This window comes from Tursiops truncatus, chromosome 4, assembly GCF_011762595.2.
Source record: "Tursiops truncatus isolate mTurTru1 chromosome 4, mTurTru1.mat.Y, whole genome shotgun sequence".
Lineage (NCBI taxonomy): Eukaryota > Metazoa > Chordata > Mammalia > Artiodactyla > Delphinidae > Tursiops > Tursiops truncatus.
In genome coordinates this window covers 104,216,934-104,289,022 of record NC_047037.1, presented here as the reverse complement: position 1 = coordinate 104,289,022, position 72,089 = coordinate 104,216,934, and the positions used below count along the sequence as shown (strand labels likewise).

Here is a 72,089-nt window from a genome sequence, read left to right as displayed (position 1 = left end):
TTACGCAACCAGGAGTAAAATTCAAATTCTTTAAACTCTATTTACTTTACCAGACATGATTTTAACTTGGGGATTTCTCATTCCTCCTACTTCAGCAAAATTCTTTCAAGATGGAACACTAGGACTAGTCAACTCTCAGGGGTGATCCTGAAAGCTTAAACTCTGAAATTCTGGTGTTCTTCTCACAACCACCTATTATTTCATATTTCTCACTGTTTGTCTACACTGCATTTCTGCTTTGACACCAACTAGCAATTCTATAATTAACCACACCCTGCTTAGCAGCTCTGTGCTGATTTCACCCTAGTGGTACTTTCACCGCTTTCCTGAATTCTCTCCCTTTCTCATCTTTCTGCTGCACCCTCAGTAACCAGTCACTATCTATGGATCAATACAAGAACCACCTTCAATTCTCTTCTATTATCAATGCCTTACACACTGGTAATGATGAATCACACGGAAATGTTTATTGGAGTTCACAGAAGTTATAGTTTCTAATTTAAACTGCACCAATAAAGTGCTTACTATTGTAATTCTCTTATTTTCCAGTTCCTTGAGACATTTGTTGTAAATGTTTACTACACTCTTCAAATCCTCAAACATATCCTATGCTGTTAAAAAAAAGATGAGTATCAGTCAATAACTCCATAACTCCACTACGGTACTCAGTTATCTATATATAATGCTACACTTTCTTTTTTCCTTTCCTTCTGTGAGTTCAGATTTGTCCTATTCTCAGAGAGTAAACCTTTGACCCATGAACTAGAAATTTTATTCTTTCCGTCTCTGGGCTGTCATTCCTCTAATTATCCTCTTTCTCTTTTGCATTATTGAAACTCTGTTTTTCTTAACTAATTAAAATAACTCAAGTCGTCTTCAATATAAAAACAACTCTGCCTCTCACCCCAAACCCCTCAAAAAAAAAAAAACCTTCCTCAATATTACCACCTCCTTCATCTTCTTCCTTCCTTTCTTTTGTGGTCAAAAGTCTTGAAACAATACTTTGTACTTACTTTTGTAAACATCCTAAGTTTCTATTTACTCCTTGTCAATGGTATATAAAGTAGTATAAACCTGGCTTTTGCCTTTATAGAAGGCTATAGAAATCTATATGTCCTTGTGAGTTATGTAACTTTTTTAAGTCTATAAAATTTTAATACCTACTGTGAAAATTTGGTAGGGCAATTACATGTCATAATGTTACATAAGACTTGCACAGTACCCAGCACTTTGTAAGTGCTCCATAAATATTATCTGCCATTACTCTTATTCTTTCATAGTCTTATTATTCCTACTATTGTTCTTCAACTCACTATAATCCACTTTTGCCCATGACCTCATCCCCAGTTATCCTATAGAACTGCCCTTTCTAGACTCACCAATGACCTCCTAATTGTCAAATCCAATGAACTATTTTAAAAGCTTTATCCTGTTTGAGTATTAATATTTGATACCGTTAGATGCTCTTGTCACTTGAAATACTTTCCTTTCTTGATGCTAACATTGTCTGTCTCTCTTTCTTTTTTTTTTGCGGTGCGCGGGCCTCTCACTGTTGTGGCCTCTCCCGTTGCGGAGCACAGGCTCTGGACGACGCAGGCTCAGCGGCCATGGCTCACGGGTCCAGCCGTTCCACGGCATGTGGGATCTTCCCGGACCGGGGCACGAACCCGTGTCCCCTGCATCGGCAGGCAGACTCTCACCCATTGCGCCACCAGGGAAGCCCCTCAATTCATTCTTTATCTAGTGGCTTTGCACTCCAGTTTACCTGCCACAAAATTACTGTCTCAAAAATCCAATGTTAGCACTACAACGTGAATGTACTTAATACTATGGAACTGTACACTTAAAATGGTAAATTTTATGTCATGTATACTTTACCAAAATAAAAATAAATTTGAAAATAAAATGCATCGGGAATTCCCTGGTGGTCCAGTGGTAAAGAATCCGCCTTCCTATGCAGGGGATGCGGGTTCGATCCCGGGTCGGGGAACTAAGATCCCACATGCTGCGGGGCAACTAAGCCCGCGCCACAACTACTGAGCTCTCGCGCCTCAACTAGAGCCCGCGTGCCAAAAACTACAGAGCCCACGCGCTCCGGACCCCGTCCCATAACTAGAGAGAGAAAACTCGCACTCCACAACCAGAGAGAAATCCGGGCTCCACAACCAAGAGCCCTCGCCTCAACGAAAAGATCCCGTCTGCTGCAACGAAGACCCGACGCAGCCAAAAAAAAACCCAAAAACAAAAAAACCAAATAAATAAATAATAAATAAATCTTAAAAAAAATCAAATGCTGGAAAAAAAGTCTTCAGTGATTCCAATTACTACAATCTTCTCACTGCAAACAAAATACTTCAAAATCTGGTTCCAATTTATCCCTCTAAGTTCCTCTGATACTGGTGTTTCTGTCACTCTGACCTTCGCACTATTTGTTGAATATTCTCAGACACTTCACTACCAATGGATCTTTGCATATTTTGTTCCCTCTACTCAAAATGTGTTCTTTTTGTTGTCGAGTAAAACTTACCCATGATTTAATCCCTAGTCTCTCTTCTGTTTTCTCAGAATCTCCAAGGCAGAGCCAGTGACTTCTTCATAGTTACTCCAATAATAGCATTTTTTGTAATACTTTAATATAGTGCTTATAGCATTATATTACAGTTATTTACTTCTACTTTTCTCCCCAACTAGACTATGAAGACATTAATCACAAGACTTTTTATCCCTAGTTTTTGTAGAATTCCTAGAACAAAATTGCTACTTATTATGGGTTGCACAAATGGATGAATGAGTGAGAATACGTAGAAAAAGTGACAAATAACATTGTAAAAATCCCTATTATAATCCTTTATTTAATCTAAGATGCCATCAGCTCTCAGAAGTACCATTTTTTATGTGCAACTGAGAAGGAAAAAATTCTGTCAATTAAAATATGACATGCTTTCCTGAAACTTATGTATTTTTTTTTATTTTACACATGTTGAAAGAGCTCTTTTAGACTTATTTAGATGTAAAATTTTTTAAAATATAATTTTATGCATGCATTTAAAGAAAAGTATAATAAACTATATCACTTTGGGGAGGACACATAATTTTCTAAGTCTCCATTTCAATTGGTATGGAATTCCTGAAATGTTCACTTTCAGAGCCTACTCTTTTGACTCCTTCAACAATGAGCATTTTTTCATATTAATTATCATCTTCCGTCCTGCTAACTGTGTTTTTGATGCATAGTTATGTCTTACATCTTCACTATTTTCTTCAAGATTTTCATCTAAGTTCTTGACTCTCATTCGGCAGTTTTTGATATCTGACACTTCAGTAATCTTGCTAGCAGGTGCTAATAGATAGTTTTCTTTCAGAAACAAGGGCTCATGCCCTTTTTTAAATAGTCCTTAAATAGTTAATTGATTGAAAAATCATGAGGTTGCAGTTGTCCACTCATACTGGTAGCAATAACAACTGAGTCATTATAGTTTGGGGTAAGTTTATGTTTAAACTATTTCAGTGCATGTCCACTAAATAAATCAAGAAGTAAAATATTGATACTCATTAGGAAAGGTTCCTAGGTGTCTCTTTCAGAAAACATATGCCCAGTCTAATAGCTGTCATTTTCCAACCATCTGTGTGTGTGTGCAGGTGCATGTGCACATGCATTTATGTATGTGCATGAAAATATAGAGTAGCATTTTTGAGGAGATAGTTTTCAGAAATATTTTGAGGTTAAAATGCAACACGGAGGGAACATTTGGCTGTTGGCAATTATGCAGAGCTTCATGGTGATACATTGCCTTTCTTCATCCAGCCTCATGATCTTCATCTTCTTAGTGCTTTGGTATTTATTGTCTAATTTGGGGACATGTCAAAGAGCTGCAGGATTCACCAGTTTATCCTGTTTGACTCAACTGAATCACATGTTGTAAAAATAATCCTGTGTTATAGTTGCATTGGTCACACTAACGTCTCATTGATTTGAAAGTTCATTCATCTACGCTGAGGTACGTGGAAATGTCTCTTTCCTTCAGTTACATTGTCTGGTGTGTAATTGCCAATCTTTTTACAAACATCTCAGTAATAAAAATATGCATGTCTTATGTTCTTGGATTTCATTAAACCTTTTGGTTGTTCTTTGAAAGAAATTATAGAATTGTGTTCATTCCTCCTCTGATGAATATTTGCTTCATTAATATCAAATTCATGTCCCACTGCTCTGTTTCCATGCCTTTCTAAGTACAAAATAACTTATTGTTTCAATGCTGAATCACAGAGTAATCATCTTGATGACATTTTCAGCAATGCACATAACTCAATTTAAGTGACAATATGGATAGCCATGATAGAATTCTCATATGTGCTGGAAATAGGAATTACATTAAGACTTAGCCAGCACTGATTTTAAGTTGCCATCAATCGTTAGAAAAATTATGCCTTATAAACAACAAAATATTGTTGATTCCTAGGGAGTTCAGCAAGGTGACCATTCCAAAACTTCTCTATTTTTTTGTCTACTCACAATTCCACCCATTTACTTCTTTCTCAGTAGAGGACTTTACTTCCTCATCACTTAGAGAATCAAGATGTTATAAGTAAGCTATGTATGTTCTCACTTGTTCACTTTTCCTTAAAGCTCATCCAGCCTCTATTTTTTTTTTTTCTTAAATCTCAGAGGCAAAGATACTACTTTTCCTTTCTAAAGATAAACCTTCCTTTGATCTTTCCAGCAAATCAGTGGCATAGATAAACACCACAGATGATTTTGATGCAGGTAGTCTTCAGCTCAGTTCGACAAACAATGGTGCTACCATCTTTCATCTCTGTCTCCACAAGGAGCTCTCACGTTGTTATAAATACACTCATTGGGGAATAGAAGTTTCCTGTTCCTTTTGTGCATTTCCTTCCTTTAAGATTGTCAATATTAGTAAAGAAATGTTTACCTCTTAGATGTTACACTGAAAAGAATCCAGATGCTCTAAACTATTCCAAACTCAGAACAGGATGAAGCCCCAAAACCAAATTCGTTGCCCTGACTTCAAGGTATATTCTTGACCTTGGTCCTTGGAAGGTGAGGAGATGAGAAGGATGAAAAAGATAAGTTATAAATGATGAAAAAAAAAGTAAAAGTACTCATGGGCACCTATTCAAGGTTGATAGGGCTAGGACTACAGACAGCCATGTACAAAACATGAAGGCATTTCTCACTTTTTCCATAAATATGCTTGGGTCCACCAACTAAAAGAGTTTTCCCGGACCTACACACACACCCCACCAGATGCTGTGAGGTTATATTTCAAGAATCTTGAAAACAATCTACTTCCTTTTATTTAACTCTCAAAATTTTGAAGTGTATTCTTTATTCAATGACTCCACTTTTTTTCTCACAATCATTTGCTCTTTATCTCTAAGCATTTTGACCTTTTGTTCCTAAACTAGTGAAACTGCACTTCTGAAGGTCACCAATGATGATCACAAAATCAAATGGCCTTTTTCTCTGCTCCATACTTTCCATCTACTGTATGTGATTTTCACAGATTTGACTACCCATCCATGAAATTCTCTTTCCTTCTGACTTTCTTAACACTAAACCACAGATCCTCAACTTATTTATTTGTGTTGTTTATTTTATTTTTCTTGGATGAAGCTCAAATTTCACAAAAGGAAGAAGTTGAGGGAGAAGGGTAAAAAAAAAAAAAAAAAAAAAAAAAAAAAAGGTTTGTTGAGAGCAAAATCTTCCCAGAAAGTTATACAAAGAAAGGAACTGGAGACACACAACTTCCACCTCCACATTTCTAAGCTCTGATTTTCTTCCATGGAGGGTAAAGGAGTTAAGACAAAAAAGTGTTTATCAGGCAGCAGAGATAGGAAATGTTCTTTCAAGCATGAAGAGAAGAAAGTCAGCATGTTACCTTTCTCTCATATACCAAAGGATGCTAATTTGCTTTTAATAACATTTAGTAATATACATTTAGTAACATGCTTTTAGAAGTCAGCACCGGGGGTGATTCCTTGGTTCACAATGAATTTTCCTATATTTGCAAATAACCCACTAATAAGCAAAAATCGTGCTTAATGGCCATATGTATACTCTAACCTTTCTATTCTGAGTGTCTCTGAATATCTAGGGGTAAATATCTGCTCTAAATTGGAATATAGATTTGGTATCCTTGGAATTCAAAATTTAGAAGAAAGAAACACAAAGTCTTGCTGGGCATTTTGCCTGTGTCATGTTAATAAGTGCCAATACCTGGAATAAAAAGGCATTTCTTCAACTCCTAACAGTTTCCCTAGTCTCTGTTCTTCAACTAAAGTAGTTCAATCTTTCAATTAAAGATGTAGTTCGATATTAAATACTGCATAGACTTACAGGGAGAATGTACCATTAGCTGATCCCTCATGTAAGAGATGTCAAAACAATGTAGGGTTGGGCTGTGTTTTTCTCTTTTGTTGTTCCTCACAGACTTTGGAATAAAATGCCAAAGTCCAAATCATGCACATTTTGTAGATAAAATTGAGCCATATAAAAATTTTGGTAGGTAAACACTGTTAGAATATATATTTGTTATCGGGTTAAATGTGACTCTCAGAGTTTTATTAGAAAGTTCAACTCACTTGCTTTGTATCTCTTAACCATTTATTTTCCTTATGATCTGGGCTCTGAGAATGGTTATATGTTCAGAGTTACTTTTTATTGTCTATTCTTTACAACACACCTGTGAGTTAGAGAAATATGATTATTCATACCATACAGATGGTGGGACTAAGGTATAATGCCATCTAAAACCTGAATAGCAGAGTCAGAACCAGAATTTATGATTCCCCAAACCTCATGTAGAGCAGGATTTCCTGTGATATCCCTGCCCTCTCTTTATTGTTTGTGAACAAAAGGCTGCATATAATTGTAATCTTTATAAATGCCAGCTACTTTTTCAGAATGGGTTTGGTTCTTTCACTGTGATGGGAACATATTGTTTATTAAAATGTAGATAATGGTTATCAGTAGTACCCAGAGATAAATTTTAGCTGATTTGGGAAATCATTATCTTCTGTGTTAGGCATAAGTTTAATTCTTTCCTCGTTTGATTTCTGTTTGGAGCATGTTCGTTAAAGCAAGCAGTGATCTCTGGTGGGAGAAATGTGTTGTTGGAAATAACATGGAGCTAAGCATTTAACCCTATGTACCAGGTTTGGAAACCTGTCAGCTTAGTCACCCAAGGCAAATGATGTTTTGTGCCAGAAACATGAAAATTCAGATTAAACTTATTTTACTACTGGTAAAGAAAAGGAGTACATAAGGAGGAAAATAATTTGGACTGATACATTTTTGGCCTTATTTATAAAGCAGCTATACATTAATATTAATAAAAAAGTTTTTTCCCCCTCTAAAAACTAGGTATGGGAAGAAAAGATATTGGCCTAATGTATGTATTTTTCCCATGCCTTTTTTTCTGGGGCCAATTTTGGAGTAACTAAATTAGAACATATAGAATAATATTACAGTTGATTTTCCATAAGGTAGAAATCAAAATACATCTTTGCTGTGCTTATCATCTATATAATACCCAAATTAAGATTTCTTAAAGGGTTTTCAAAGTGTAGTTTACCATCCATGTCATTCAGACTTTTTTTCTGTCAGTTAATGAAGCACAGGGGCTAACCTAATTCATATGATTCCCATCTGTCATCTCTGCAGCAGTGATGAAGCCCAAAATGAAATTCCATTCTTCATTTAATTCCTGTAGCTTGATATTAGTCAGGTAATCAAGCACAACTCCTGGGGTCTTGCTTTTTCAGATGAGGAAACTAAGGTCAAGTGACTTGCCCTGGGTCACACAGCAAGACATCATAAGAACAAGGAAAAGATCCAGCAACCTTGGACTTTCTCAGACGTTAACAAGACCACTGAACCATACTATCTTCTCAGGTAATTGCCTTCTCTGACATCAAGTGGGTCACATTTTATTACCTCTATTTTTTCTTTTGAAACAGAATCGTTTTTTTCTTCTTTCTCTGCTTATTTGAAACAGACATTTAGAAATGCTATTCTCTGCTTAGTGTTTCTGGTAATTATCTTCAAGGAAACCAGAATACAAATTTAAAGTACTCATTAGCATGCTGATTAGAAATTTCTCTCAAAGACTCAAAAGGCTGGCAGAGACCCCCAGAGATCATCTGATCCAGCCCCCTGACTTCAGGCGTGCTTCCCCTAAACAGTTTCCAGCAGATGGAAAACTATATTTATGACCCTCAAAGGGAGGGTCCCCAACCTCCCTTAGTAACACAACCCTGTGCTTAGATCTGCTTTATTACGTAATGGGTTATGAGCAAAATGCAGAAAAAGAAACTGCCCTCTCTTGTAATGTCAGATATTACTAAAATGACTAAGATTAAGCATAATTTATATTTGTATTCATATAAGTTATCTGACCAACATTTCTGACTTGATTTTGGAAAAGTCTTCCTTGTCATTTGGCATTCTTTTGACATAAAACTTTTTGTTTTATGTCAAACCATATTCTGGAAGAAGCTTCGTAATTTTAAACCATATTCTGGAAGAACCTTCGTAATTTTAATTGAGGTAAAATTTAAAAATTTTAATTTTTATTAAATTAAATAAAATTAAATAAAATTATTTAATTTAATAAATAAAAGCCTTTTTATTTTTGTGCCTTTTGCTTCTTCTATGAAGAATGTGTCCCACAGAAATACTAGTACTTTCTCCCAATCTCTATTTCACCACCCTAACCTGGATAACCTTACATTGGGTTTGAGGGAACTGTGAGACTTAAGAACTGTTTCTGACGGCTTAGAAATTAAAAGATGAGCTGGGTACCTGTGTACATCCTGACTTGTTCATGGGAATTGCCTACATCACTTTCTAATTTCTTTAGCAGATTGTAGATAGGGCTTCAGAAAATCCCATTTCCATAATAACAATCCCATTTTGGCATCATTCCTTTCAGGGACTGATCGATCTCAAATTTGACATTTATGCTTCTGATCTAAAATACTTTTGTCTTCATTAAAATCAGAATATACTTATAAAAATATTTACGAGTGCTCTCCTGAATCTCAGTTTTGAATGGCAGAAATAATTTGCTGAAAGAGAAACTTCCTAGCTCAAATGTACCTAAGAGAATGGGGAGCTTATCCAAAGGGCTGGTTTCTCATATTTACACAACCTGTTTCAATGAGCTACATGAATTATATCGTGGGCACTGAAAGTGGTGGGAACATTCTGTTATTTCTACATAAGCCAAAATGTGTAAATGTATCAACAATGCCTGCAGATTTCTCAGAGACTGCCTTCCAGATTGTCTCTTTATTCTTCTTCTTTTTGCGGTACGCGTGCCTCTCACTGTTGTGGCCTCTCCCGTTGCGGAGCACAGGCTCCGGACGCGCAGGCCCAGCGGCCATGGCTCACGGGCCCAGCCACTCCGCGGCATGTGGGAACTTCCCGGACCGGGTCCCGAACCCGTGTCCCCTGCATCGGCAGGCGGACTCTCGACCACTGCGCCACCAGGGAAGTCCTTACTGCTCCTTTATTAAGACATATCTATAGGACAGGACAAGCATTGACTTGAGATCTGAGTCATTGGGGTTCCTTGTAGAACTCCCACTGACGAACTGTGAGCTTCAGCAATTCCTTGTTATGGGGTCCTGATATCTATTTGTAAAATGAAGAGCTTGTAATGGATGACTTTTAAGATCCCTCTCACCTCTAAAAGTCTAGCATAAGTGAATGAACAAATGAACAAATAAATGACTGAATAAATTATTGAGCATTCTGATCTAGTTCTACCTAATTTGTCTTTCTTACAATAAAATTGAGTGTCATTACCCCAATATGCATTTTTGAAATGTATTTAAATTATATGCTAAATGTTGATTGAATATTGTTGACTTGATGTAATACATGTTTATTGAAACCTTTTTTGCCAGACATATGTGGAAGATAAAAGGAAAAGGCTGTCAGTCATTTAAATATGTTGATTGTCAACACTATAAATGCAGCTTGAGACCAAAATTAAATATCAATTAAATAAAATTTGATTAAATACACATGCACTATATCCATAAGGAAGAATTTGGAACAAAGTATTAAACCAAGTCCGTTCCAATGAAAAATCCCATGTCAGGATTTGTCCAAATGTCTTTTACTCCCTTTCCTAGAAATCTGCTACAGTTGATGTGAGAAAGCACCAAGAATACTCCCACCAATATATACATATGCTGTGTTGTGCTAGGGGGCACAAATCCTGTCTTGATTTACTCATGTGCAACTCCATTAACACTGTGAGAAATTCAGGGCAAAGTTTAGTTTATTTTTCAAAAAGGATCATGTTTTTATATATTCTAAATAACACACGAACTCCTTTTGACTGTAAAACCAATGATGTGCGGCCATTCACATTTAGGCTACTCATTTAGCTTTTCCTTGACTGAATGTCTGACTTGTTTGACGCATTCTCTATGGCAGATATTTTTAAAAGCAAGATTTGACAAAGAGAAAAATGAGGTGAATTTCTAGAACCCTAAAAGCATGGAGGCAGAAATTATAGGAAAAATTTGAAATTTTAATGCCAAAACATGGTGAACATGCTAAAATATGGGAAAATGTTGCATACATTATTTGGTTTGAAATGGACAAAAAATTATCTATGTGTTTGAGATAATCTCATTTGAATGTTGTCCTTTGTTTAGTCAGATGGAGTAAGTGCTGCCTCTTCTGCACTGAATTTGGAGAAGTTGATAGAGGGGGATCCACGTGTAGATGTTGAGCCCTGACAAGAGATTGGAACCAGGAAGTAAAGGTAAAACAGGAGGTCCTTCTCTAACTTTCCTTGCCCTGAAATCAAACCTTGTATTTCTCTGTGAGCAAATGTGGGAAGTAGCAACCTTAGACAGTGCACACTCTTTGATGTCCTGCCCCCTGAGCACACACAACCTACTCAGTCACAGTCACATGGTAATTGACAAACAGAGTCAGCATCATTGACTATGAACTCACCAAAGGAGTCTGTCCTCACATTTTCTGACTCAACACCTTGTTAGCTATATGACTTTGAAAAGCCTTTTTATTTCTCTCAACTGTTTACATCTCTTAAGAAATAAGAGATTTTTTAACTTTGCCAATGACTCTTTCTGTCCTAAGTTTCTGTCTCTAAAATAATTTTTAATGCTATGTAAGTTGACATGCTATTTTTCCATAGCATTATTAAATATAAGGCAAGATATAGTGTGTAAGAATATAGTGTGTATATTCTGTACTGTAGCATTATTAAATAATAAGGCAGAATGTATTGTGTAAGGTAGTTAGTGAAATAGCAAAACAGCTTATGGTCTGCTCAATTTTGAACCTAAGTGAAACAGGAAACAAAAAAGGGGTTATCCACATTAATCCTTGGGTTATTTATTGACTCAGAACCAGGCTGTCTAGATCTATGTTGTTTATGGGGATGGATAATGTTGGCTGCTTTCAGATATATATAAAGTCTCGAAACTGAGTATGTCAAGTTAATACAAATGTACTGAATACGCATTATGTCCCTTTGGCATTAAAAATACAGAAACACAGGTAATAGAAGATGCTACTGCATTATTAAGTTTTGATTAAATATTGATATATTTATATTCCAACAGGAAATGATTGAAGCATATGACAAGATAGTCTCTCTGAATCCAAGGAGCTTAGGAGCTGGTGAGAAGAGACGAACACAAACAAACCTGTAATGGATCCTCCCAATATAATAAATACCAATGTTAGACACATATTCCTATAACAAGTCAACTTCTATAAATATAATAGAATCAAAGACAAGAAAAACAGATTTTTTTTAATTAAGGAGAAGGAAGTTGGCTAATTGGGGGATAAGTAAGGTGTGGTGACTGACAGAGTGAAGGTAACCAGAATCAGAATTATTAAACACAAATCGAAGATTTATATTTTCTCTATTACAGATCAGTGAATTTCAGAGTGAAGTGATTACTCTTGAGGAAACATGGAAAGGTAAGAGGTAGGAATATTAACACAGAGACCTAATATCTTATAGTGCTTAATATGTGTTTGGCACTACTCTGAGTATTTACATGTATTAGCTCATTTAATTCTTTCAACAGCCATTTGAAGGTAGTACTAATATTATCCCTATTTTACATGTGATGAAATGGACATGGAGAGGTTCAATGACTTGCCCCATGTCTGATAGCTAGAAAGTGTCTGAGCTGGTTATAGACCTGGGCAGTCTATGTCCAAAGTCTGCACTCTCAACCATGATGTTGTATAGCAGCCAAACGAGTAAAAGAGGGTGTCCATTAAAATTATAGGCTATGTCAGCAAAAGACTGGAGAATGGCAAATATTCTGGCTCTCAAAGAGGAAACTATGTTATAAAATACTTCAGAAAACACTCTTAAATAGATTATTAAATTATGTTTTATTAATACTCGAAAAACAAATTGTTGAGCATGTGGAGTGAATGTTGTTTCCTCTGGAATAAATTACGCCAAACTCAACTCATCTTTTTTATCTTTATGGTTGTTATAACTGATAAAATGTGATATAACAGGCATCTTGTACCTTGATATCAGCAGAAGTTTTTCTGTCTTAATAAAGATTACAAAAATCTTCAAAATGATCTTAAAAATGAAAATTAAATAAAATCTTGATGATTTTGTATAAATAGATTCATAGATAGCTACAATGCCTCAGAAGTACTTATAAATGAATCAATACACAGATGAATGGATGTCTCTAGTGATGCATGAAAACTTTTGTATTTGGGTTAATATTATCCATAATGCAGAATAGGATGAGTGGACTGAGCAGGAATTTATATTTTTAAAAAATGCTAAAAGTTTTACTTGACTAAAAGTTTGACGCATTTCAAAGAACATGATAGTCAAAAATGGTAATGCAGTCGAAGAGAGTGCTATCAGAAATTCCATGTACAGAACAGGGAGGTAATAGATGGCATAATTTTAGGATCGCATGTAAACAATTATGTTCCATGTGAGTGACTCATGATGAAGGGAAATAATTAGGAGGGCAATCTGGATGGTAAAATTTTGAACATATAACGAATGAATAACAGAAGTTCAATCTGTAAAACGTCTGTGTGTGTGTGTGTGTGTGTGTGTGTGTAGGTACACATTCACATATGTATGTGTGGTCCAGACATAAGTATTGAGATTATGTTGATCTCTTTCTGAGAAACAGATAAGCATCATCAGGATGCTCTGATTCACATTTTAACAGGACCACTCTGTCTCTATATTGTGACAAAAGAAGAGTGAGGTAAGGATGGAAACAGAAAAATAACATAGGTCAGCGGTCGCCAACCTTTTTGGCACCAGGGATCGGTTTTGTGGAAGACAATTTTTCCATGGACGGGGGCGGGTTGGGGGGATGGTTCGGGATCGCGATGGGGGAGCGGCAGATGAAGCTTTGCTTGCTCGCCAGCCGCTCACCTTCTGCTGTATGGCCTGGTTCCTAACAGTCTGTGGACTGGTATCCCAGGGGCTGGGGAACCTTGATATAGATGGTAATGATCTAGAAGAAAGATGAAGGTTACTTGGATTGGGATGATTCAGAATGGTAAATGCTATCTTTTTTTAAACAACTTTATTGGGGTATAATTGCTTTACAGTGGTGTGTTAGTTTGTGCTCTATAACAAAGTTAATCAGCTATACATTTATCCCCATATCTCCTCTCTCTTGCGTCTCCCTCCCACCCTCCCTATCCCACCCCTCTAGGTGGACACAAAGCACAGAGTTGATCTCCCTGTGCTATGCGGCTGCTTCCCACTAGCTATCTCTTTTACATTTGGTAGTGTATATATGTCCATGCCACTCTCTCACTTCGTCCCAGCTTACCCTTCCCCCTCCGCTTGTCCTCAAGTCCATTCTCTACGTCTTTTTCTTTATTCCTGTCCTGCCCCTAGGTTCTTCAGAACCATTTTTTTTTTCTTTTTAGATTCCATATATATGTGTTAGCATACGGTATTTATTTTTCTCTTTCTGACTTACTTCACTCCGTATGAGTCTCAGGTCCATCCACCTCACTACAAATAACTCAATTTCATTTCTTTTAATGGCTGAGTAGTATTCCATTGTATATATGTGCCACATCTTCTTTATCCATTCAACTGTCAATGGACATGCAGGTTGCTTCCATGTCCTGGCTATTGTAAACAGAGCTGCAGTGAACATTGTGGTACATGACTCTTTTTGAATTATGGTTTTCTCAGGGTATATGTCCAGTAGTGGGATTGCTGGGTCATATGGTAATTCTATTTTTAGTTCTTTTGAGGAACCTCCATAGTGGCTGTATCAATTTACATTCTCACCAACAGTGCAAGAGGGTTCCCTTTTCTTCACACCCTCTCCAGCATAAAATGCTATATTTTTTTGGCTTCCCATATCTTTAAAGGTGAAGCCAATAAGATTTGATGGTATTACCTGTAGGATATGGGACACCATACGCCAAGATATTTGTCCTGAGCTATATTTTATTCATAATAAAATTCCAAAATTTAAAGGAACCTTAGAAACCTTCTAATCAAACCTTTGATTCTTCAAAGGAATTCTTTCTACAATAACCTGCTCCCGCTTGAACACTTCTGTGACAAGGAACTCACTGTCTCACATGGCACCCATCCTATTTTAGAGAAGCTCTGCTTTTAAAAGCTCTTTTTCTTATACCGAGCTAACGTCTGTTCCTCTGTGATGGACAAGTGTGCTATTATGATTTATAAAAAAGAAATATATATTTGGTCTCCCTCCTCATTTCTCACACAAAGCTTCTAATACTCTTGGGAATTCATAAATGATAAGAGCAATAAATGTATGTTGACATTCATAACAAACACCTTTCAAACACACCTGAGTTTATGTTAATAAGGTGATTTTGGAAAGCCTCTAAGGATGGGGGCTGATCATGAAGGGAAATAACCATGTGAATAAAGGGTTGGAACTTCCAGTCTCCTTCCTCCAACCTCTGGAGGGGAGAAAGGGGCTAGAGATTGAGTTCAGTCACCATGGGTCAATGATTTAATCAACCATGCCTATGTAAGGAAGGCTCCATAAAAACCCAAAAGGTCTGGGTTTAGGGAGCTTCCAGGTTGGTGAACCAGAACACATCCACATGCCACTGTGCCTGGGTCCCAAACTCCCTGGAGACAAAAGAACCTGCATTCAGGACCTGGCCCTATGTATCTCTTCATCTGGCTGTGGATTCCTTTAATATCCTTTGTAATAAACTGGTAGTCTAGTGAATAAACTGGTTTCCTGAGTTCTGTGAGATAATCTAACAAATTAATTAAACCCAAGGAGGGGGGTCATAGGAACCTCTGATTTACGGATGCTTGGTCAGAAGCACAGGTAACAACCTGGACTTGCGACTGGCACCTGAAGTGAGGATGATCTTTTGGGACTGAGCCCTTATGCTGTGGATCTGATGCTATATCTCTGAGTAGATGGTGTCGGAATTGAGTTGAGTCGTAGGACACCCAGCTGGTGTTGGAGAATGGCTTCGTGTGGGGAAAAAAATCCCACATGTCGGAATTCGTGTCAGAGAGTAACAAGTAAATGATAAAAGATGAAAAACCTGGTAGGAAGGCGGGTAAGAGAAAATGATGGACGAACTGTATTTGTTTCTTCACACAAAACATGGTATGTGTCATTAGGTATATAACAAATATATTTTTCACTGCCTGAGCAGTTTGGAAGACTATTATTGGGTCATAATGACCATAGGATATTAGTTCATTATTTCTTAATGAGGTTTAAAAAGAATAACATTAAAACATCTTCTCTATCCACTATGCTTATATATATGTCTTGTTGATTCAGTGAGTTTGTATGCGATGATGGTGGTTTTGAACAAATGAAAAACACCATTGTATTCTAATTTATGGTACCTTGGTGTCCTAAGTCTCAGTTATATTTGTGTACATGCCCTTCCATAAGGAGTGATCTACAAAATATAAACCAGTAGTTTGGCCAGCAACTAATCAGAATGGATGCCAGTTTGCTTATCAGCTGCATATCAGCCTGCTTCAAACCAGGGGAGAATTAAACTATTTGAGTGCTGAGCTTAAATACTGCATATTTGTATTTTGTCTTTATTGTAATGAGGAAGCCCTGCCTTTAGCTCCTGCTGTGCACTTTTGGAGGGTCTTCCATATGGTTGCTAAGTATTTTGGCATTTTCCCAACTGTTACAATTGGGTCAGTGGGGGGGATTGTGTGGGAGTAATAAAACAAGGGTGACTGCATCAGGGAGGAATAGGATCACTAGACACATCACAGTTTATTGCCTCTCAGGCACTCAAGCACAGCTCAATGCTGTTCATTACAACAGGCAACCAGGGCAAACCGCCTTTTTGCTATAGAGCTTACCCCAAGAAAGGCCGGGACTTGGGGGCAAAGGCTGTTTACTGCTTATGGTTTTTTTTTTTTTTTTTTCCTGTTTCCTTACTTCTTCACCTTCCCACAATATCTCAAATAACTTGAGAAGGAGTAAAATAATTATACCTTGCATACAACTATGTTATTCTGAGAAAGTTTTCATGAGCAGACTCTTAGCTAAATTTTAGCAGCAACAGCGGGATGATCAGTGGCTCTGAGGGCTTTGATGTCTCAAGAGGCGGAAAAATGGGGAAGGAAAGTCTGACTACCCCAAATACTTAAAAATCCTTGAGACATGATTCTTAAAGCCAGAGGTGACTAATAATACTGATACTATTATTGAGGTGTCTTCCTATCATAAATCACATCTTTGTAAAACAGGTACTATGATTTTCATCCTCTGGAAGGCAGTGCTGCTTAAAGCACTAATAGATTGGGAGAAAAAAGTTCAAAGCAAAATTAAGATTCCAAATAGCAAAATAATATATTAAACAGAGATGTGTAAACACAGAAAGAGAGACACACACACTCACAAAATGAACGATGAACTCAAGGTCTTGATCCAAAGACAGTATTTCCCATATTTACACTTATACACAGGATTCTTGAAATAATTCATTATGCTTTTCCTTTTACATAATATGGAGCTTTTTTCCACAGTGAATACCAATGTACAGGTATGTAGCATTCTAATAGGTTCACAGTGTAGCCATAAATTTTCCTTGAGCAATTACAAGAAATTGAGATATTAAAGAAATAGAGTTGGAGACATTTAAACCGGTATACAACAAATGTGTATGGATTTTTTTCATGTTTCCAGCCAAGAACATTAAATAAAAAATGTTGCCTTAAGGAAGCTGCTCCCCATTCCCTTCCTCCCCCGCCACTCCCAAGCCTAGAAACCTGATCCCCGGAGACCCACACCTGGTGGTCAGAGCCTCGGGCTCAGGGCCGCAGTGAGCGCCTCGGGTCCGGCAGGGGGCTGCGTGGGTGGCGTCGGAGAGACCGCTGAGCAAGTCAGGGCCCAAAAGAGCGTGAACTCCCGAGACAAACACCACCGGGGCTCGGACCTCAGCATTAACACCAGCCCCTGCACTTATGAATGCCTTGATACAGACAGCAAGGGGATGGTCGTAAATCAACTTGTTCCAGGACGACCCACGCTTGTCCTAGGATTCTGGGGACCCCCTTACTTCCAGCTTCTCCGGGGCAAGAAGAGCGCTAAGTAAGGCTCATCTCTGTCAGCATTCAGCACGGAACCCGCACCTAGAAGCTACCTGACACAGCCCGCAGTCTCCTACGCACTGCTACTACCTCTAGCCTCGCATGATTCGCCACACTGGGACGCCGCAAGCAGGAGAGAGGGCAGCAGCTGAACTGAGGGCACCGGCTGCAGCTTCAGGCGCCGCAGTACGCAGGCGCGCGCGCATATCGCGCAGGCGCTTCCTGCAAGTGACTTCTCCAAAAAGTGTCTTAGTTCGCGGTCACCTGAGCTGAGGGCAACTCCGCGGCGGCAGGGTTCGTGGATACCCGCCCTCCGCGGGTCCTGTCTGGAGACCCCGCCCTCTTCTCTTGCCCATCCGCTCCGCCATCCCGAGCCCTCCAAAGGCCTGTCCTTTCCCTCCGGTTCTTTCCCAGTCGCGGGCCGGACCGGGCCGAGCCGGGCTGCCCGGGCGCGGTCCCTGACCATGGCGTCCCTCTTCAAGAAGAAAACCGTGGATGGTGAGTTCCAGGCCGGGCCGAAGGGGCCCAGCTCTGTCTTTCCCCGGTGTATTTTGCGGGCTTCCGGCCGCGATTCTTTTTGCTGTTCCCTGGGGGCGGGGCTGGATCAAGTGGCCCCACAGGTAACCACTTGACCTACCTCGTGCGTCACTTTTCTGTTACCCTATCTCTTCTGACTCGCCCCACCTCAACCTCACCTGGGCAGTCTGGCTTCCTCTCTCTGATAACATAGTCCTTAACAGCCCCGCCCCCAGGTTTCTCCTTTAGCGGGATCCTGAGCATACAAGGAGGCAGGATGCGGCTGACCCTTGAGTGTCATTAGATTTGGTGATTTGATGAATTTCTTATTGGTTTCCCCTGCTTGGTTTACTGCTCCTTCAGTTTGGAGCCGTACTACTTCTGGGCATCCAAACCGGAAACCTGTGTTGAGGTGGGGGAGGGTGTAATAGGCTACTCTTACAAAATGAACTTGGGTACGGGCCGGTCTTGCCCTAGGAACACCCCATCAATAGAGACGTGAAAAAAATGCTTCTTGACTGACACCGGTAGAAAAATTAAAGAAATCCAGGGGAAGTGCCTGGATTTAGTTTTCATAGTAGATTTTTCTCCCTTATGATTATCTTTTGCTATCTAAAGAGATATGGTATGCATTATCTGCATAGAAGTTTATATTTTAAGATACTTGCATTGCTTCAGACATTTAGCTCAATGTCATGTTAAGGGGGAAAGAAGTGAATGTACAGGAATATACAAATGGGTATTTATAAGGAATGACTGTAATATGTGTTTATATAACTGTTTAATTAGTCTTGATACTTTCATTGACTCTACTAGGAATCAAATTCATTCAAGTTATTTAAAAATCGTGTTTCTCATTACATGTTGAATCTAGGTTGTTGTTGGTTCAGTCGAAGAATCACTTCTTTGTAAGGGTCTAACTCTGCCACAAAAGGAGCAGTGGTAGCTAGACAGTGATTGGTACAAACAGGGTGCTCAGTCCAGACCTGGGGTAACTCCTTCATTCCTTTGTAGTGACTTTTCCAATGCCAGCACAATTATTTTGTGGAGGATGACAAAAACATCATCTTTACCCTGCCACCCTACCCTTTACTTCAACACATAATGTCATTTTACCCCTAATTTATCACAGAGCATAATAATATTTTTGCTTATTCTGAGTGGGTGAAATTGACCTTTTATTAACTGAGAAATACCACTTACAACACCTGAAATAACTACCAAGTTGGAATAGGAAGTAATACAATTATGTGAAATGAGTTTTATGTGTGTTTTACCTGAGAATCCTATTTAATCTTTAGCATGGCACTTTAGTTTTTCAGTGTTTCAGTACCAGTAATATGATTTTCAGTCATTGTATAGTACTCCAGGGGAAAAAAAGGTTCATTTTTTTTGTTTCAGTTTTATAGAGTGAGAATTTACTAAACAGAGGAAAAGGGTTGCATCTTTCTTACTGTGATGTTACAAATTAAATTTTAAAAATTAACGTTATAAGCCAAACAGCCTAGCTTTAATTGCTTGATATCTGTAAAATATTTACAAAGACATAAATATCAGTTCTATATTTTTAGTGCTGTGCTTCCTGGTGCTTTTGGCAATCTAGGGATTATTGTACTTGAAGTATAGAGCAGAAAAAATAAAGACAATGAGGATGTGCAGTGAGGGTGTTTAACTGTATATTTATTTGAAGTTGGGTTAATTCATCCAAGAAATAATGTTTTTGCTAAATACACTTATTTGCGAGAAAAAGATCCTAAGGACTTTTGGCAGGAACTATACTACTGTCTTAAAGATCTGTGTATGAAATTTCTGAATATAAATTTGGCTACTGTGTACATTTACTATAACTACCAAACTGCATACTTGATGTTTTCTTAAATTATCATGTCAGTTCAGATCACTTAATGACATCTTAACTGTCGACCTGTACTTTCATTATTTTGATCTAGATATTTACTGATGTTTTTATTCTTTGTTTTATCAAAAATCAGGTGTTTTGTTTAAAAGGTGACAGCATTCTTCTTAGCAATAATGAGGCTATATATTATGAAATTAAATGTATTCTTATGCATTTCTCCCAGATCCTTAGACTCGTTGATTATTGATCACAAGATCTTTTACTGTATGCTGTCTTTTTATCTGTTTCAGCAATAATGAATTCTGATATAAAAGAAAATATGTAACTGCTTATAGAGCTGGAGAATAATTGAATCTTTTTGTCTCTTTGGATTGGCTAGAAGAGTTGCATACTATATCATTAAAGAATACTGCACATGTAAATTAAAAAGGGAGACAACATTAGAGCACTTATTACTATCCAGAGTTATGTTTAATTCATTTTTGACATAAAGATGAACAAGTCTCTGCAGTGTATACTTTGTTACAAAAATTAATGAGAATTGTACCTCAGTACTAAAGAAGAGATTCTTTTGAATTTGAAATTACAGTTGAGTACTTTTACTGATTTATAAGTTATACACACATATATATATAAGGCGTATATATGGCAATGTGTTTATCTACAGTGTTTTTTTGTTTTTTGTTTTTCTTTTGTTTTTTTCCTAAGTGGACTAATGGTGACCTATTTATTGAAGCTAATTATGAACCTGTGAATCAGGATGCCATGAGGACTTGTCATGAATGCACAACTAAATATGCCTCTTAAAAAGTGAAGTTCTTTAGGCACTATATACTTTTTGTCTGTTATCCTGACCAAAGACAAATTTGAGGTATTACTCTAAGCCAGCACTTAGCATTTTGTATCAGTATCTTATTTAATTCTTACAAAACCTATAAGTACTATTATTATCCCCACTTTATAGATGAGGAAACTGAGAGGCAAAGGACTAAGTAACTTGCCCAAGATCACACAGCTACTAAATTCACTTGGGTACGGGCCTACAGCAGAGCCAGGACCTCATCTCTTTGGGTATTATCATTGTTATTTCTTCTTATTGGAGGGCCTGTGGCACAGTTTAATTTTGCTGTTCTTGCTAAGTACATGGAATTCTCAGCTTTTGGTAGGTACCATGTACACCTACCTTTTGTCTGTGAGGCAGACTCTTTTCTCTCAGAGTTAGTATTAGAACTTTAATTTCTAATGGTGGTAGAACTGGAAACAACCCTCCTTTTCCTGACTCTCCCTTAACCCAGCATTTTCTTAGGAAGTATTTTCCAGTCTCTTTTTGCTCTTCATCGAAACCTCTCGAAGGAGTGGTGGTGTCTCCTATCTTCACTTCTTTACTTCTCTGATGCCCCCCATTGTACAGCAGTTTGTTTTACATCTCATGTAATGAATGAGATCTTGCTAAGATCATCAATGACTTCTAGATCACCAAATCCAGTGGTCATTTTTTAGTGATCGTCTCTTGGGCTTATGCTTTGCATTTGATTTTGACAATAATTTCTTCCTTGAAATTTTCTTTCGGCTCGCATGACGTAACACTGTCTTAATTTTCCTCAAATTTTTCTGACTACTCTTTTTCTTTTTCCTTTTATGTTTTTCTTTCATTTTTCCTTTCTTTCTTCCTTCCTTCTTTCCTCCCTCCTTTCTTCCTTTTCTCTCCTCCTTTCTTCCTTTCTTATTTGAACCTGCCCTTTAAATGTTAGTATTTTTCTTGGTTTCATCTTGAACTACCACTATTCTAATTGTACATTCTCTCCCTACATGATCTTATCTAAACTCTTATTATTTTAGATATAACCCAAGTGCTGATGGATCCCAATTGTGTATCTCTAGATATATTTTTCTGAGTTTCAGACCAATATATCCAATAGTTTGCTAAGTATCTCCACCTTGATGTCCCAAATACCTCAAATTAAAACAGATCCCAAACAGAATTCATCACCATCTCCTTCAAGTCAGTTCCTTTACTGGGTTCTCCTCTTCTAGTGTTTGGCACTTCTTGATTTTGCCCTGTACCTTCAATTAATTACCAAGTCCTGTCCCTTATGCCTCTTAAATGTTTGGCACATATGATCTTCCTTGCTCTTATTCAGATCCCATTTATCTTACACTTTACTACATCACTTTTCTGTGTTTCTTTCCTGTAACTTCATAGCCTTTAAATCATTCATCTGTTGGGTTGGCCAAAAGGTTTGTTTGTCTTTTTCTGTAAGATGGCTCTAGTAGCACTTAGTTGTCTTTAACTTCATTCAAAACAATTTTGTTAGATTGTGTGTAATGGCTGTCATATCAGCGTGCATTTAAAAAAAAAGACTTTTTATTTTTACTTACTTTTTACTTACTTACTTTTACTTACTTACAACTCAAAGTTGGTGAATTTTTGTGTAGCCATTTTAATATTGAAGATGGAAGAAAAAACATTTTCGGCATATTATGTTTTATTATTTCAAGAAAGGTAAAAACGCAACTGAAATGCAAAAAATGATTTGTGCAGTGTATAGAGAAGGTGCTGTGACTGATCGAACGTGTCAAAAGTGGTTTGCGAAGTTTCCTGCTGGAGATTTCTTGCTGGACGGTGCTCCACGGTCCGGTAGACCAGTTGAAGTTGATAGGGATCAAATTGAGACATTAATTGAGAACAATCAATGTTATACCACTTGTGAGATAGCCAACATACTCAAAATATCCAAATCAAGCGCTGAAAATCCATTGCCCCAGCTTGGTTATGTGAATCACTTTGATGTTTGGGTTCCACATAAGTTTAATGAAAAAAAACTTCTTGACTGTATTTCTGCATGTGATTGGCTACTGGAACGGAAGAGATCATGGGGCAAGCGAAATGAACCACCACCAACCACACCAAAGGTCGGTCTTCATCGAAGAAGGTGATGTGTATATGGTGGGATTGGAAGGGAGTCCTCTGTTATGAGCTCCTTCCAGAAAACCAAACGATTAATCCCCACAAGTGCTGCTCCCAATTAGACTTAACTGAAAGCAGCACTCCACAAAAAGCATCCAGAATTAGTCAACAGAAAACGCATAATCTTCTATCAAGATAACGCTAGACTGCATGTTACTTTGATGACCAGGCAAAAACTGTTACAGCTTGGCTGGGAAGTTCTGACTCATCCGCTGTATTCATCAGACATTTCACCTTCGGATTTCCATTTATTTCGGTCTTTACAAAATTCTCTTAATGGAAAAAATTTCAACTCCCTGGAAGACTGTAAAAGGCACCTGGAACAGTTCTTTTCTCAAAAAAATAAAAAGTTTTGGGAAGATGGAATTATGAAGTTGCCTGAAAAATGGCAGAAAGTAGTGGAACAAAATGGTGAATACGTTGTTCAATAAAGTTCTCGGTGAAAATGAAAAATGTGTCTTTTATTTTTACGGAAAAACCAAAGACACTTTTTGGCCAACTCAATACAAAGTTGCCTGTGTGATTGATATATATGAAATCCAAATCTTACTATGCTACTCCTAGGTATATATCCATTTATTGAGTCTCTAGCACTAAAAGGATCAAGTGAATGCCCTTTAATAAGGTATGTATGGCCCTGCTTGATCTGGTCCTTGTCTTCCTTTCTAGCCATTTCATTTTACTCTCCAAGAACACTTCTCACATTCATCTGCATATACCATACTCTTTCTCACGCTGACATATTTTAAATTATGATGACTTTTTGCATAGAATTCCCATCTGCTTCCCGATTTGCATTCGCCAGAATCAAAGTAGATCCTCACGCACTTCCAAAGTTGGATTATGCTTTTTCTAAGTTTTTCCTTCATTCCACATTTGCAAGGTTGCAGAGAGTCTTTAGCATAAATGAAAATAGCTGCAGCAGTTTAGAATTTAGAGAGTAAATTCCAAAATAGTAGCATTTACTAACCAAAAGTTGTGTTTCCAGTATCCAGAGCTTACTATAATCTACATCCATATTATTGCCACTCACCTCGAACCTTAGTACAAGTTTAGAGATAATTTGAGTAATGTTACTGACAGTAGAGGAACAAAGCTTCTTGGGTTTTGCCTCATTGGGGTGGTATCCATGTATGCTAGTTTTCCAGAGTTCAGAACCTGAGAAGTTTTGACTAAGTTGGATAAATCTGTCAAGAGTCAGTTGTGATGCCACATTTTTTACAGCTCAAGAAGGAATAAAATTTACCATCTATATAAATTAGATCCCCTTCAGAAACATTCTGCTTTCTTCCAAGTAAAATACAAAATTCTTATGGTGCTACCTACAGTAAGTACCCAGATCTTTCCTAGCGTGTTGTGTGTTCCCAGAGTGATTATTATTATGAATATTTAAAAACTCAAATTACTTTCTGTTTGGTCCCTAAATTCTTGGCACACCAAAGAAAAATAATTGAATAAGGAATTCAGGAGCACCATTCTCTCTTCTGAGCATTTTTCTGGGCAAAAATTTTTCATACTTTTATTTATTTATGTGTTTTATTTTTAGGAATGTAGACTATTCTCTTTTTATTTTGAACAATTTCAAATCTACAGAAAAGTTGAAGTGACAGTATTCAATGAACACCCATTTTCGCATTGCCTAAATGCACCAGTTATTAACATTATGCCACATTTGCTCTCTCTCTCCCTCCTCTATGTTTGTATGTCTTTATATGTACTTACATACACACATGTGGGTTCTTGTTGAACTATTTAGGGTAAGTTATAGACATAATGAAACTATCTCTGAATAGTCCACCAAATATTTTCCAAAAATAGGATGTTCACCTATATAACCACATGCCATGATGACTCTCAAAAAATTTAATAGTATACAATAACATTATTTAATATGGAATGAAATTCAAAATTTCCTCTATTGCCCCCCCCCCCAATCCATTATTGCTGTTTTTGTTGTTGTTGTTTGTGTGTGTGGGAGAGTGGTTACCTGAGTGATGAAAAAAGATTTCCCTACTTATGTGGCATTTGAGGGAAAAACAAAATGTTGAGAAGAAATAGTCATGTGATGATCTGGTACGTGAACCTCCTAGGCATAGAGAACAGCAAGGCAGGAGGCCCTTTCAGAAGCCTAGGAACAGATATTTCTGTAGGAAAATATCTTTCCTCTGTATTTCTCCATCCCAAGCATGATACCAAAGACTGGTATTTCTTTTCATGCTACCATTTTTCTACCTTCAAGTCCATCCATATATCTGTGAGACTGTTCTTTCAAAGGGTCATTCCCTCATTCCCTTACTTATCTAAGCTGAAAACTGCCCTTTGACAGTTTTCTGAAGCTGTTATTGATGATGATGCCAAAGGCTGTGTCTTTGAGAGCCACATAAGACCCAAAGATGTGCCAACAGCTGACATCTCAAAACCTTCCTTCAGCTCTTGAAAACACTGATATTTTAATAATAATGAACAAATTCATTTCAATGAATTCCTCAGGGCTTGAGTGACTTTTGAGACTTTACTGGTGGGGGGAAAAACATTCCTTATTGCTTCCTTTTATCCTACCTTAGGGCTAGACTCCTATTCTCTTCTTAGTGTTCTACCTCTTCCTCCCAAGTGAGTCCTGCTGAGTTTTTCAACTTCAACCTTGTTCTTAAGTGGATCTATGTATAGAGTAAAGCTGTTGGCGTGATTCTGTACTGTCCTTTCTGTTTCCTACAGTTTATTTATTTTTGTTTTTATTTTTTCTTTTTCATGTGTTTAAAACTGGTTAATTAAGCTGATACCTTTTCTCCCTGATTTCTCATATATCATGTCCAAAGCCTGAGAAACAAGTTTGCTTTGCATATCAAATTCTGATTTCTCCTCACCCACTCTCTCATTGTCATTGTCCTTCTGCCTCTGAGTAAATTTGGCTTTTAGAGCTGGTATTTTCTGGTTACTGGCCTTTAGTATTTGTTTCTTACCCCTTAACCTTTGAGTTTGGAGCATTTTTGCAGTTTTTTTCTCCTCATCAACCTAAGAAAATGGTATAGCCCCAAATGGCCAGGACCCCCATCCCCCTTTATTGTTCATTGGTGAGCTCCACCATGACTGCTTTAGCTGAACTCACACTCCCAGCTCTTCTGTTCATAGCCACGATCAGGGTTTATCTAATATCCATTGTCCCACTATACCAGTGCCAGAGTACCCACTATTTCCATTGATACTAGCTTGCAGAGCTTGCACATGAAATCTGAAGAGGAAGCTCACTTTCCTCTTGGATCTTGATTTCCAAAACCCAGTTAATGGAGGTGGTAAAGCAGGATGTGGGAGCATTTTGTTCTCCTTTCTCAACCCATGTGATCATTAGATTCAGGGTAATTGGTAGGCAATAAAGTTGCATAAATCAAAATGATTTTTCTCTGAAGAAATACATTTAAAAGCAGAAAAAATATATTAGATTAAAAAGTCCATCATGACCTTATAGTAAAGTGGCAAACCCAGTACATGGTACGCGGATGCTGTCTAAGAGAGCAGCTTGAATCCAGCTGAGTGGTACAGTCGGTGAGTTGTGCCTTAGCGCTCATGGGGCAGTAATCCTGAACTATCCGGAAAGCTTGGGACAGGCCCCCTCCCTTTTCTCAAATGATAGGCACTTTAGAGGATATTACTCACAAATTAATGAATGTCTGTATTTGCAGTCGGTAACCACTTTTTGCTTTAAGCCTCAGATATGCAAATAGCATGTAAATGAGCAGGGTCTAGAAGGACAGCCATAGTTCAAGTTGGGCCTTGGCCTCAAATCCCAGTAGAGAATTCTAGTGAGCTAGACCACATGAGAGGCTCTTTTAGATTTTATTTTTTGGCTTTTTTCTTTCTTTTTTCTGTAAGCAGATAGGCCTTATTGGCTCAGAACCAAAGAGTACAGAATGAGCTTTTCTGTCTGTATCTTCTTAAGTCCAAAATTTGCATCAGTGATCTTATCACTCTATGTATACATGCCTTCTTTTGTTCAGTTAAAAAGAGCCTGAAAGGCTTGAGACAGGCTTTAGCTCCCAGAGTGGAGCGGGCCTGAGTGGCTTTTTCTCAGTGTTGTGCTGGGTGTGGGTGAGGAGAGGGTGGTGGGTGGGGGAGTTCCCAGACCCTCTGGACCTCACCAAATGGTAACAGAGAGAGCACGCCACAGGCACTCCCATGTATTTTCACATTGTGCAAGTTCCCTATAGCCACCTGTTACGAAACACTTCACAGTGCCCCACGAGGTAGAAGAAGTGCTGGCATATGAGAGTTCAGGGAGTGATCTTTACTAGAGGAGGAAACGGGATGGACAGGGAAGCACAGGTTAGGCAAAGCCAAGTGCTCCATCTCTCCTAGGTCAGCAGTACCTGCACATATTTCTGTCATGGTCATAACTCAGAAGGAGAAAAGGGGACAGCAAAAAATTAGAAACATCTGATTATTTCAGTGTTACATTTTTCCATCGTAGAAAGGTACCTATCATAGTTCAGATCTTACTATGATAATTTGTTAAATTGTCAGCCATCTTTCTTGATAACCAATAGATTTTATTATACATTTTTAAAGGAATGTGTTAAATTATGACTATAAGGCAAATCCTTTTACATTTTGATATATATGTTTGTGCTGCCTTAGATTACCGTTAACTAATATATTGGTATAGTTGTTGACACGAAGTAAAATGGGAATACAGATAGGTAAATAAAATAAAATGTGTTCCTTGCTCTTAAAGAGCTTGTAATCTTAGGAATCAATCAGACCTACTAAGAAATAAATATGATTGGAAATAAACTTGGCCTTAAAAACATTAAAATTGTCTCAGAATCTTTCTTATGTTATTCCTTCTGAATTATCTAGAAGACCAACTGGGGGTTTAGTGTAGGGATTGTTTTTAAAGAAAATTAAAGAGTAATTTGTTTTATAAGATATACCTGTCATCTCCTATGAAAAAATATTTTACTGTCTTTTCCTACTTACCTTAATATGGTTTAAAGTGTTATGACTCTGTTTTAGTATAACATTAGATGCTCTTGGTTTATAGCCTAGAACTGTTTAAATATTAATAGGTCTATTAACAATAGGCTGTGGAATATGCAGTAGTTAATTTTCTTTATTTTCCTTCTCTTATATACAGTGACAGTTATGGTACACATAGTTCCATAAAATTAAGAAAAGTGAAGTCAAACTATTTAAATTATGTTTTGTTAAAATTTCATGTCCTACTTGTTTTTCAAGAAAGATGGCTATATCTGTTCTTTACTCTGATTCTCTGACACCAGCTGGGTGTCTCCAGCAGTTCAGTTCAATATTAACACTAACTGTCTAGAGTTAGCACAGACCCCACACCACAGGTTAAGGGCTCTGTCCACAAGACTGTCCTCACTTAAGAGGCCAGTCACAGTCCTAGATTACCACCAGTACTTCTGACCGACCAGCTATAAATTCTAGTGTCACCACAACTCCCTCTTCAGGTTTGGTAATTCACTAGAACAACTCATAACTCAGGAAAGTGCTTTACTTAGTATTACCATTTTATTATAAGGATGCAACTCAGGAACAGCCAAACGGAAGCAAGTTATTATGCGGGGGGGTGGGGTGAGGGGTGCAGCTCAGAGCTTCTCTGCCCTCTCTGGACATGTTACCTTCCCAGAACATCAATATGTTCACGAACCCAGAAGCTCTTCCAATCTCTTTGTTTAAGAGTTATTATAACCCAACCTCTGGTCCCACTCCCCTCCCCTGAGGGATGGGGCTGAAATTGCCCACCTTCTAATCAAATATTTGGACTTTCTGGTAACCAGCCCCATCCTGAAGCTATCTAGGTGTACCCCTCTCTGAGTCAAAAGATGTTTCTATCACTCAGGAAATTCTAAGGGTTTTAGGACCTTTGTGCCAGGAACTCAAGCCAAAGACCAAATAATGTATTTTTCATTATGCCACCCAACTAATGAAGTAAATGTATGTGGATAACATTCTAGATCTTAGCAGTCAAGGCTTTCAGTAGTGTTTCACAGTGCTTTGCACTGTGCCAATTACCTGGTCACAATTCAACTTATCAATACAGTGACTTCTCTTTCAGCCCAGTACTTTTGTAACTTTAGGAGACCGTCATCGTTATTTTAATATTTCATCTTATCCTAGTTGAGTTCAGGGAGTTTTTAGTATACAAAGGGGCTGTACTCTAAAAGTTCATTTGTAATTCCATAGTTTTAAATTTAGGGCATATTTTCTATTAAAATAGTAGGATAAGTGGTGAATGTTTTCATACCAATCCATTGCCTTGGGCAAAATAGGGAACTAAGACCAAAAGATAAAAATTTGGAGGGTTTAAATGTTGAGGATGAAAAGGCTAATGACTGTTTTGAAAGGGGAAATGAGCGCTTTCTTTGTTATTTTGTTTAGTATGAATCTGTAGATGTCAGAGGAAAAATATCATGTGTTGTGGACCTAATTATGTCCCCTTAAAATTGGTATGTTGAAGCCCCAACTCCTAATGTGACTGTATTTGGAGATAGGGTCTTTAGGGAGATTATTAAGGTTAAATGAGATCATGAGGGTGGAGCCCTAATCCAATAGGACTGATGTCCCTATAAGAAGAGGAAGAGATACCAGGGATGGGCACACACAGATAAAAGGCCATGTGAGGACACAGCAAGAAGGTGGACATCTGCATGCCAAGGAGAGAGGGCTCAGGAAAAACCAACCCAGCCAGCACCTTAATCTTGGATTTACAGCCTCCAGAACTAGGAGAAAACAAATTTCTGTTGTTTAAGCACTCAGTCTGTGGTGTTTGTTATGATAGCCCTAGCAAACTAATAAGGCATGTTATTTTAGAATAAGATCCCAACCAATGCGCCATGAAACATTTGTATCTGAGAAATTTTAATAGAGATTTCTCAAAAGGGATCCTTGGCTTAATAAATTTGGGAAACAATCTATCACATATTCTCCCCTTAAAGATTGACAGTGTATATTCTTATGTTAAATGTTCTTAGAAGCCTTGAAGCAAAGAAATCGGTTTATTTTTTTTTCCAACTTGAACATTTCCCAGATATATTTGTCTGTAGAATATCTCCTTCCCTCTTTTTTAAATGAAACATGTTTCCCATCCAGAAGAAAGTTGGTGGAGGGAGAGAGCTCCCTCTCTTTTCTCCTCCCATATAGATATTTTATGGTTTCATATTCTTATATTTAAGGAACATATAGAATGTGTTCTTAGTAAATCCTGAGCATGAGATGTCCACCAATATAACTTCATTGAGAGACAGAGTAAGAAAAGGAGGAGAAATAGATGTCTTGTATGTAGGATATAGGAGCTCTGGCATCTTATTTTAACTTTTATTCAGAAAGTCATTGTAGTTGATTAGTTATATTCTATATAATAACATGAAATGTTTTTCATTCTGTTTTAACAGTATTTTTATTGATATGGATCTGTATTTATAAGGATTATGTCTCTGATAACTTTACTTTTTGTTTTCCTAAAAGCTTCACAGTGTAATAGCATATTTAAAATCAGAGGCCTTGGAATCAGAATGGCTGTATGTGAATCCTACCACTTTTTCTCCCTGGGGCAGATTACCTCACCAAATATCAATTACCCCCTCTGAAACAAGTGAGATAATAGTACCTACCTTTGGGGGTTGTTGTGAAGCACTTAGTATGGTGCCTATTACTCAGTGTAATTCGTTATTTGTATTCTGAGTAAAGTATCATTAAAACAGAAATGTATAGAATATAAGTTGTGATGCTCCATCACTAGAAAGGATAACGGTTGCTGGCTTTGCTGCTGTTTTAATTGAGATGAAAGTCCCATGACATTAATCATTTTAGAGTGAACAGGTCTGTAGCATTTAGTACATTCACAATGGTGTATAACCATGATCTCTAGTTCCAAACCATTTTCATCACTTTAGAATAAAACCTTATATCCATTAAGTAGTGACTCATCCATCCCCCCTCTCTCCAACTCCTGGCAACTATCAATCTGCTTTCTGTCTTTGTGGACCTATTCTGGATATTGCATATGAGTGTAATCATAAAAGACCATTTGTAACTGGCTTCTTTCACTTAGCACGCTTTTGAGGTTTATCCATGTTGCACTATGTATCAGTACTTCATTTTTTTAAATAACTGAACAATATTCCATTATATTATATGTATATACCACAGTTTGTTTATCAATTCATCAGTTCACGGACATTTGGGTTGTTTCCACCTTTTGACTATTGTAAATAGTGCTGCATTTGTGTAGAGAGTATTTGTTTAGGTACTTGTTTCAGTTCTTTTGGGTGAATACCTACGAGGGGAATTGTGAGGTGATTTGGTAATTTTATGTTTAACTTTTTGAGGAACCACCCAACTGTTATCCACAGTGGCTGAAATAATTTACATTCCTACTGGCAGATCAACACTTATTTTCCTTTTTTTGATTATAGCGATTTTGGCAGATGTGAAGTGGTATCTGGTTTTCCTAATGACTAATGATATTTTGCATCTTTTCCAAGTGTTTATTGGCCATTTGTGTATCTTTGGAGAAATGTCTATTCAAGGCCTTCACTCATTTATTGAGTTGTTTGTCTTTTGTTTTTGAGCTATCAGAGTTTTTTATATATTCTGGATACTAGACTCATATATAATTTACATATATTTCCTCCCATTTTCTTTTTTTCTTTTTTCTTTTCTTTTTTTTTTTTTTGTGGTACGCGGGCCTCTCACTGCTGTGGCCTCTCCCGTTGCGGAGCACAGGCTCCGGATGCACAGGCTCAGTGGCCATGGCTCACGGGCCCAGCCGCTCCGCAGCATGTGAGATCTTCCCGGACAAAGGCCCGAACCCGTGTCTCCTGCATTGGCAGGCAGACTCTCAACCACTGCGCCACCAGGGAAGCCCATATTTCCTCCCATTTTCTACACTGTCTTTTCATTTGGTAATGTCCTTTAATCACAGTTTTTAATTTTCATGAAGTCCAGTTTATCTATTTTTTTCTTTTGCTGCTTGTGCTTTTAGTGTCATATCTAAGAATCAATTGCCAAATCGCAAATCATGTAGATTTTCTCCTGTGTTTTCTTCTGAGTTTTATGATTTTAGCTCTTATATTTGGGTCATTAATCTTTTATGAGTTAATTTTTAAATATGGCGTGAGGTAGGGGTCCAATTTCTTTGTGTGTGTGTGTGTCATGTGGATATCTAGTTTTCCCAGTGCCATTTGATGAAGAGACTATTCTTTCTATTGTGGTGGTGGTGGTTTTAAATCTACCTCTTTACTAAAAAGGTACTCTAGTGAAATGATTAAGATAACTGATTCAGGAGACAACACTTGGATTCCTTGGGCACATTATTTAAACTTACTAACACTTAGTTTTCTCATATATATAAAATAATAGAAAAAAACAACTCCATGGCATTATTGTGAACATTATACTGTATACCGTATGTAAGCACTTAGCAAGATTCCTGACAATGAGGGAACAGTTTTGGCAAGCATTACTATCCATATCTGTGATCCTTTGAAGAAATCACTATTTAGTAACAGTTAACCCAAATGATTGTCAGTCTCAGACTAATATTTTAATTCTTCAAAAGGTAAGGCTAGGACTTCCCTGGCAGTCCAGTGGTTAAGACTTCGCCTTCCAATGCAGGGGGTGTGGGTTCGACCCCTGCTCGGGGAGCTAAGATCCCATGTGCCTCACAGCCAAAAAACCAAAACATAAAACAGAAGCAATATTGTAACAAATTCAATAAAGACTTTAAAAATGGTCCACATCAAAAAACAATCTTTTAAACAAAAAGGTGAGACCGGTGGATCCAGATGAATTGAGATAAATGAGAAAGACATTAACAATGACTGGACACTTCCAATATATCAGGGCATTGTGTATGTTATTTACTCCTTAACAACAATCCTAATTTTGTAAGAAACCTGAGGTTTAGAGTGTTAACTAATTTTGCAAGGCATCATCATATAATTATCAAGTGGCAGAGGTGCGATTCAAATCCAGGTCTGCTTCATTGGAAGGTCGGCTGCTTCACTCTGTTATGATGACTTAGTGTAGAAAAAAAAGATTTAATAAACACATTGCTTGTCTTCCTTCTTGGAATTTCATGTAATACTGGAGTAAGGAGAGATAAGAAGGGTGTGTGTGTGTGTGTGCATGTGTGTGTGTGCACGTGTGTGTGTGTGCATGTGTGTATGCATATAACATATATATATATGCCATATAAAACATTGTATAATAATCAGTTCTCTAAGGGAGTATTTTACTGTGATTTATATATACTTTTGGCTAAACTATAGCATATTTGCACTTCTGTACTTTTTTATATAATCGATATTTATAATTTGTTTTAACATTTGATTAATTTTTAGTATATTGAATTGAAACAAAAAAAATTAACATCTTGTAATTTAAGGTTGGTTTTTTTTTTTTTAATTGAGGTTTCTGAGTCCAGTATTTTAAATGGTATTGAAGAAGATTTTACAGCTCATACATTTAGGTTTCTTTTGTGGTTCTCTTAGATGTAATAAAGGAACAGAATCGAGAGTTACGAGGAACACAGAGGGCTATAATCAGAGATCGAGCAGCTTTAGAGAAACAAGAAAAACAGCTGGTAAGTAAAACATTAAATTTCAGTTTAACTTTTCAAACAAATTTAGAAATCAGTGTTGGAATAATTAGCTAACTAGGAAAAAGACACGACAGGTGGTAAGTGATTTACTTTACTAAGAAATGACGTTTAACGTCTTCCTGCAATTTCTGCTTACCTTTGTTTACTGTGTCATTCTGCTGACTTTTATCAGGATTCTGTGTATTCTGCTGATTATATTCTTCAGTTTGTGAAAGACATGAATGCCTAGGAAGAAATACTGCTTAAAGCAGCCACCTTCTTGTCAGTTAACAGCAAAGATAAAATAGTCCTAGAAAACAAGAGAGTGTTACAAGAAAATAATTATGTTAACTCATAGGTGTCTTACTTGATATTTTAACTGTTATTGGGTCTGTGATAATAAATGTACTTTTTTAATAGATTGGCTATCTTTCTGTATTTTTATGTTATGCTTTTAAATGTATATTGCTTAAAATTTTTTTTAAAACCAGCATGTTTGAGGTATACTTGACATGCAGTTGACTGTACATTTTTAAAGCATACAATTTGATACATTTTAACATATGTATTAACTCATGAAACCATTACTACAGTCAAGATAATGAACATATCCATCATCACCAAAAGTTTCCTTTTTCCCTTTGTAGTCCCTTCTACCCATCCCTCCCTGTTTCCCTCCATAGTTAGGCAACACTGATCTGTCATTGTAGATTAGTTTACATTTCCTAGAATTTTATATAGATGGAATCATAAAGTGAATTCATTTTTATATGGCTTCTTTCATTCATAATTATTTTGAGATTAATCAGTGTTGTTACATGTATGAATACTAACTCCTTTTTATTGATGAATATTATTTCATTGTGTGGACATTTCACAGTTTGTCTATCCCATTCACCAACCAGTGGACATTTGGGTTATTTCCAGGTTTCAGCTATTTTGATAAAGGTTGTTATAAACATTCAGTTGAAGTCTTTGTTTGAACATATGTTTCCTAGGGGTGGGATTGCTTGGTAGATCACAGGTTAAATGTATGTTTGACTGTATACGAATGCTAAATAATTTTTTAAAGTTGTTGTTCCCACCAGTTATATATGAGAGTATATATATAACTATAATATTTTCTGTTCCCACCAGTTATATATGAGAATAAAATTGTTTCACATCCCAGCCAATAGTTGGAGTTTACAGTCTTCATATTTTAGCCATTCTAGTGGTGTTTAGTAGATTGTCATTTTAAATTGCATTTCCCTAATCACTAATGATGTTCAGCATCTTTTCATGTGCCTGTTCACCATTTAAATATTTTCTTTGCCAAAGTGTCTATTGAAATATTTTACCTATTTTTTTCATCAAGTTTTCTAATTATTTAGTTGTGAGAGTTCTTTATATATTCTGAGTGCAAGTGCTTTATTGAATATATGTTTTGCAGTTATTTTTTCCAGTTCTTGGCTTGGTCCTTTATTTCCCTAAGAGTGTCTTTTGAGGAACAGAAGATTTTTATTTTGATCAAGTGAAATTTATTTATTTTTTTTCTTCTGTGATTTAGTACTTTTAGTGTCCTATCTAAGAAATCTTTGCTTAACCCTAAGTCACTAATATTTTCTCTGAGATTTTCTTCTAGAAGTATTATAATTTCAGTTCTTACATTTAGGACTGTGAATCTTACTGAATTAAATTTTACTGTGTTGTCAGGTAAGGGTAGAGGTTCATGTTTTGCATTTGGATATTCAGTTGCTCCATCATCATTTGTTGGTGACATCTTTCCCTATTCAAATACCTTGTCATCTTTGCGGAAAATCATTTGTTCAAATACACGTGGGCCTCATTCTTGACTCTATGCTCTTCCATTGACCTATATGACTATTCTTTTTTTTTTAACATCTTTATTAGAGTATAATTGCTTTACTATATAACTATTTTTAAGCCAATACCACACTGTTTTTACTAACACTTAATAATTAAGTCTTAAAGTTGTATAGCATTAACCCTTAAGTTTTGTGCTTCTTTTTAAAATTGTTTTGGCTATTTTAGGTGCTTTGTATTTCCCTATGAACTTTAAAGTAAATTTGTCAATTTCTACAAAAAAGGATCAGATTTTGATTGGGATTACATTGAACCAATTTGGCATCTTAACAATGTTAATCTTTCAACCCATGAGCATGCTATATCTCTCTATTTATTTAGATTAAAATTTTTCTCAGCAGTATTTGTACTTGTAATTATACTAATCCTGTGCTTCTTTCATCAGATTTCTGATTTTGTGTTGCTGGTATTTAGAAATACATTCATTTTTTTGTATATTGATCTTTTATCCTGTAACCTTCCTAAACTCACTTATTCTAGTAACCTGTTTGTGGATTCTGTCTATTTTATTATCTCTTCCTACATAGACAGTCATGTCATCTGTGTAAATAAAATTTTTCATCTTCCTTTTCAATCTTAATGCTTTTTTTTTTTTATACCTTATTACACTGGCCAGGACTTCCAATGTTAAAAGTGGTTTATAACCTCTTTTTACTGATTTTAGGGGAAGACATTCAGTCTTTCATCATTAAGTATGATATTAACTGTAGGCTTTTTGTAGAGGCCCTTTCTCAGGTTGAGGAAGTTCCTTTTGTATCTAGTTTGTTGAGAGTTTTTATCAGGAATTAATTTTGTCAAGTGCTGCTTTTTTTTTTTTTTTTTTTGCATCTGTTGAGATGATGATTATGTAGTTCTTCTTCTTTAGTCTGTTAGTATAGTGAATTATGTCATTGATGAATTCCAAAGTTGAATTCCAAAGCTGAATCAAGCTTTTGCTACTGGGATAAACTTCATTGGTAATGATGAATTTTTTAAAAATACTTTTATTTCTGTTTGCTGAAATTTTCATAAGAATATTAGCATCTCTGTTCATAAAAGCTGTTAATTTGTAGTTATCTTTTTGTATAGTGTCTTTATGTGGTTTTGACGTCAGAGTACTGCTGACCTTAAAGCATGAATTGGCAAGTGCGCCTTACTGTTTCATTTACTGGAAGGGTTTGTGTATTTCTTTCTTAAATGTTTGATAGGTTTCATCAGTAAAGCCATTGGGAGTGAAGTTTTCTTTGTGGATAGATTTTAAGCTACACAAAAATCTATCTTTGTGGATAGATTTTTAAATTCTAAAATTTTCAATTTTTAGAAAATAGATATAGAATGGATCACGCTATCTACCTTTCTGAATGAGATTTGGTAGTGTGTATCTGTCAAGTAATTTGTCCATTTCTACTAAATTTTAAAAGGTAATGACATCGTGTTTATAATATTTTTTATTATTCTTTAACATCTTTAGGATATAAAGTGATGCCTCCCTTTACATTCCCAATATTTATCGTTTGTGTGTTCTCTCTGTCTGTCTCAGTTTTTTTCCCTCTTCTGACTGGCTAGTGGTTTATCAATTTGATCAATTTCCTGTAAAAAAAACAGCCTTTGATCTCATTAATTTTCTGTATTTTTTCTTTCCTAGTTCATACATTTCTTGTTTATATTATTTCCTTCCTTTTGTTTACTTTATGTTTTATTTGCTCTTCTTTCTACTTTCTCTATTTTGAAGCCGACGAGATATTCATTTTTTTAATGTAAGCTCTAATGCTATACGTTTCTAAGAATTTTTTTTAAACTGCAGCTCACACGTTTTGATATGGGGCATTTTCATTTTATTAATTTAAAATATTATCTCATTTCCCCTCTGATTTTTTTCTTTAACCCATGACTTATTTCAAACCACATTGTTTGATATCTGCTTCTGTTTTTCCTTTCATATTTTTCTTACTGCTTTCTAGTTTAATTTTACTGTAGTTAGAGATCATACCTCATATGATTTCAATCCTTTTATATTTGTTGAGCCTTGTTTTCTGTTACAGAATATGGTATATTTTGGTGATTTTTATTTTTAGTGTACACTTGCAAAGAGTGAATATTCTGCTGTTGGCGATGGAGCTTTTAGTAAATGTTGCTTAGGTCAAGTTGGTGATAGTGTTTTTGTAAATCTTCTGTATCATTACAGATTTTCTGTCCACTTGTCCTAACAAGTACAGCAATATACTTAAGAAAGGAGCTGTGGATACCCCTCATCCTAGTTATGTATTTGTCTGTTATGCCTTTCAGTTCTATCAGTTTTTGCTTCATAAATTTGGAAGTACTGTTTTAGGTGCGTACACATTTAGGATTGTTTTGACACCTTTATGTATTAATTCCTTTATTATTATTGAAATGCCCCTTTTTATTCTGGTAAGTTAAGTTTTTTTGATCTGGTTAATGTAACCACTCCAAATTTCCAGATTTTAGTAAGTATTTATATAGAATATATTCTTCTATCCTTTTACTTAGCTCTATTTAGCTTTGTTTTGGTAATTAAATTTGGTTTCTTGAGATAGCATATAATTGCCTTTATGTTCTTATCTAATATAACAGTCTGCCTTTTATTTGAGATGGAGACGGATCTTTTCACCTAACATAATTGTCTATATTACTAGCTTTAAATATACCACTGTGGTCTTCTATTTTGCTATCTCCTACCAACTCTTTGTTTGATTTTTTTTTTTTATCCTTTTTTTCCTACCTGCTTTTGGGTTGAGTTTTTAAATTCTCTTCTGGGCTTTATGTGAGTACTGTTTTGTAGACTTGTTTTGTATTTCTGGATGAAGGTACTAGTTCTCTCTTTTCCATGTAGACATGTAGGATAAATTTCCCTCTCATATTACTATTTCTGTGACTTTATACTAGCCTCTTTCTTTTTTCATAATCAGGGTGAAATGGTATATTGTATATGTTCAGTCTATTCTTCTTAAATCATTGAGGACTTCCCCTTAATGATTTTGTTCCCCTCTTTTTATTTCCTCTCTTAGGAATTAGAAATTAAGAAAATGGCCAAGATTGGTAATAAAGAAGCTTGCAGAGTTTTAGCCAAACAGCTTGTACATCTAAGGAAACAGAAAACAAGAACTTTTGCTGTAAGTTCAAAAGTCACGTCTATGTCCACACAAACAAAAGTGATGAACTCCCAGATGAAGATGGCAGGAGCAATGTCTACTACAGCAAAAGTAAGTGGGAACCTTTATATCCATAGCTTTATGATTTTATCTGAGATATTTAAATGTCAGTATTCAGATTAGATTCAAATTAAATTTAAAGCACCCTCTGATATATATGTGTTACAGAATCTTTCTAATTTTTAATAAAATGAGTTATAATACTACATAATCCAGATAAATATTTCTAGATTTTTTTATTGATTTGTTTTAATATAAAAATTTTTGTTCCAGGGCAGTTCCACTGTTGCAAGATTATATGTAGCTTCTAAATTTTTAAAATTGACTTAAAACATCATTTTAAGATTTTTGGCCTTATTTCATTATGCCGTAAGTTTTGGTATAATAATTTGAATAATAATTTTCTCTTGATTCATTTTCATGAATGTGTCAGAAGGACACATGAGTATCGTGAGAAGAAGTTATCAGTTAATTTTTATCAGGAACTTAAGTTTAACTTACAGTCTTTACATTAAAAAAATTAGTGTTTTTACTATAGACCTTAGAGGACTGTGAGCCTTTCAGACATTTAATAAGTAATGAGCTCTTTGATGTATATTAAGAATTGTGAGAAATCAGAAATTCCAGACAAAGGCTCTGCCCTCACAGATCTTATGTAGTTCAGTCGGGGATGGGAGGAGGTTAAGATGTGTCTGACAAGGAAACTCACTATACATCAGTCTATGCTAGGTTTCAGTAAACTGCACAGATCCCTGAATAGTACTTACTGTACATAAGATGGACACATTCTATTTCCATGTGTTCTGCAGTTTAAAAGGCAATCATACTTGATCTGAAAGACTTTGCAGAAGACCTACGTCTTAAATATCAATAGGCTTTAAATAAAGGGAAGAAAGAATATGAATGTGAAGAGCAAAAGGAAGAAAAGTTACAGAGGAGAGAAAGTACAGGTTTATATTAGGAAAATAGTACATAACAGTTGATTCTCATTATTTGCAGTAGTTATGTTCTATAAAGTCAGGAATACTGAATTAGGGAATATCAAACCATTGCTCCTAGGGGAAATGCAGGCTTAGGTTCCTGTGAGCCTTTGATCACAATTTTTGTCAACCAGTCTATACCTAACCCTGTTTTATATGTTTCTGTTGAAAGACACCTTACTTATCATAGTTGATCATTAACATTGAACTCATGGTCAGTAGCACTGTAACTCATGCCTGAAAAAAGCTTATCTAACAAATGTATTTTTTCCACATTTGTATTTTTTCCAATTTTTCCACATTTGATCCAAGGCACGTCACAGGCTTCTTGCACTTAGAAACGCTAGACCACACTTCAGTACATTTTAACCCTCAACCAACCAAAGGCACAAAATAAACCGCAAAGAAAACACTAATTTACAGTATTAGTGCTGAGTCAAGATGGCAGAGTGTCACCTTGCTTGAACAAAGCTGGAAACGTGTGTTGGGTGACTCAGATGTTTTGCAGCTCTGCTCATGTCCACAAGTGAGCACAAAAGTACTGCAAGTGTTGACTTGTTACAAATATATTTTAGTGAGTAGGCAAATTCAAAACTAAGGAATCCAGAAATAATGAGGATCAAGTATAATTGCCTTTTAGACTGCAGAACACATGAAAATAGAATGTGCCCATCTTATGTACAGTGGCACATTTGTTCCTTAAAAAAACAATATTTCAATATACCTTCGTTCTGTTAGTTTTTACTCTCTAGGAATCTTAGTCATCTTACAGTGAAAAACACAGTTAAAGGCAAAAACTTTTTTTTCCTTTTTTGGTTTTACCAAATTGACAGAACTAAATGTCTGTCTAATTTGAGGAAAAGGTCATATCTGAAGATCACACACCTGGACTGGATAACGTTTCAATAATGTTGAGGAGGAAGACTACTCATTTTGCAATTTTCTGCATGTGACAGGGGAGGAAAAGGTACCTAATGTGGTCCTGCCATATAGCAATGTATGAATTAGTTTTCACTTAAATTTCTCAGAAATTTATTAATTCAGGAAATATTTGTTTAGGTCCCCTAAGTAGGAATTACAATAAGTGATGGAGATGAAATGGAAAGTAAAACCAGGCAAGGGCTTAACCTGTAATAGGTTAAAGTCTATTTAAAAGGCAGCCCATTTGAGATGTAGTTTAGTGCAGTGATTAAAACATAAGCTTTGGAGTCAGATTACTTGGGTTCAGATCTCACTTGGTAGCTATGTGACCTTAGCAAGCTATTTCACCTTCCTATACCTTCATTCTCCATTTGTAATGGAGGGGAAATGGTAATACCTAGCACATAAAGACTTGTTAGGTTTAAATGTCAATTAACTTTAAATATTGTATGTAAAGTGCTTAGAACAGTGCCTGGCACACAGAAAGCTAATATATATAGGCATTAGCTGCTCTATTATCACTGTCAGCATCCTTGTTGTTTTTAGTATATTTTTGTAACAGTAATGTAATTTGCGAGTAAAGTAATGTAATTTACACCAATAAATAAAATTTTATCTATAGTGAGTAGGATTTAACAGGGGTATCTGTTCTAACCTAGGGTGTCAGGGACTACTTCCCTAAGGAAGTTGTATGTAAACTGAAATCTGAAGTATTGATAGTGAAAGCAAATAAAGAAGAGCATTCCAGGTGAGGGACAGTATATGCAAAGGTCCTGTGGCAGGAGGAAACATAGCACATTTAAGGAAATATTAGATCAGTGTGTCTAGAGGACAGTGGTGTAGAATGAGACTGGCTTGTTAATCAGAGTTCAGATGGTGCTTGGTATCACAGGTCAATTATGGAATTTGGCTTTTAATACTAAAAGCAATGCAAAGCCACTGGAGAGTTAGGTATGTGTAGGCTGGTGGGGGTTGGGGGGTACAGTGTCATACTTGCAAAGATTACTTTGGCTGCAGCATGCATAAAAGACCGTGTTTGCTTTGTATCTTTGAAACTGACATATTTCATATAATACACACATATAATATATACACAGACACATACATAATAATAAAATATTTTGGCCTTACTAGGTGGCATTAATTTCTTTTAACAAAAGTAGTTGTGAATATAAAATGTAAGAGAATTCTTTTCACGTATTTTTGCAAAACTCAATGTTTTGAACATTTCTTGAAATCATGGTTTAAAATGAATTAATAGGTTAAATATCTATGCTAGTATATCCTTTAATTTAGACATTAAAACTTTTGAAATTTTTTGAAAAAATTAAACAATTCTTTTTAATTTAGACATTACCTGCTTGCCACATTATAGGCAAATGTAGTTTTCCCATTTGAGTAGCAGTGGATTTTATGTTGTCAGTGTTTTTTTTTTTTTTTTTTTCGGTACGCGGGCCTCTCCTGTTGCGGAGCACAGCCTCCGGACGCGCAGGCTCAGCGGCCATGGCTCACGGGCCTAGCCACTCCGCAGCATGTGGGATCTTCCCGGACCGGGGCACGAACCCGTGTCCCCTGCATCGGCAAGCGGACTTTCAACCACTGCGCCACCAGGGAAGCCCCAGTGTTTTTTATTATATAATTTTTTGCCTACTGTTCAGATGAGGTTTTTCGCAGTTGTCTTTATTATATAGATGTTAAGCAGATGGTTTCCAAATGAGCATTTCATTTTTTTTCTAGAATACTAACGCTATTATGTTTGATTATGGTAGAATATCTTTAAGAAACCTGCCTTTTATTGATGTGCTCCCTTTGGACTTACTCCATAGTAAAATTTTCATAATTATGTAGCTAACGTGAATCTTTTCATATATTTAGACAATGCAGGCAGTTAACAAGAAGATGGATCCACAAAAGACATTACAAACAATGCAGAATTTCCAGAAGGAAAACATGAAAATGGAAATGACTGAAGAAATGAGTAAGTTTAATAACTTGTAATGAAATTTACAGGTTTTTCTCTTTGAATTAGCAAGTTTATTTACTAGCAACCTCATATTCTCATCCACGAAGGCACAAATGATGAGAAAAGAAATGATACAGCTCCCTTCTAGATAGATGACTATATTGTAATTTCATTGTATTTTTATATAAGGCTCAAAATTCTATTAACATTTAACTGAAGGAAAAATATAAAATATGTGATGCCATACTTCTATGCCATATTGGCCTCAGCAGTCTTACTTTGTTGATTAGAGGACCGAAACCAACTTGTGAATAAAATAACTCTTCCTGGTATAAGTTAGATAGTTTAAGAGTTGTGTTGATTCTTTCATACTATAGAAGATCTATAAATATATAGAGAAGATATATTTTTATTTTTTCATACTATAGAATATCTAATGTATATCTATCTATATATAAATTTAATGTATATATTTCATGCTATAGAAAATCTATTTATATTGGAGGTAGAGATAACGGAGTTCTTTCTTTTTTCTTTTTCCCTTTCCAGAGTCTAAATTTAATATTTAATTTTCTTCTTTTTGAGTATAAACTACAGGCTGTGGTGGAAATATGAGGAATAAAATGAACAAAGCTATAAAAAAAATTTATCATCACACCACCCAGATATAGTTAGGGTTAACATTGTATATGTCTTTCCTATATTTCTCCATATCTTATAAAATGAGATAATATAACATGGACAATTTTGAATCTTACCTTGCCTTTAAAAAACAGTAGTATAACATAAACATGTACTCATTACCTTGAATTTTCTCTGAAGTCTATTTTTTTAATGGCTTTAATATTATGTAACATCAATATACCCTAATTTATTGAACCATTCTTACATTGGTCAATAAGATTGTTTTAAAATGTTCAATGTATTTGATAATCCTTTGATAAATATGTTTCTTTGTCTGAATTTCTTCAATGTTCTTAGAGTATTAACTTTTATAAAGCTTTTGATTCATACTGCCAGACTTTTTCCGGAAGGACTATACCCATCTTTATTTCACCGATAATAAATGAGTGACCCTTCACAACACCCTGGTCAACATTGAATCATTATTTGTATGATATGTCAAAGCTGGCATCATTATTTCGCAAAGATATTTTCTAATTGTTTTACAACTATGTCGGGATATGCCAGTTTAGTTCTGCTTATCTGCTAGCATTTTAATTTAATGGCATTTATTGCATAAAATAGTATCTAATTAAATTACTAGGATTACTAAATTTACCTTTGTTCTAGTATTCTATTTCAGAGTATCTATTTTCCTTCTAAGGTTTAATGATACTGTACATGTATCTTTGATAGTTCCAAAAATTGTTTAGTTTTTACTTTGAACCTTTACTTTTAAAAATATAATTTTTCGAAGACATCATTAGTGAATTTTTAATGACTGAGGGAATTGTCATTTATATAATGATCACGGTATCTAATATGTTTATGTGGACTCCAGTGGTGACACAGGTGTGAGCAGATCTTAACAGAGGGATTAACTATTCCATTAAGCTATAATGAAGAGAATCATAAGCTTGTACTTAAAACTTGTATCTGTCACAATTCTTGTTTGTGTTTTAGTAATTTGAAAGTGAGTCTGAAAGAATAGTAGTTATTGGTGGTTACCTGTTTTTTCAGTAAGGTATTTTAACATTAGTATTTTCACCCAAAGATAAATTCAAGGTTTAAATGGACATGTCTTTGTCCAATTAGAATTTATATTGTACAGTGTTGCTCCAACGCTTGTTCACATTTAGATTTTGGAAACAAGATCTTTGGGAAATTTTTATTACATCCTGATTACACCATTCTGGTGTTTCTCCTCCATCCTTTTCTTTCATTTTTTCTGCAAGTCGTTTTGCATTCAGGCCCTTATAAACTCTGACCTGGACTCCCCACCTCCCTTGTTACTTCACTATAATCTGAGTATCACTGCTAAATTATTTTTCTAGAAGCTTACCTCTGAGTGTGCTGATCATATTCCCACAGTGGCTTCTTTCTGACTACAAAATAAAATCCTACATTATAAATCAGAAACAATTTTCAGGTCAAGCCCCTTTATTTTGTCAGTGCGAATACTGAGGCTCAGAGAGGTAAAATGACTTCCCCCAAAGTTGCACAGGTACTAAGTGGAAGAATTGAGATTGTAATTAAAGTCTTAACATTCATTTTACTTCTTCGGAGATGATATTCCACTTTTCTGGCCTTTAGCTGTTTAGCTTTTTCCAATTGACTTTATACTATTAAACTAACACAAAAAATTAAATTATCAAACCGTGCTCATACAAATCAGAGATCTTAACCAATATCAAGCTTTAGTAGCAATGTCAAGGATACAAGCTATTAAGATGTACATGCAAAACAAGGAGAGTGGTGGATGTCCCAAATGACTCTCCAAATCTTTTCTTTCCATATCAGACATAAGCTCTTTGACCTAGCATAAGAGATGATGTGTCCAATAGGTTTGCTTATCATCTCATGTTGAAAAGAGCATTTTAGGAAATATATTAAATTTATACCTCAGATGGTCACCTACCTTTTATGTTATTTTCTAGGGAGTCATGGATATAAACCCATAGATAGTAGCTATAGCAATACCAAAGCAAAAACAGCCTGCTAGGAGCATTCCATAAACAAGGACTCTCTTGCTAGCAAATATTAGTCTGTTTACCAGGAGCCCAATTCGCAGTGTGCTTACAGAGAGATCAGACTAGGTTACTTGTCTTCCTTTCTCTGGGGGCATTCCCCGGTGATCATGTTAGTAATGATCACAGGCCAGTTGCTTTAATTCTTTCCTTCTCAACCATTTTCCATTTATACATCTTAAATAAACAGAGGAACTTACTCTTTCTTATATACATCTTAAATAAACAGAGGAACTTACTCTTTCTTATATATATTCCCTATTGTCTTTGCTCACACTACGCTATCTCTGTTTGGTTAAATCCTATGTGTTCTTCAAGGACCATCTCACATTTTACCTCCCCCCAGGTGGATATACTCTCTTCCCTTTGAAGCTTTATAATCATTTACCTTTCCATTTATCACAAACTGTTTATTTTTTTTTCTGTTCTACTTAAGTGTAAACTACCTAAGATCTTTACTTTTCTCCATCTATTCATAAATTTTATTTGTACTGTGTAAATTACATAGTTGGGCCTTTTTCTAAAAATATAAACCTAACCTGAAATCTGTTTGAAAGTAACTGCTTTGTTTCCTCCCCTCCTCTCAAGTCAATGACACACTTGATGACATCTTTGATGGCTCTGATGATGAAGAAGAAAGCCAAGATATTGTGAATCAAGTTCTTGATGAAATTGGAATTGAAATCTCTGGAAAGGTATGAATGTCTTATTCTCTCAGTTGGAAATATTTTCTCTATCATTTGTGTCACTTAATTGTTTTAAGTTTTCCTTTATGTTAGGTTGCATATTTTTAATATTTGTTTGAAAAGTAAATTACACCGGTTTGCAGCACATCCTTTATGTCCTATCCCAAAAGTTTGATAATACACATTTTTTCTCTTTTTCTCTCTTTAATATAGATGGCCAAAGCTCCATCAGCAGCCCGAAGCTTACCATCTGCCTCTACTTCAAAGGCTACAATCTCCGATGAAGAGATTGAACGGCAACTCAAAGCTTTAGGAGTAGATTAATCAAAAAAGCCATTATATTTTGCCTATTATAATTATTTAGTATAAACCAGGCACAGTGCAGATTCCTTTTACAAAACACATTTATTTTGCAAAAATGAAGACCATGAGTAAACAGTTGTTTCCTAACCCATGGCTGTTTTGAATCTTTTGCCAAAGAATGACAATGATGCAAAAATGGGAACAGTTTGGATTTTAATTAAAACTGTTTAGGAGTGATGATGTGTAAATGTTGACTTCTGCATGGCATAGAGAAATTATATTCATTACTTAGCGTAGTTTATGTTCTAAATCTTTTTCACTGAATACAAATCTTGTTAAAGCCACTAGGCACCAGCTTAAAGAGACCTGTAAAAATATTAAAAGTATATCATTAATTCTGTATCTGTTAACTTGTCCTTTGTAAGCGATATGTGTTATGACCATAGGTGGTTCACCTGCCAAATTATTTTTAAATTACCTAAAAGAAGAGTGCTATTTAAACATCTGTCTTAAACAAAAACTGTTATGAGCTTTTCTTTTCTTTTTTTTTCCTTTGGGAGAACATTCTAGTTGGTAAGTTTCTTACCTTTCAAAATGTGCTTGGCACCTGCCTTAAATAGCACAAACATATTGTGCACATCTTTAAATCATTTTAACTGACAGAAAAGAATTACATTTTAAACTCAAATTGAAGCCTTTTACAAAAATTATCCAGGCTCTTTTTTGTAAAGCTTATAAAAGTGAATTAAATATAATTAGCAAAAAGAGACACTGAATTAATAACATTTTTTAGTAATAAAACAATATATTTTGATCTTTCTTCCAAGAACTTAGATTTTCTCCATATGAGTTATAATTTAATCTCCTTAGTTTTGAACTGTATTAATGTGTACACTGAACCCTCTAAATTGAAGCCATCATTCTCAGTTAAATAACACTACTATGACAGTACTCAACCTAAATTTTAAAAATTAGCATTTTTTCTTGGTAAATAAACTATAACTTTGTCAGAAATTACTGCCTGAATGTGTATTCATGTATTAGCTGCATTTTTTAAGGTAAAGTTGCTATGGTATTTAATGTATGGATAGAAAGTGAGAATAAGTGAAGAAGTGGCAGATTAGTTAGAATTTAGAATTAGGTTAGCTTTGAAAAATGATGTTGTCATATATGGGTTCTAGCACATCCCACCATAAAAACTCTTCTGGAGGAGATCAGATAGCTGTAACCTGGTTAATTTCGGATAATGGATATTTTGGACTAATATGGAGAACATCAATACATTTTAGGACTAGTAGACATGTGGCATATGGATTGGTGGGAAAAACAAAAACCTAAACTTTACAGTTTATAATCCATAAACCATTTTATAATGTTCAAAGATAAGATTCCGTTATTGATAATATTAAATGCAGTTACCCTGAACATTGATGGGTCAAAACATTTTACTGGATTATGGAATGTTAACCCAGAACTTGTTTTGATTCTTGGATGTACATAATAATGCTAACTAACTTTCTTGTTTACTTTCTTGTTTACATGTGGGGGGTTTTGTTTTTAAAATTATTTTGTTAAAAAAAAAAATCCCAATAAAGGTTTATTGCTGTTATGCTTTTTTTTTCCTTTAACTCTATTTTTGGTTTCTGCTAAAGTTAAAAGTTTTATGCATATCTGGTAATTTTTCAAAAGACTGATTTTTATTACTTTCTTGGAAGGAAAAATTAGATAACTCTGCTACTTACATTTTAGCAATAATTATCTTTTTAAGAATTAGCAGCTGATACAAGACTGATGTTTGTGAATGGAGTAAGTCTAAGAATTGATGGTTTTACATGACATTTATCTGACAGTTTCTTTCCTAGAACTTCCAGGGGATAACCATTTTTAAACAGATAGATAGGTCTTAGAGCTTATTTTTTAAATTTCAATCAAAAATGGATGCCACAGAAGACTTTGGGATCCAAAGGAAAAAGTAGAGTCATTCTGATTTGGCTACATTTATAAAATGCTCTAGTGGCAGTTTTCACGAACAGTCACTATAAATTTGTAATGTTACACTATCCTTTGCTAAAAATAAAATTTCCTTTTAGACCCTTAAGATTAGGAAACAAGGATTCTTACACACTGAGTTTAATGAAAATACTGATTTTTTTTTTTAAACTTGATTTCCCTGATTTCCTACTTTTGGCAAAAGGATTTCTTTAACAGCTGTAGTCAAACAAAAGTTTGCCAGTAGAAAGAGCAGAGGAGTATAGCAATTTCTCTGTTACTGAAAGGGATGCAGCCCTATGTCCTAATCTATTACTGGATGTAAAAGTCATGGATGGAGGAGATTGCTGAGTCTCAGAGAAGTAGAATATGGTACAAAAATGTCAATACGCAACTTAGAAAACATAAAATGACCATCTGTCACATGACTGTGTTGCACAGACTGTACTCTGTGCTCTGAGAGGAGCACCTGGTCATGGCAGGGATAGTGGAAATGGGCTCAGGAAATTAACACAATATTGAAAATCAACTATACTTCAATAAAATAAATTTAAATTTTTTTTTAAAAGATAAGTGACCTTGTAGACCAGAGTGGGGAATCTAGTAGCCTGTGAGCTTTATGTTATTTGACCTGCACAGTGATGTGTATTTTATTCTTTGTAATGAATGCCTTTAGGAGAAGCCTGCCCTTGCCCCTTGGCCACATGTGCATTCCTTACTAGCCCAGTAGCGACACTTCTAGCCTGATCCCAGTGGGCCCAATTTAAACATGTACCCCTATTTCAGACACTCCCATGTTAAAATAGTGTATGTGCAGATCTGAAAAGAGACCTGTGATGACTTTCTCCTTTGATGCCATTACTCTACATGAATAGGGTTTTGCAGCTACAAAAAAATAGATCTTTTCCAATTTCCTTTCTGTAGAAGCTGAGTCCCATAAAGGTATTTAAGACCATTCCTGTAACTTAGTTCCTTCAAGAGTCAATTGGACTGAAGCCTGAGGATCCTGAAATCTGATTTGAGGTACCCTGCAATTGGAACAGCACACACACTTCCTCCTCCCCCACAAGCCATCCTCCTAAGAGCCTGAAAACGCACTACACGCACACACACGTGCGCATACACACACACACACACACACACACACACACACACACACACACACACACACACACACACACACACACACACACACACACACACACACACACACACACACACACACACACACACACTGTCCCCAAACACTGAAAATGTTTCCTTTAACAAATAAATACTTCCACCATTAGATATGGAAAGGTAAATTACATGAATGAGTTTCTCGACCACCTCTACAGGGTAAAATTGAGTATACCAATAGCTAAGTGACAGATCTTCCCATTTTAGTGGAACTCTACTGAATTCCTGAAGATTTACCACAGAAGAGCTCACAAAAACATGAGATGGAAAGCCTGTGTGGCTAAAGTCAGCTTTTGACGTTTATTCCCAAATGTATGAACATGTAGATACTGCACAGCAAATCACATTTGTCATTTGTTTAATTGCAGTTTAGGATTCTAAATAACATTAACCATTTTCTATTTTTTAAAAAGGCCAGTATCTGTTAAAATTCTATCAATATAGTTAGAAAATATAGTCTCAAAACTCATTTATACAAATGAGTTAATAGCAAATACCAGTGCATTTACAACCAATGAATAGCTAAATAACTAAGGAATTGCTATTTCAATATTAAGTATTGATTCAAAATATTTTTAGGGAGGAAAATTGGTTTCCAATGCTAATTGTATCTAAAGTTGCAAAGAATGACCTTCAAAATGAATGTCTGACAATATGATCTAAACATACATCTGTAATGATTACTAAGCATGTATACATGCTTTTTGCTATATAATGTCAGATAAAACATTCCCAGCAGTTTCATATTTTAAGTGCAAAATGTCTGGATTTTAAGTGCAAAAACTAGATTTATATTGCATTACATTTGCTTCTATTTGAAAGTTTCAAAGGCATGCATATATGTATTTTTAGGTGTGTATATATGTATGTACATTTTGCCCTGCCTTTTGCAAACTAAAGAATCACTCCCCCCAGCTAATGTATGCTTTAAGCAGGTGAATTATCAAGAGAAAGTACTTGTAAATCCACATAGCTGAATAATTTGGAATTTACTCTCAAATAAGAAAAACCTTTATATATATAGTAAATATATATATATATTATATATTAAATATACAGTTATATATATTATTTAACACCTCCTGGGTGCTAGGTGTGTGCTTAAGCATGGATGATCAGGCCACTGAAAACTATTTCTTTTTAATTATTGGGGTATGGTTGTTTTACAATGTTGTGTTAGTGTCTACCATACAGCGACATGAAGTAGAGTTCCCTGTGCTATACAGCAGGTTCTCATTAGTTATCTATACATATCTGTATATATGTCAATCCCATGAAAACTAATTTTTTTTGTTGTTCATGATATATCAAAGTTTCTAGCCATCCAGTTAATGCTGATTATATGTGCACAAACATAATCTACATAGATTATGACCTGTATAATGCTTGGTCTTTATTAATATTATAAAAAGCAAGAGACAGGACAGTATAGTTTATTTAGTAAGCATTCTAAATAAAAAAAATTAGTCTAATTGTTCCATAAAATAAGTTAGATAAACATTGCCAGCAGATTGACATTCAAAATGCAAAACAAAGTCATTATTTGATAGTGCTATCACATTACAGTCTACTTCTGCCTACAAGTTTTAAAGAAATGCATTCTATTTTTAAATTGAAGTATAGTTGATTTACAATATTATGTTAATTTCAGGTGTACACATAGCGATTCAATATTTTTGCAGATTATACTCCATTTAAAATTATTATAAAATAGTGGCTATATTCCCTGTGCCGTACAGTGCACATTCTTATAAATTAAATAAATATGTCCCTCAAGGTACAACTCTCTGAATTGAAAAGCTCAATATAGTAAACTTTTTTATTAATAATAAATCATATTCTAACCAATTACATAAAAAATGATCATCTTTTCTGATAGGACCCCAGATGATTTTCTAGGTTGTGAGATTTCAAAAATAAGTTATGTTATTAAATTAGACTCCATTCAAGTTTGTAGCCATTGTTAAGAGCACACCCCTTTGTTCATTTAACAAAGACTGCATGCCCCTTGTGAGCACAGGCTTTCCCAGACACTGGAGAAACAACAGCAAACAAGCCAGACATCTTCCTTGCACTTTTACAGCTTACAGAAATAGCAGTGTGGGGCTCAAGAATCAATAAAGCATGTTTTCTAAAGCTAAACATCAAAAAAGCTAATGTCTGGGAAGAATAGAAAGAACATAACAATATTTCTACAAATTTCTTTTGAAACACTTCTTTGGGCTCTATGCCCTAAATGTTAACTTCAATGGTGTCACTTCTAAGATTTATTCCTAAATGCAAGAATAAAATGTGGTTCTTAAGTGCAAAACTTTTAGTTCAGGACTTCCCTAGTGGCGCAGTGGTTAATCCGCCTGCCAACGCAGGGGACACGGGTTCGAGCCCTGGTCCGGGAAGATCCCACATGCCGCGGAGCAACTAAACCCGTGCGCCACAACTACTGAGCCGGCGCTCTACAGTCCGCGAGCCACAACTACTGAGCCCACGTGCCACAACTACTGAAGTCTGTGCACCTAGAGCCCGTGCTCTGCAACAAGTGAAACCACTGCAACGAGAAGCCCGTGCATCACAGCAAGAATAGCCCCCACTCACCGTAACTGGAGAAAGCCTGCACACAGCAACAAAGACCCAATGCAGCCAAAAATAAATAAATAATAAAATAAATTTAAAAAAAAATTTAGTTCAAACAAACTATTAGAGCTGATGGTAAGCAGGACATCAGTTAAGGAATTTTCTAATTGGATCTTCTCTGGTGATACTCTTTATGTGACATTACTGACTAAAATATTAAAAAGCAAATACACAGCCTTTGGAAAAGGAAACTTTAAAAGACCACTCCCGTGTGTGTGTGTGTATAAAGAGAGAGGGAGAGATATATTGAGAGAGAGAATCACTGTTTTATTCCTATTAGTCTCTGGCTTAAAAAGTACAACGTGGCTTCTGAGAATAATTCATCAATATAATTTAAATTGTATTTATTTTTAAAGTAGAAAAGAAAAGCTTCTGCAAAAGTTACTGATAGGATTTTTTTGAAGCTAACCAAAAAAGGAATTTGTATTTTGGCTGGAGAAGAGAAAGGAATGAAAAATAGAAAAACTGGCTATTACACAATAGGAAATCTTATCTGCATTCAAGATGCTCCTTAGAAATAGTAAATAAACTCTGATTCAGACTTGTTTTCACCCGTTTTTCTCTCTGCCTTCGGTTGCAAAACCAAACCCTCACTACTTCTTTCTCCAGGTTCAGTTCTTCAGCCATCCGCAAGATCTCTTGAGAGGAAGGTTTATTCTGTTCTCCAAAATGTCTCTCCAGAGCGTCTTTAGCAGCAATACTGGGAGGTGGGGAGTTGACAGGAGAGAAAGGGAGATAGGATATTTTTAGGGATGTTTTTGGCAGATCAAAATTGTTAGGTTGGATTTCCTAAATATTAACATAAAAAGGAAATTTAAAGACTCTGAAAACACCTTCAAAGCTCTTCAACAAAGATAAATGTGCAGTTTGTTGAACATTTGGATGCTTGCTAGTCTTACGTAGGCTACCTATACCAGAGTCACAGGAAGAAATAAGTAGGGCAACCCAGACATTGTGTTTATCCCACTTTGTGCCACAAGAGGGCACTGACTTACTGAGAAGGAAATAATTCTGTAGGCATTTCTAAATGTCCCCAGAAATCATTTATTTACAATAAATGAAATGTTTTGTGTACAACTAACCCACTAAAACAAAAACTGTATTTTAGCAATTCCTCTGTGAGCCTCATGGAAATAACAAAAAGATCAATGAACAATCTTTCTGGCTTGAATGCAAGGAGTTACCTTGAACTTTAAGCAGCTAAAATACTGATGACTAGTTTTGTTATTTGTAATAACATAGATACCATACTGCCAGAGCAAGAATTATGTCTAAAAGGACAATAGAGGGCTTCCCTGGTGGTGCAGTGGTTGAGAGTCTGCCTGCCAATGCAGGGGACACGGGTTCGTGCCCCGGTCCGGGAAGATCCCACATGCCGTGGAGCGGCTGGGCCCGTGAGCCATGGCCGCTGAGCCTGCGCGTCCAGAGCCTGTGCTCCACAACGGGAGAGGCCACAGCAGTGAGAGGCCCGCGTACCGCAAAAAATAAAATAAAAAGGACAATAGAAACGGTCACTCTATTTAGAAGTGATTGTCCAGTTTCTGTTTTATCCAAAACTTGCAGAGTAAAACTGTTCTTGAATCAAACAATACATACTTTTCCATCAGATTTTAAATTTCCAGCTATATCTCACCAGTAATTTATTAAATGTTATGCTTTTTCACCTATCTTATTTTCTCAATTGACTCTATTCATTTTTATGTTATATTGAATCTATATTATGCTTAAATGCTCATTCCATTTGTAAAATATCTTTTTCTTCTCCAGTAACTCTTAATATCTCAAAAGTATACCTGATAGTTGTTCTCCGTTTCCTTTTTCTTTCATTTGCACCCACTTTCTCATTGTATAAAGCTGTGATGGGGAAAAGATGAATAATTACAAAAACAAAGTAAGTCTTTTTATTTTAACTATCAGATTTGGATTCAAAATTTTCTTTATAAAACAATGCAAAATAAAATTACCACACATTTTTGTTTTAAAGTTTTGCAGTCTACATCATTTTAGATTACAAGCCCTAGATTAAAATGTTAACACAGAAATAAATATTAACTTAGCAAAAACAATTGTCTTTTAAATCATATCCCTACTTTTGGTTGGAACACTTGCTCTGAATGCTCTCAAACCTTGTTCTTTATCCAGCCTTGACATTAATATAAGTAGATAATTTTATCACAATAAATTGCTCATCTAGCAATTGCTTGTGTGTGCAAATGCTCTGGCTACACTTATATTAGGTTATGAAAATGATTCATGTATAATTACTACCGTATATAGCCCAGAGGCAAAACAATCTGGATGTGTTAAAAAGAATCATGTTACCACTTCACACCTATGCCATATTGTCTAGAAGTTCTCCTTATACCGTTTATTCTCTCACAATTTACATTCCCAGTAAGCTTATTTCTACACTCGCTCTGGCCTTGCTTTTTTTAGTGTGATGAAACAAGATATTTATTTTTCACATCAAAGAGAAAAAGTAAACCCAAACCAAACTTCAAGCCTCTCACTTTAGCATTAATCCAACCAAGGGAAGGCATTGTGTTCAGGTTAGAACATCACTGAGTCTCCAGAAACAACTTTAGTACCTCCTACTTGCTCGGCTTCCTCCAGCCATTTGGATAATATTGCTTTTAGTTTGCATGCATTTTTGAAGCTGAGCTGCAGGTTTTCAAATCGGCAGATAGTCGTTTGACTGAATTCAGAGCCATGCACAGCTGCCAGGGCTTCCCCAACATTTGTTTGGGTGTATCCTGTGAAAAAACAACAAAGGCCATTAACTTGTTTTTCAAGAAGCATTCATTTTGGTCCATTATTGTACAATTTTGTGTATCTTTGTCAATTACCACTTTTAACCATATATTTGTTGGCAACTTAGAATAACAGTAAGGTTCAGTGTAGAACTGTTCAGTATTTCAAAAAAAAATTCCTTCTAGTTAATAAATTACTTTTTTAGAAGTCAAAAGAATTCAGGTAGGAACATCTGCCACTCATAATATTTAGCCAGATTGGTTAGATGTGTCATAAATGCTTTAGAAGACATTTAAAAATTCTCTCTTAATCATTTTTATTAAACATCTGATGATATATACTCAAAATCTCTAGTATATTAAATATAATGCATAAAATACATGGTGGTATATCATAAATATTTTTATCTCAACTTTAAGAGTGAAAGATTCAACATGTTGAAGATAAAACTAAGAATTGTGTTTACTTTCCCTAAAACTAAGAATTGTGTTTACTTTCCCTAAAAACATGTTTATTATGAGACTTTGATCACACAATATTTTATGTATACCTCCAAGCATATTTATGATATCATTCAGTAATGCTTCTATCTCCAGGCAAAAAGTTCTCATAGATTGTCTCAAACATTTTTAGAATACAAGTTGATATAAGCCATCAATATAGAATTTGAAACATTCACAGCAATATAAATAGCAAATTGAAAATGAATGTTATAAAGATGCCTACTGCGTGTTTATGACAAATAGTTACTACATATTAATTCAGGGCCTAAGGCTATATACCTGTATGCACAAAATGATTACATATGATGCCCATCAATAAATATCATTAAAAATTACCAGTGGCTCATTTCACAAATGCAAAAGTTTGCACCATCATTTCAATCCATTAAAAAATACATTTCATGCATTAAAATCAAGGTTAATTATTATGGTTATTTACATTAAAAACACTTTTCAATAGAAAGTGAGCAAAGGCTGAGAACAGACAGTTCACAGAAAAGGAATTACACGTGACTGTCAAACACGTGAAAGAACATCTTTCACTCTTCACTCATAATAAGAGAAATTTAAAATGAAACTACCATGAGGCACCACTTTGACCTATCTGATTTGCAAAGATCCAAAAGATTTAAGCATCTTTTTCCTTCAGCAACTATTTTTTTATTCTATGTGCCAGTCACTGTTCTAAGTGCTGAGGATATGCCCCTAAGGAGAAAACAAAAAAGAAATAAATAAACAAAGTACAAAAAACTCCTGCTTTCATGGAGCTCATATTCTGAAGGGTGGCAAAAGAGACACCTATGGTGGTAGTAAAATTTGGTACAACTTCCACAGAGACCAATTTGACATCTATCGAGATTCCAAACACACATACTCTTTGATCAGGCAATTTTGCTTTTAACACTTTCCCTTCACATGTATTTATATAGGTGCAAAATGACATTTATGAAGTTAATTATTGTGGTATTGCTTTCAGTAGCATAAGATTAAAGGCCATACAAATTCCATCAGCAGGAGACTGGTAGTATATTCACAAAATGGAAATTGGCAGATGCATTACAGAAAGCTCTCTAAAAAACTAATATTGAAAGCTCTCCAAAACAAATAAATGAAAAAAAATCTGTATGAAGAAATATATGTATCTGCTTGTATGTATATGCATAAAATACCTCTGGAAGGCCACACAACACTGATAAACAGGAAAAACAAGCAGAAGGGATATATTTCACTTATACCTTTTTAGCCTTTGAATCATACAAAGGTATCTCTTCAAATAAAATATAGGTTAAAAAGGCACTTCAAAACTTATCTCTGAAAAAGAGTACCATTAATTTAGAAATCTATGTATTTTGGCTACTAAGAATTTACAGGGAAATGAAGGTTTTTGTAGGTGTGTCATCATTCGAGTAACTTACATCCACAGTAGATATGTAGAATGAGAACTGTCTTGGACTTTTGAGCAGAGTGTAAGAGACTGAACAGTAACAGAGTAAGAATTTGCAGAGCAGGTTGTGTGCCCCACTGCTCATAACAAGCACATACCTAGCTTAATTCTTCTCACTTTAAATTCATTGGCAAACTTTTCAAGTTCCCGGATTTCTGGAGAATCCATGTCTATTGGCTCTTCAGCCAACTTGCTTTTCCGCCTGAGCTCCTGCTTGAAATCAGCGGCTGTGAGGTCCTCTGCCAGGAGAGGCTGGTGCATGGGAGGAAAGCCATGACTCAAGGTGTGGTCGGGAAACTTATAAAGACAAGGGGCTAAGCTCCCTGTAACAGCAAGAAAAGGAAAGGACCGTTTGTAATTATCCCCCATTTCTATACATGCAAGAGTTTGGCCCATAAGATTATTGTGACAGCCAGTCTCAATTCTGAAAGGTTACCTGACATTCAGTCTTCTGAAATAGAAGAGTAACTTAGTATAAATGCGATGATTTATTTTCCACCTTCCTGGGAGCAGCAAAAACAAAGATACTGCAAAGCCAAAGGGAAGAAGCAGGGACTTGCAAATAATTAAAATAGAAATAAGCAAATTTCACAGAAGTGTGAGTTTTCCATCATTTTTTTCTCTTAAAAGACATCTATTCCTGGGAATCTGAGGTTCAACTTTAACCAGAATGTACATATTCATCTCTGTTTTCTTAATTCATTGAACAAATAATCTATGATGTGTGTTATAATCAGGCACGTGGTTAAAGGCTATGCTGGGAAGTTTTCGTAGGATTGAAAAATTGATTTTACATTATTAAGAAACCCCACTGTTTTTTCAGTAAATGCTTAATTTAGTACAGGCAGGTAAAAATAAAATTATGAGAACACAAAATGCATTAATATGTTTAAATAGATTCGACGTTAACAAGCGTCAGACATTAACAAAAAGTAATTTTTAAAGTTCTATTAAAAAGTCAGCAACAAGAGTTCTTGAAAAGTATAAAATATAATGGAATCACTTCTTGACAATTATTTAGGAAGCAAAAATAAGTGGCAAGGAAGGGTGCAGTTCTAGATATGATAGGTAATCACCCATAAATGATGAAGCATTGAATCCATTTAGTGAGTTAAATAAATCACAAAAAACTAAAAGATTTAATTTTTTAATTGCTTCTAGATTTCATTCTTCATTTGGAAAGAAGAGTCTGCCTCAGTTGTGGAGCGTGGGTGAGAGGATGGTATAAGCCAAACTCCCACACATTTTATTTTTGTTTTCTTCATCAGTACTTTACATTTTTATTCACAGAGATTTAACTTTAATTTATATTAAATGACACCTGTATAACCAAGACATTTTGATGTAAATAAAATATGCAATAATTAATAATCTTTCTTATGAGTACAAATAAGTATTTAAACTAAAAATAAATGACTACAGAATACCTGCAGTAATCATTCTTAGAAACTTACTGAAAAAATACATCAAGTTTATGCTACCTATAATTTCTCTATAAATACATTCACAAGTCAGACATGAGTAATAGTGTATTTTGCCAGGATATATAAAGCTTACATTAATATATCAACACGTAATGAGCAAAGAATAGTGTAAGTCAGCAAATTGTTGGCTTATATTATTTACATGAGAATATGTAATTATATAGTGTACTCCAGTAGACTATATTACTTTTCTGAAGCAAAATACACACGCAATTGAGAAATTAAACAAAATAGCATAAAATAAATTTAGCCATTTCACAGATGTAAAAAATATACAAAAGAAACTATTCCTGTCTAGAGCAATTAATGTTACTTCTAAAAATCAAAATTATCCAGTTTTATTCTTTTTTTAATATCAATTTTTAATTTATTACATAACTCAATTTGTTAATGTTTATTACCTTTAGGGTTCATTTTTAGCTTTCTATTAGTTTTAGATTTCTGCTAGTTGAACTAAAAGAAAGGACTAATATATAAAAAAGAAAACTGATCACTTTTATTTTTACATTTACTTAATATTTATCTCAAGACTTCTTTTGTTTTGCTTTCAGAGTTGAATCTTACACATATGAAAAAATCTTCACTTCTTTCGTCATTCAGAAAGAGCAATGCTACTTAATACACTTAATGATGAAATACTCTGAGAAACAGTAAAAACAGAGACAAATCAGGCTGCTGTTTTATTTTGCATATTTAATGTATTTTAAGGCACTTTGGATCACTCATGTAATCTGTGTCAAATTATTTTTATTTCACATAAGTAATTTGTTGCGTATCGTTTACATGAGATGCAGAAAGGTCTGAATTTGTTAGCAACCTTGATCACTCTTTTCAATTTTTCTTGCTGATAATAGTTGCACTGCTACAAATCTCCATGCTGTGCTCATTTTACATTTGTCATCTTCTTATCCTTATATAAACAAATGAAGTAGAAAAGATATGTATTTTTTACCCACAATTTAAAATTTGAATGAAAACAAGTTAAATAACTCTCTCTTGGGTGCTATGATGAATTCACTACACAGTTGAAACTAGAAGTGAATTCCAATGAACATTGCAGTAAACCACATCAAAATAATCAGTCCATTTTTCAGGTAGTCTGTACTCAGGGAAATCAAATGACTTTAAGGATTTCTGCATCTTAAACATATTTGGTTACATTAAACAAACGCTTTCACACAAAAGTATTATATTTATTCAATAAAATATTGGAAGTGTGCCATCTCTATTTCTGGAAAATTTTAAAGCTAGTTTATACATTATAAATACTCTGGAGAAATGCACATTTAACAAATAAATTTGAACATGAGTCCATAAGAAGTACACAGAAAATACCATGTTCAAAAGTCTGGCATCCAGAGGAAAAAGGAAAGCACAATGTGTGACATGTTTTTATTTTCCGTTAATTGAAAGTACCCACAATTATCTACAAGGACACGGTTTTCCTGGAGCTAACCTTAAACAGAAATTCATGACAGTCACAAGCACAGCCAAACAACCTGTGGTTTCTATCATATGATCCTATATTTGGCAGAAAATGGGGAGTGATTGGTATGGTATACATGACAAGATATTTAAAATTTTTTTCTAAAGCCTGGATTATTGAAAAGTCAGATTGGGGAGGAGGAGAATAAGATACATTGAGTCCTGTGCCGCAGAAGTTTCATGAACAATTTCCAAAGCATTGCTAAAACAAAATTGTCTATAAGCCTAGAACAAGTGCACACCTAAATATCTTGGAAGTGTTTGTACATTCTTTACAGCCCAAGATGTATTTTCACACTGCAGATTAATCCACCACAGCCTTTCTGAACTGCTCTGCATGTACATCTGGGTGGCGGAGGAGGGAGAGGAACAGAGGTGAGTCTTTTAAAGCAGGTGATGGGGAGGCGATGGTCTTGCCTTGCGGGGACCTGACTCAAGGTTCTGTGATACAGGGCAGGGGGCTCTTCTGCATCACGTGGCTCAGCCAGATGCTAACTGACAACATCTCTGAGGTTATGAAGCTTTAAAAGAACAAACAGGGGAAGCAGAGGGACACAGTAAAATGCACCCACCTTGCTGTAGACTGGAACAGCAAAGTACATTTGAATATCTCCATGTCTGTTTGTTTTTTTTTTTTGTCCTCATGCATGACAACATGAAACAAATCATAAATTTGAATTGTGATTTTTTTTTCTCTTTTGTGCATTTGTACATCCTATTCATGTACAACAGGGTCATTTTCCTGGTTTTATAAATTAGGTTGATTTGGAGCATAGCCATGCCTGTTTGTTTAAATATTGCCTGTGGCTGCTTTACAATCACCGAGTTGTGTAGTTGAGACAGAGGATACAAAATTTAGGGAAAATACATAGAGTCAGTGCTACTGAAAGTCCTTTCATGATCCAGAGGCAAAAGATGGTCAGAATTACTCCTTCCCTTATTGTCAACACAACCAGAATAAGTTAGGGAAAAGTAAGACTAAATAAAAGAAAAAAATGAAACAGAAAAAAAAAAAAGACAACTTAAGAATGAAGAGATGGGCTCCAACGTAGACTATTTCTCTATGTCACTGTCAAACAGATTTCTGTTACCCTTTGCCTTAGCCCAGGTGTAAAGGGCACTTGCAGCCATACTAGTCTTTTCTCTCATTATCCACTTCTCATAAGAAAAGAACATCCATCTTCTTTATTAATTCTCCAATATCAGCTATTTTGCTTTCCTGATAAAATTCATTTTTAAGCAAGGACTCTTACAGCACATCTTGGGTGGCCATTATGTCATAACCTTGCTGGATTTAGCAATCATTACCATGTAGCTGATTTGCCCAGTTTCCACAGGACGGTGGACAAAGTACACAGCTCATTAAGCTTGTTTTCTAACTTGGACCCAGCTTTAGAAACTGGAGAAGAGACACAATGTCAGATACCCAGGAATCAGAGTTTTGAAGGGTTTTTGTTGTTATTTTGCTTTATTTTGTGTTTTTCCAGAAGAGATTTTTGAATACCATTTATAATTCCCTGTTTCCTATTATCTATACTGTAGGCTGTTGAATTATCTAAGTTCTCAGGAGAAAAGAGACAGAAGAAGAAATGTAACTGGGAATGTATCTGAAGAGAAGATCAAGGAGAAAGCCAGGTTGAGTTGGTACAAAGTTGCCACAACTCAACTCTGATAGACCTGTGGTACCCACTGCAACTTGGATATGAAGAGACTGACACTTGGAGATGCTGACTTGAACAAGGTTTGTAATTAGTTCCTGGTGTGGCTAATTCATTTCATCCAATCAGTCATTCTCTTTGGTATGCCCACACCTGGTCTATGAAGCACAGTGAATTCATCTGATGATTAGAATCCTCCCTACCAACCTTAACAAAATATTAGCTATAGCTCTTGTCTTCCGATGGGTTATTAATTTAATGAAATGCTCAAACTAAATGTAAGCATCAGAGTATAGTGACAAAATAACCGTATTCAAATAAAGCAATTTCACACCCTTTGAAATATGGTTCTTTCTGCAGCTTCGCTTTTATATGGAGTATGTGACAATGCATCTGTCTTTTTTGTTGATGATTAAACGCTTCTGTGGATTGTGTGGAAGCAGCTGATTTGATGAACGCCTTGAGACTTCTCAGAAAATTCAAATGACATTGCCAGGTTTCTCTTGTGTTTTTTATACCTTTTCTGAATTCCTGAATACTTCTGAATTCTTGTGTTTTACAACTCAATTTGTGTAGCTTCTCTGGGGATGATGGCAGAAAGGTTCAGATTCTCTGAGATCTAATCGGCCATGATGCAAAGGCTAATTACCAAATATATGTCAAAATAGTGACATTGTAACAAATTATAAAGCACACCATATTTTAATGATATCCCTCTCAAAAAATATTCAAATATAATCTCTATGCTTGCTATGGTGAATATTTCTTTCAGTGACAAAATATATTTAACTTTGTTTTAAGACTACAACAATACCTCCAAATCTTAGGGCAAGTTTTCTCGTGATTATCACCAACCCAGGCTTTGAATCATTTTAAAGGGCTTTTCCAGGGGCCTCTCCTTTTTAACTTTTAATGAGGAAGAGAGTTTGCTGAGCCTGCCAGGGAAACTTGTACCAGCACAATCTGAGCTGCCTGTGAACTCTCAGTGTGAACCTGGGCCTGTTGTCTCCAATCCTGGAAATTGGAAGGGTGTTAGATTTCTCAGGCCTGCTGTGAACTCCACAGACACTGGCCTAGATCTGGTGAGAGGGAGGTGGTAGCAAAGTCCGTCTAAAAGTATTTGGTCTGTGGCTGGTTTTATCTTTGTGCCAACCTCAATCCATTCCTGCCACTTGCTGGGTATAGAGGGAGCCTATAGTTGTACCGGCGTTCCTGGAACTTACTGTGAAGGAAGAGCAAGGCCTTTTTCCTCCAAGAAAGGGCAGCACGTGGCCATGAGCTTGTTATTTCCAGTCTCCATAATCAAAATGTGGTGGAGGCCACAGAAAGAATTCTGCGTGCACCTCTAGTGGCTAAATGCATATTATTCTATTTTATAATGAAAATAGTTCATCATCAAGGGCTGTTCTCATTAACCATGAATACTGATTAACTACTACGTATATGAATCATAAATGATCTGTTTTCAAAGAGGAAGAAAAAATATGGCTTTCTTTATTTCTTACTTATTAAAGAGAGACATTAGGATTTACAGGTAACCATTAAGAACATCAATTTTCATTTTATATAAAGGTGAGGATACTAGTTTATTCAGAATGCTGCCTAATAGAAGGTAAAAGAAGCTAATTTGTTCTGAAATATTTTATTTTAAAGTTTTAATGTTTTATTGAGTCTTAAACTGAGAAATTCTGAGAAATGAAAGGTTGGTGAACTAAATTCTTTGTTCAATTTTATTTCAAATGTATAAGCATAAATCCATATTTGATGTTTTATTACCTACTCTGGATAACAAAACACAAGAAAAGATTTCCCTAATATGTGATTTCTCTATCCAGAGTTTCTCAATATCACACAAGCGTGCACACACACACAAACACACACACTCACATTCTCCCATAGATCCTTGGTAGTTTATTGTTACCCACAGTATTTCTCTCCCTGCTGCAGAAATAAATATAAAAGATTAAGGGATACCCCCAAAAAACTTCTGTGCCCAGAAAAATTGTTTCTATGGCCATATCCTAAAATTAAGTCATGAATTTTGTAATGAGTGGATCTCTTAGGTCATATTTTCTTTTCCTTAAGAAATGTGCTATCAATATCTTCATGCAAGTGTCAATAAACAAGTAGTTTATCTTGATCTAGTGATGTTTTACTCATTCAAAGGGAAAAAAGATACGTAACTTCAACTATTTCAATCTCATCTAAGACTCAGAAGCATCTCAGACAGGGCTGCCAAAGACTCAACTATTGCTAAAGCAGCTGCAAATCACTCTTAGCCTTCAATGTCTTATTTATCTTTATGGACCAAATGGCCAGAAGAAATATTGTGGTGAGGAGAATGCTCTAGAAGTTGGTCTATCTGCTTTGGTAGCCACGTAAGATTACTGAGCACTTGAAATATGAAATACTAGTGCAACTGAGGAACTGAATTTTAAATTTGACCTTATTTTAGTTAATTTACATCTAAATTTAAATAGACACATAAGGCTAGCAGCTACCTTATTATTACTGTAGGCAAGCCCACTAATGGCATAAATAAGTGACAATGAGCAGTTTGGCAGTAGAGAATTAAAATAAAAATCACACAAAGCAAACACAAGAGTTAAGAGGCATAGCAGCTCAGAGCTGGGTAGAATAGGGGCAATCAGGTATAACTATTATGGTCTCTGAAGACATCACAGATCAGAGAACATTTCAATAAGCGGTGGTTTTACCAGCATTTCCAAGGTTAAGAGATCTGAAATTCATGATATACTCTGGTCAAGATTCCCTCAGACCCAGGAAATCCATCCAAGTGTCCCCAAACTCAATCTTATATGTAAGGACAATTTTTCTTACCTGCCATCACTCCATAGGTCGATGACTGGTTTCCATAATGACAGGAAGGAACAGAATAATGAAGTCCTGTTGCTGTGTTTCCCAATGTTGTCACCAAGAAATATGTGCACAGACATTTAGGAGTTTGGATCAAAGACAAAATAGACGGGACTGGTAAGAAAATGTACGAGGATTCAAGACACATTCATTTCATTTCAAAAGTACACGTTTAAGCTATTCTTAAAGTTATATGCCAATAATTCATTCTCATTTGGGGGCGGTTCTCTGATGAGTAGGTTAAAACTAGAGGTTGAAATTTGTCTCAAATAATGAGATCATGAATCATCAAAGTGGATTAGAGCCTTCATTAATTATATCCTGTGCTCTGTGTTGGGGTGATTGACCAGTTTGAAACTTGGCTAATCGGAAGTAGCCGAATTCTCGCAGGTTCCACTCAATATAGACATTGCAAAGAACTGACGAGAGGATACTTTCTTAAAATTCTTGTATAACATAGTATAATACTGGTCTTTTTCTGGAACAATGAATACAGAAATCAACTCCTGATCAGTCTTTACTTCTGCTTATTCACCTAACAAATTTTTTCTATCAAAGAGGAAATGGCAGAGCCACTAGCCTTTTACTGGATATAATAATAAAAAACCCCACTAAGTTCAGAGGCTTATGAAAAGCCTGTGACAATGTACGATGTATTTAGGCTGGTGTTGAAACCTTGAGGTTGTAGGTTTTCTTCATGCACACAATTAATTCAACGAGTCTAATGATGAAGCTGGTCAAAAAATAAGTTCGTTGATTGTTGAGTAACTTGAGGTTTATAAAGGTTGAACCTAGCATATAAACTTAACCTCATTTATAAATAGTTATAGGTTTCATTGAATTAATGTATATGTTGAAAGTATAAATTTGAATTACTAAACTTTTATCAAGCTTTAAAGATGAATAACAATGGACTACTGACCATAAAATCACTAGCCAACGTTTTCTTATGTATTTTATTTTCGCTTTTTTTTCATGATATCCTGAATGTAGTGGTGGATTTTCATAAATAAAGTTTTATCTTCTTGAATAATATGAGATATTATAAAGAATAGATTTAGAATCCTTTGAAAATATATGGTCTACCGATTAAAGACAAAATTTGTTCAGAACGTAAAACATATTTTCTCTAACTATAACTCAATTTTTAATATTTTAAAATATCTGCATAAATTTTCATTTTACAACTGACACAGAGAGAGAATTGAAATCATTTTACTTTATAATGATTACTATGCATTCCAAAATTAAACAAATAAACATGAAACGCATTCAATATCTAAGTGCTCTTCTCATTATAATCACTATTTTTAATTCCTTACTTAGAAAATTAGATGTATATGATTACAATTTGATGGAAAAATTATAAAAATCAATGTTATTGTTATTTAAAACACGTTAGGTCACTTTTATTGATTATGAATGTTTTTACTTCCAAGGTTTAAATACCTTTTGTCTTTCTGATGTGGGGAAGTAGTGTAAAAGGGTAGGCTAACTTACTAAATACACTATTTATTTATTTTTAAATTATTTATTTATACATAATTATTTATAATTATGTATAAATTAGTTATAAATATTTATAACTTAGTTATAAATTATTTATTTATACATTATTTACTTATTTTTAAATAAATAAATAGGGTTTTGACCTAAACTTGCTTAATTTTAACCTCAATTCCAAATTTTACTTTTATTCTAGCCAAATACTATCCACACACAGTAGATTAAGCAAACAATGCATTTTCCTTCTCATCACCAACCTATATAAATGCCTATTATGTAAAATATACAATTAGCTATGTGATGGTTGTTTAAATTTATTTATACCACACCTCTTTGATAAAAATACTTTATTACATTTTCCAAAAAATATGTTTGAGGATATTTTCATTAGTACATTTTAAATTAAATTCTGAGAATGTTTAGTATATAAAAAATCACTACATTAATAATTTTCCCAGAGTCTAAATATATGATCTCTAGATACTTTAAAATTCAGCTGAAGATTAATGCTAAACTTACGTATAAGTTTGAAAGCTGCTTAATTATAACAAAAGATAAGGCTAAAATACTTTAAATCAGCATATAAATGTATCAACTCAAATTTTGATTTTTAAATGTATAAAATTTAGTTCATATTTAGATTGCTTTTAAAACAAGTGGAAAGTGCTGTTAAACAGAAGACATTTACTCATCTCAAGACTGTTTATAAATCAACTTCAAAACACTTTGTTACTGCATAAAAAATGGACACATTAAAAAAATATACTTATTTGCTTGGTTGTGTTTGAGACAATATATTTGAATTCTCAAGTTTAATTTTCATTTAAGAAAGTTATATAAGAAAATATAAAAACTTTGAAGTCTCTTCAGAACTCAATTTTGAGAAAATTCAACTCAGTCCATGGGCTCTAAATATTATATTGCCTCTAGATTTGATTTCTGAGTTTTTAATTATGCTAAAAATTAAAGTATTTAAAGTAATACTTTAAATTAAAGTATTTAAGTAATTAAAGTATTTAAGTAATTAAAGTAATTAAGTATTTAAACACTTAATTATTTTATTCTTTGAAACCCATTGTTGTTGGTATTTGGAATCATTCAGTTGTGTTTACTGTGAGGTGTATGACTGTTTTTAGACATGGTAGTAAATGTAATCTAAAAACCAAATAAATCTCAGACTCACTGTTTACTTATATAGAAAACAGATCTCTTTTTATAATAAAACCAACAATAATAGAAATTACTACACTTACTAATATTTCTTGAAAATTTTCTTAGGCATTTTGACCTCTTCAATATCCTGAATATTTAACTTAACACCAATGAAAATAAAAGAAGCAATGAGATTCTAAACTAACAAGATTCAAAGCATCCACCCTGACATGTTAGGCCCAGCCACACGTAGACGGTTATTGGAGTCAGTACCTGTGGACATCACGTTGGTGGCGTGGTTGGAGACTGGTAGGCACTCGGCAGCGCTGTGATGCATTATCAGAGGCAGAGTTGCAGAAGACTCAGAATTCAGAGGTATAAAGGTATCAGCCGAAGTAAAAGGTTGGCAACTCATTCCCACAAAAGAGTAGAAAAATGAGGAGAAGTCTGCTCCTCAAGTCAGAGTTTTATTATATCACCATCTCAAAGGGCCGTTTCAAATCTCACTACCTGCATATATACATCAGGGAGGCTCTGAGCACCAGGAGGACGCGTGCTGGTATTTATACTGCAGGGAAATCCCTTTATACATGTTAATCGTCTTTTCCCAGGGGTATTGCTTCATCAATCTGGACAGTCTTCCTTCTTACCCAAACATAATCCATGCCCAAGTGGGGAAGCTGGTTCTTGGGTACAGACTGAAGACCAAGGAGAAATATGAAACTTTATTTAACAACTTCAGTAATTCAGACCTTTTAGAAAGGAATCAAGAGCTTAAAAAAAAAAAAGTGCCCTCAAAGAAATAACACTACAATGAATTGAAAAACACTAGGTGTGTTTTTGCTACTAACAAAATGATAAATTTATACATATGAGATATTTTTCTTTTTTTCATAACCTCATTAAATCTGAAAAATAACAAAACAAGAGAAGTACACGCTACATAATTTTAAGAAGCAGAATTTTAAAGTTTAAATTGAAAGAAGCATAAAAGACTAAATGTGAGAATGAATATATTGCCAACTAGTGATTCACACTCAATATAATTCTGAAAAACAATTGAATTTTTACTATATCACAAATAGAAAATGATAAAATATTAAATAAAATTCTAGTAATTTGTAGAGAAGATGAACATTAGTGATAGTATCTTTCCCTTGGTTTCAATTTATTCAACAAGAACATACACTTAGTGAGCTCTTACTAGATGTCAACACTATTCTAGTCACTTTCTACAGTTATGTCAGCAAATGTCACATCTTTGTGAGATCTGTACCATTCTCACTAACCTTGATTGTGCCAGAGCCTCTGATCTTTGCCATTCCACTCCAGAACCTGCCCTGGGTGCAAACTTTCCACACAAAATATATTGACATTATAAGACTATGAAAAAAATAATATACTATAAACAATTGATTCAAAGATAATTATCAGTATAATGATTTCACAATGATCATGATTTCTACATATAAATGAATGAATGCAATACTGCCTTTATTATATATACTAGGGATAATATAGGAACCAGAAGTAACCTGACAGGCAGAGATATTACTGACATAAGCAAGGACTTATGCTCCATTAGATATTTTTGAAATTTTATATTATGGAATATTTACCTTGGAATTGGTTGCTTTGTGCTAAATTTAATGTTGATATTGATGAGAATACACTTTCAAAAACTTGAAATTTGAACGCTTGTCATTAACCAGTAAATATTTTGTAGGAAAAAGATGTTATAAGGTTGCCCAAATCATGAGATATTGCCTGAAAATATTTATTGTAAAAATGACATATTTTCCATTCTGAATTCTCTTTGAAGCTCCATTTGTCTTCTCTAATGAGAGAAGAAGGTTACAGATAATCAAACGTATTTATTTTACTTTTGCAGAATTCTTGTAATTTTCAGACTTCACCTATACAAAAAAGTATTTTTTGATGTGTTTATAAAGAGAATTTTTTTATAAAGAGATTTGCTAAGAAAATTAAAAGTTTATAGGGCATCAATAATTGTAAAAATAAACTAAATGATATTTAGAGAGAATAGTACTTGAAAATTGCCCCTAATAATTTTGCTATAGTTTGAGTCATTGGAATATGTCGGTAAAGTATATGAACCAAATGATAAAGAGGAGCACTGTAAAACTTGCCTGGAAGAGCAACAAAGAACTTCACCAGTATTTGCCATCTAAAATTCTAAAATTGCAATTTTAGACATAATTTCCTTAATAATGGTTTAAAAATTTTTAACTATTTATGCTATGAAGTGGAAACCAGACTGTTACAGTTAAAACTGTGTAAAGCCAGGAAGTAGATGTTCCCATTATAATCTTTACTTAGCACTGTAAATTATTAATTTATCAGATTTTTAAATGAGTTTTTGTACACAGTTTTGCTTTTGCATAGTATTGAACTATATAGCTCTATTACAATTTAGCCATTTATTGTTGGGTGTTTGTATTGCTTTTCACTTTTATAAATAACAGTGCAATTAACTCTTTGTCCAAAATGGTTTTTTTATACGATGCATTTTTACAATTTATCTATATGATTTTTTGAATATCCCTCCTTATGATGGATTCTTAGAAGTGGGATTATGAGTTTGTCTTATGATATTTTTAAAGTTCTTGAAAACATTCTTTAATTGCTTTTCGAAGGACTTTTTTTTTTTTTTTTTTAGAGCAGTTTTAGGTTCACAGCAAAACGGAGCAGAAAGTACTAAGAGTTCCTATATGTACTCTGCTCCCACACATGCACGGTCCACCTCACATCTGCACCAGAGTGATACATTTGTTACAATTAATGAAACTGCAATGGTACATCATTATCATCCAAAGTCCACGGTTTACATTAGAGTTCACTCCTGTGTATTCAACTAGTTTGAACAAATATTTAATGACCTGTATCAACTATTGTAGCATCAAACAGGATAGTTTCACTGCTCTAAAAATCCTCCTTACTCTGCCTATTCATTCTCCCCTTCCTCCTAACCCCTGGCACCATTGATCTTTTGACTGTCTCCATAGTTTTGCCTTTTCCAGAATGCCATGTGGTTGGAATCATACAGTATATAGCTTTTTCACTTTGGCTTCTTTCACTTGGTAATATGCATGTAAGTTTCCCCCAGATCTTTTTAGGGTTTGGTAGCTCCTTTCTTTTTAGCTCTGAATAATATTGCATTGTTTGGATATACCACAGTTCATCCATTCACCTACTGAAGGACATTTTGTTACTTCTAAGTTTTGGCAATTTTGAATAAGGCTGGCGTATACACCTGTGTGCAAGATTTTGTGTGGACATAAATTTTCAGCTTCTTAGGATAAATACCAAAGAGCAAGATTGCTGGATTGTATAGTAAGAATATGTTTAGTTTTGTAAGAAACTGACAAACTGTCTTCCAAAGTGGCTGTACCATTTTGTATTCTCACCAGCAGTGAATGAGAGTTCATGTTGCTCTACATCCTCCTCAGCATTTAGTGTTGTCAGTATTTTGGATTGTGATCATTCTAGTAGGTATGCAGTAGTATTTTATTGTTTTCTTAATTTACTATTCCCTGATGGCATATGATGTTGAGCATCTTTTCATATTTATTTGCCATCTGTATATCTTCTTCAGTAAAGTGTTCAGATCGTTTGTCCATTTTTAAATTGGGTTGCTGTTTGTTCTTATTGTTGAATTTTAAGGGTTCTTTGTATATTTTGGATAACAATCCATTATCAGATATGTCTTTTGCAAATATTTTTTCCCAGTTTGTGGCTTGTCTTCCAAGTTTCTTTTTCAAACAATTTGTTCTATTATGATTTGGTTTCAAATACCAGGAACAAGTTGAGCAAAAAATGATTGTTTATTATTAGGTGATACAGAGGATTCTTGGAACTCACAGAGGTCAGGCCATAGGGAGGGACTGAATAGGAAATGAAAGCCATCTGCCACATCTCTCTGACTCTCCTATCTCCTTTACTCTGTGTCTCTCACTTTTTAACTCTCTACAACACAACCTACGTTGAGTCCATCTATGGCCACTTCACAGATCTCCAGATCACACCTTAAGCTCTTAACCAAAGAGACTATTTTGCCATTTCTCAGTCTACATTTATGAGAGAAACATTCTGATTGGTCATGGCTTTTGTTGTGTTCCAGAAGCACAACGTGGTTCCCTGTGTCCACATTTGTGAATGGATTGGGTTGCATTGGAAGCGTTCAGGCATTTGTAGACAATGAAGGATGGATTGCTACCTGGGAAGACACCCTTAAAATGTGACTGATGCTGTTCTGCAATTTCATAATAGCCTCAGTAGAGTAAAACTTAAACATTTTTGTTGCTTTCTCAATGGTATTAATAAACTAAATTTTAAACACTTAACTCTATTAGTCACTTAAGACAATAGGATTTTATTAATTTAATTTGCATTTTTATTGTTAATATGTTATATTTTCATATTTATATTAGCTATATGTATTTGTTTCGTTAATAAAAGATGTTATGTTTTACCTTTTTACTTAATATTTATTTTTATTATCAATTTGTACGTGTTTTTTAAATATATTAAAACATTAATTTAATTATCATTGTTTACATCATTTCATGATTAAATTTTTTAAAATTTCTTGTTTGTCTTTTAAATTTATATTGGATATTGACATATATAATGTTTTGTCCATGAACTAAATATGTTGATCTTTTCCTTTGTGCATTTCTTAGTGATTTTAAGTTAAAATTCTCTTTTGTCTAGAAGTTTTGTTTTCGTTTTTGTTGTTTTTTATTTTGGAGCCTTAAAAAATTCCTCTTAACATTTTAAGCTGATGTATGCATTATGTTTCTAGAGTTGATTTATTTAAAACTTTTTTCTACTGAGATATAATTGATATACAGCACTGTATAAGTTTAAGGTGTACAACATAATGATTTGACTTATATACATAATGAAGTGATTACCACAAGTTTACTTAACATCCATCATCCCATATAGATGCAATATTAAAAAAAAAATGTTTTTCCTTATGATGAGAACTCTTCGGACTTACACTCTTAACAACTTCATATATAACATACAGCAGAGTGAATTATCTTTATCATGTTGTACATTTCATCCCTAGTATTTACTTTTCTTATAACTGGAAGTTTGTACCTTTTGACTACCTTCAACCACTTTCTCTTTCCCCTAACCCCCACCTGTAGTAGCCACAAATTTGATCTCTTTTTCTATGAGTTTTATTTGTTTTTGAAGTATAACTGACCTACAACACTATGTTAATTTCTGGTATAGAACATAGTGATTTGATATTTCTATACATTTCAAAA

At 35.0% G+C, this 72,089-nt stretch overlaps 2 protein-coding genes across 3 annotated transcripts; one reads left to right on the top strand and one right to left on the bottom strand.

Annotated features, from left to right (window-relative positions):
• Nucleotides 1-17,784: 17,784 nt before the first annotated feature.
• Nucleotides 17,785-47,736, top strand: CHMP2B (charged multivesicular body protein 2B). The gene is made up of 6 exons (XM_019923196.3): nt 17,785-18,125; nt 33,481-33,572; nt 38,441-38,635; nt 42,361-42,463; nt 45,727-45,833; nt 46,038-47,736. Exons 1-6 carry the CDS (start codon nt 18,092-18,094, stop codon nt 46,146-46,148), a joined length of 642 nt encoding a protein of 213 aa, XP_019778755.1. The 5' UTR covers nt 17,785-18,091; the 3' UTR covers nt 46,149-47,736.
• A 4,679-nt stretch (nt 47,737-52,415) lies between these two features.
• On the bottom strand, nt 52,416-67,201 carry POU1F1 (POU class 1 homeobox 1). Of its 2 annotated transcripts, none has more exons than XM_004321204.4 (6): nt 67,060-67,201; nt 64,093-64,242; nt 56,723-56,947; nt 54,515-54,679; nt 53,720-53,780; nt 52,416-52,626 (listed from the first exon to the last, which is right to left on the bottom strand). In XM_004321204.4, the coding sequence occupies exons 1-6, from the start codon at nt 67,199-67,201 to the stop codon at nt 52,416-52,418; spliced, it is 954 nt and encodes a 317-aa protein (XP_004321252.1). The 2 variants fall into 2 exon arrangements, with proteins under 2 accessions (XP_004321252.1, XP_004321253.1); XM_004321205.3 differs by having other exon boundaries at nt 64,093-64,164.
• Nucleotides 67,202-72,089: the final 4,888 nt, after the last annotated feature.

Coding starts and splice junctions, on each gene's coding strand:
- CHMP2B (XM_019923196.3), top strand. CDS start 18,092: ATGGCGTCCCTCTTCAAGAAGAAAACCGTGGATG. Junction 38,636..42,360: donor CAATGTCTACTACAGCAAAA/GTAAGTGGGAAC, acceptor TCATATATTTAG/ACAATGCAGGCAGTTAACAA. Junction 45,834..46,037: donor GAATTGAAATCTCTGGAAAG/GTATGAATGTCT, acceptor TCTTTAATATAG/ATGGCCAAAGCTCCATCAGC.
- POU1F1 (XM_004321204.4), bottom strand. CDS start 67,201: ATGAGTTGCCAACCTTTTACTTCGGCTGATACCTTTATACCTCTGAAT. Junction 54,680..56,722: donor AGTGAGAAGAATTAAGCTAG/GTATGTGCTTGT, acceptor GTTTTTTCACAG/GATACACCCAAACAAATGTT. Junction 52,627..53,719: donor AAACGGAGAACAACTATCAG/GTATACTTTTGA, acceptor CCCACCTCCCAG/TATTGCTGCTAAAGACGCTC.